Raw genomic sequence first — 72089 nt, forward strand, 5'->3', positions numbered from 1 at the left:
CCACAGACTGCAGCTCTCAATGCATAAAGCCCTGACAAATTTGCACGGAGAAGATGTGCATTAGTCAATGCATGCCGGATGACAAATAATCACAAAATCCAGTGGTATAAAGAGCAAGCATTTATTTCTTGTTTACCCATTTGGGGTCAGCTGGAGTTCGGCTGCTCCAAGCTCTAGCTGAGGGTTGGGCTTAGGTCACTTAAATGAGTACTCACCCCAAGACTGGGGTCAAGGGAGCAACGGCTAGCCAGTGGGAATTTCTTCCATGGCAATGAGAAGGCATGCAAGAGGGCAAGCCCAACCACGTAGGCACAGTCCAAGCCTTTGCTCATCTTATCAGTCAAAGCAAGTGACATGGCCACATCCAGCATCAATGGAATATGGAATTATATGCCTCGGGCAGAAGTGGGAAGAGTGAATGTGTTTCCTTTGCAACAATTTAATCTGCTGTAAGATGATTTATGTATTACTTTCTATTATTTTTCAAATTTTAAAACACGTAAGTTTGGATTCAATTTTCAGTGATTTTTAAAAATCATAGATAACAGTAGCCTAAATAATAGAGAATTCTATTTCATACCTGTAAATGAAGTCCACAGGAAAGCAACCTAAAGTGACACGTTATCTTCATAATCTTCTGGGGCACAGTGCCTTTTCTCTAGCTCTATTCCTGTTTCCAGGCCACTTCCTGGTCCAAGATGCCTGACCAAGCTTCAGCCATCAGGTCCACATTCCAGAGAGCAAGATGGAAAACGGGATGAAGAAAGCCACAGCTCCTGTCTCACCAGAGGTTGCACACGATTCTTTTGCTTACATCTTATTGGCCAGAAGCTATTCACATAATTATCCTAGCAAGGGAAGATGAAAATTTATACTTTATTCTCGAAACTCTTCAGGTGGTCATGTTTCCTGTAAAAAAAAAAAAAGAAGGGTTTTATGATGTTGATTCACTGTTACGGAAGAACAGCTGTTGTACACCAATAACTGGTTGTATTTGTCACAAGATTCCAGAGAAACTGTATTCTCATCACTACCAAGATTTTAATCAGATATTTAATTTCTTCTTCTAAATTCTTACAGAAATATGATTGTTAAAAGGCACCATAGATACCATCCCTTAAATTAAATTTCTGAATTATTCTTAGTTATAGCAGACAAGCTGCTGAAAAGAAAAACATAAAAGGAACAGTTTCCAATATGGATGCTTGTTTTCAGTGGAGTTTACTCTCAGTGATACCTCTACTATCTTTCGGGGCCATCCTGAAAATGAATTCCAGGAGTACCGTACTCTAGCTTTTCCATGGTCATTGTTAATTCCGGTACGTGAGTTCTTGAGAGATTTTGGAGAACATTTCCCGTTATGAATAAATGGGTAAGATACGAATTAGCCCACAGACATTGATGGATCACTGCTTTTTGTCTTGATCATTAGCCTGTAATCAAGGCCATCCATGATCTGTTCCGAACATACCTTTCTGGGTCTATCTCACACAACCATTTTTCATGTATCTTTTCAAAGTTTACGACACGTTGCAAAATGTCAAATGTCCTATAACTTTCTCAAACAAACCAAATCAATTGTGTCATCCAAACATATACTGTATCTCCTTTTTTTGCCTATGTTTGAGTGACTCCCGTTGCACTCACTATAAATCTATTCCTTCATTTAAGACTTAAAACAAGAATACACTTCCTTATAAAAGCCTCTCTAGAATCTCACAGTTAGAAGTAACTTCTCACTGAATCTAGCATGACTATATATTATGTCCATTCTCTCCTTTATTAATTTATAATTAGTATTTATTGTTTATTGAACACTTACTATGCATCATGGTGCTAGGTTTTATTCAGTGCATTTAGAGCCTAGCGAAGGACCATAATTAAACAATATCTTCTTAAGTACACATCACAACCTAACTCATGTTTTACTTCTACCGTTCATCTTGCTTACCTCCACAGACACTGAAAAAAAAATTGAGAAAATTGTCTTATCATCTGTATACCCTTTTGACACATAGTACTGTGCCTTGCACCATTAAAATATTTAGCAAAAATGTCTGCTGAGTGAATATTCTTAGTTTATTTCATTTACTGCTTTCTCTCTATCCCCGGGGAGCCAATTCAAAGTAGGTATGTTACCATTATGTTAACTGCTGTAGAAAAATTCATTTAAAATTGAAGCACACATTTACAAATACATGTGTTGACTGAAAAAAAAATTGCACAACCTAAATGTTGATAATTAGGTTTTATTTGGTGGACTTGCTGAGAACTTAAGCAATAAGATAGCTCTGAGGGACTGCTCCAAAGAGGTGAGGGAGGAGCCAGGATATATAGGTTTGCAAAAACAAATCAAGTAGTTGAACATCAAAAGATCTCTTGTTAATTAAAGAAAAAGCAAACATCTCAAGTTAATGAACTTAGCACTTTTTATGTATGGGAAGATGCAAGAGTCTGGGCTTACTAAGACCATTCCCTAACTCTCTAGGGCCAGTATCCTGTTTTTCCCCATCCTGAATCCCCTGAGTACACAGTCAGGGGTGGCTGCAACAGCTGATGGCTTAATGGTCACAACACCCTTTACTGACAGGGCAGGCAACATTATTCTTTCATATATGTGTATTTTCATTACTGGATTGGTGAGGATGGAGAAGAATCTACAAGAATCTTTTTGCCTTATTAGAAATACAAAGTGTTCCAATGTAAGATTATGTGAATTTCAGGAGGCTATCAGGTGTCCAGTGTCCAGACTTGCAAAAACCACACAGATGAAAACAAATCTCTGTCTAATCCTGACCTGCCTCCTGTGATAAAAGACAGAAAGAGCAAACCATACAGAAGTGATCTTCAGGCATTTCTGAGAATACCTGCATCCTGCTGCAACCAGTGTATAATACGATGTTTTCTGGCCCAGCAGCCTTTTCCTTGTTTTCTGTTTATTTATTCCCGCTTCATATCTGTGGAGTTGATCATCATTAGGAATCTAGTCATTCCTTCCCCAGCTCAGATTCAATTAGCCATATGTTACAGGCAGCAAACACCATGGCTGTCAAACTTCAGCAATTACCAAGGGGAAAGAAGGTGGTAAGGTCAAAATTGTGGAGCTCTTGAAGTAGAGGCAACTCCTAATTATAGAGCATTAATCAGAATTTTGTCTGGTCATTCATCAGTCATCTCCATGGACCAGCTCTGGAAATAGCAACCTCTCACCCACGTGGGACAGAAATGTGGAGCTCTTTGGAGCAAAGGTATCAGAAAATGAAATGAGTAAATATGCAACTCTGTTTACAGTCTTCATCTCAACAATGAAGAAAAATCAATAATAGGCTTACAGAATATGGCAATTGTACTTTTAAATGAAGGCTCTTTAGAAGGTAGTTTTTTTTTTTTTTTTTTCTTTTGAAGCTCATTCCAAACAAGTGATTTACTCATGGTGGAACTCTTTGTGCTTAATTAGAGCTGTGCTGGGTCAGCACTGCAGTGAGAAAGCCTTAGCCTGGAGGGTCACCGCTAAATTCATTTTACTCAAAATAGGTGAAATTAAACGTATGAGTTTGACATTTAAAAGCTGTGTTAGTTCAGAAGTTTTCTTCTCGGTTACATGCTGATTTAGTAGAGAAAGGGGATTGGACATCCTGGGGGTAGATAACATTTAAAAAATAGTTAGAAGAAAATCAGTATTGAAGCACGAGATTCTTGAGGAAGAACTCATAATTAGAAAGGCTTGGTAAAGAAATCTACTACTTTAAGAAAAACCTATTAATTTTTGGCTAACCTACCCATTTATGCTCTTCGCTGAAGAAGGAGGAACAGAGTTACAATGCAGCCACACTCCATTAAAAATAACATTTATTCAACATCAGGTCTGCCTTCTAGGCTTACCCCCTCTTAGAAAAGGCCTATTATAAACCCCAGTAATTTTCCCATGAGTTCCACAGAGAGTGTTTCTTCATGGTGGGTTCTAGTATTTTATCCACTGTAATTTAAATGTCTCAAAGGATGTCACTTCAAATCATTTCCCTCAGGAGGTTGCCCTAGTCTGAAAAATATCTTCATTAAGAGATTTCTCTAGTATTTAACCTGGAATTTTTCTATTCTGTTTTATCTGGCATCAGAAATACATCCCCTTCTCCCCAGTCTTGACTATGGAAATTTATTCAAGGAGCCAGTATGCTCAGGAATGAGAAGGATGGTTGCCTTTTGTCCACAAAACAAGTGAATTTTAGCTCAATTGTACCAAGCACATAAAAATTCCCATTTGATTTCTTCTACTCTAGGTATGTGTCTTTGTCTGTAGATACCAGTTTTGAGATTTTGGTCAATGAAAAGTTGAGCTTTGGTTAGGGGAGCATGAAGGCCAGTGGAGAGAATTTTTAAATGCAAATTTTAATTTTCTCATACAAATAGAGGTTCCCCCTCCCCCAAACACTGAGAGGTTAAACTTTATTCTGGTGAATTGGAAATTGAGGAAACCAGAGAAGCTATCAGAATATGTGTGAAACTTCAGAATAGTTTCTTTTTCAGGTTAAAAAAACTGGGCAAGCAACTTGCTAAGAAGTCAGGGCACAGACTTCTGACCCCTTTAAGAACTTCTACCAAAACGCTTCAGCTTTAAGCACTTTTACTTTAATTTTAATAACTTAATTGGAATGACACGGAAGGCGAGGTCTGCCAAAGCCAATATATTAAAAGACAGACTACAACGGCCCAGAAGCAGATAATTCACTCAGCTCCAGAGGGGTGACAATCATGGTTGCTGGCTCCCTCCTGGTTTTCAGCGTGTGGGCACACTGACAGTTCTATGGGAAGCAGAGCACGCCAACAGACATCTTAGAGTCCATAGATGTAGTAGAATACTTTAAAAAGACACATAAAAAAGAGAACACTTTTTTTTTTAAACTAAGGCAGTTTAATTAAAGCTACATATGGTTTGAAATGGTTGCTGTTCTTTCTCTTCTGACAACCTTATAATTCACCTTTCATAAAAAGAAAACTCTGAAGTCTTTCACTTAAATCAGTGAGATGATAGCTTCAGTAAGGATTGTTGTGTTGGGCTGTAATACAAGATTATTCGAGGCCCAACAAAGGCCAGGGCTGAATTTAATAGGCCATTGGCTGCAAGGAGCAGTGTCATTGGACACCACCCACCAGCTCACGTTGAAGGTTTCCTTAAGCTTTTGAATTTTGAAATTTAAAACACATACAAGGAAATCCTGCTATATGAAACAATAAGGGTGGACTCTGAAGGTGTTATGCTAAGTGAAATAAATCGGAGAAAGATAAATATTGTATGATATCACTTACATGTAGAATCTTAAAAAAAGGCTGAACTTAGAGATACAGAGGGCAGATTGGTGGAGCCAGAGGTGGGGGCAGTGAAATGGACGAAGATGGTCAAAAAGGTCCAAGCTTCCAGTTGTAAGATACATACATCTTGGGGATGTAATGTATAGTATGGTAGCTATAGTTAACAGTATGTATTGTATATCTGGAAGTTGGTAAGAGAGTGGATCTTAAAAGTTCTCATCACAAGAAAAGAAACTGTTAACTGTGTGGGGTGATGGATGTTAACTAAACTTACTGTGGGGATCATCTCGCAATATAGACATGTATCAAATCACTATGTTGTACATCTAAAACGAATACAATGTTATACGTCAATTATATCTGCTAATTAAAACTCCACCTCTTTATTATTACTAAATCAATTACACTTCAAAAGGTAAAGTTTGGAGGAAAAAGCAGCATATACAAAAACGCATGAAACAAAAACGTGTGCCCTAATGATTTATCACAAAGCAAACCCTCATGTAACGACCACATAGATCAAGAAATAGAATCTTGCCAGCACTTCCAACCTGCCCCATCCCACCCCCAACCCCTGCTTTCCACCATGTGCTCTTCATCTTCCCCTGGCTATTGTGGTGATCACTTCTTTACTGGCTTTATTTAGTTTCGATGTAGCCCCAAACTCTATGGTTCTGTCTGTTTTGAATTTTATAGTAAATGGAATCCTACAGTATAAATGCCTTCCTGACTAGCTTCTTTTGCTCAACATTTTTGCGAAATTTTCCCAGGATCTGATGGTAGCTGTAGTTTGTTCATTTTCCCTCATTTATAATCGTCTGTTGTATATACCTAAAATTGACTTCTCCGTTTTACTTTTTTTTGAATCTCGGTCTTTACCTGCTGCAAGACTTCACACACTCAGGCCCAGTGTCAGGGCTCAGATCTTGTTGAAAGCAGCACTGTGGACACTCTGCGTGTGCTCCTGGAACCTGGTGATGCCCTCTTCCAGCAAGTCCATCCCCACCTTGTCGTCCTCCTTCACACAGGGGACCTGCAGCCTGTGGATGCCGTGGCCCACAGGCACCAGCTTGGAACAGGTCAGCCGGTCCAGCTGGAGCGAGCGCACACAGGCCTCCAGCCAGGCCCTGTCCATCTCGTCATCCCAGGGCTTGATGTCCAGGATGGAGGGCTTGGCCACCAGGGCCGGCTTCTCAGTGTATTGCCGCAGCCTCTCCTCCCACAGTCGGTCAGCCTCCTTGTCCTCCGCCTAGTCGCTGCCACACACGTCAGTGTCATGGTCCTCGTCGTCCGCAGCGGAGGCCGCCTTCTGGGTGGGGGAGCCCCACATGGCGCACGGGAGACACTCGCTGGGGCTGCGGGGCTGCGGCCCGGTGAGCGGGCGAGCTCTTCTCCAGCGCCCTCAGCCGGGCCTCCAGTTTGGACACAGTCTGCTGCAGATCCTGCTCCACCCCTCGCAGGCTCCTCTCTGCTGCCAGGCTGGCAATCCCGATAACCAGCTCTCTGCATCCCTCATTCGCCCGCGGGCGCCGCCCGCGCCCGAACTTCTGGTGGTTGTGGCGTTCTGGATGGTTCCTCTGGCTCTCGCGAGATCTCAGAGCTGTCGCGAGATTTCGCTGGCGGCCGTCTTCCGGGTGAGGAACCTTCCAGAGGCCGTGCATCTGCTGGTGGCATCTCCTTTCTGCATCATCATGCTTGACCTTGGCGAACCAGATGTTGTCGTGCACTAGGAAGCTTGTGGCCATTTTCACGTCTGCCAAGGACTCGGCGACCAAAGAAGAGAGCGCGGACGGCAGAGGAAAGGGTATCCATTTTACTCCTGGCGTGCATTTGGGTATTTCCAGCTTGAGACGTAATGCCGTTGAGAACACTTCTGCTGTCTGTTGGTGCACAAGTCTGTTCTCTCTTCCTGGGAGTGGAAATTCTGGGTCCTAAGGTGTGCTTGTCTGCAACCCTGCAGATAGTGCCAGTCCCTTTTCTCAGAAGGTTGTACTAATAGACTTGCCAAGCAGCCGTGAAGCAGCATTCCTGCTTCTCTGTACTTCCTCAGTGATTGGCATTAAAGTCTTAAATTTTAGCCTTTCTGATTGGGTTTTAGTTCAAGGAAAATTCTCTCTACTCACAACACTCTGACACCAAATGTGTGGGTTTTTCAAACCAAGAAATAGTCTGTTTTTCTGTGGACACCCACTGGATGTTATACAACTTAATTTAATTCTGACACCACTACCTGGAATTAGTCCAGACTTCGCAGCTTAGGGGCTCAGTCCCACGACACTGCCCCCACATCAGATGCTAATGGCAAGTAGTGGGTCCCAGGTTATCCATGCTTCTGTCTTACCTGGCTAAAAATTGGGGGTTCCCACAACCCCCTGATCAGGTTTGATAATTTGCTCACAGAACTTAGGCAAACACTTTACCTATTATTACCAGTTTATTATAAAGGATGTTATAAAAAAGTGCAATGAACAGTCAGATGAAGATTCTCATAGGGCAAGGTGTGGGAAATGTCCTTTCTGGGTGGGCCACCTTCCCAGCACCTCCATTTCTTCACCCTGAACCCTGTTCTCCGTGTGTGAATATATATATGACTAGCACAATAAGGTTAGTTAACATATCCATTACTTGACATAGTTATAATTTTTGAGTTGTATTAAGAGCTTTTAAGATCTGCTCTCGTAGCTTCTGTTAAATATGCATACAGTATTAGTAACTGAAGTGACCATGCCATGTATTACAATCCCAGAACTTACTCCTCTTATCACTGAAATTGGTACCCTTTGACCACCTTCCGCTAATCCCCCACCCCTACCTCCTGGCAATCACAGTCTATGTTTCTATGAGTTTGGTTGTTTTAGATTCCATATGTAAGTGAGATAATACAGTATTTGCCTTCCTCTGTCTGACATATTTTACTTGGCATAATGCCCTCAGGGTTTCATACATATTGTTGCAAATAGCAGGATTTTTTCTTTTTTTATGACTGAACTCTATCTATCTATCTATCTATATCATTTTTTTAATTCATCCATGCTTTGATGGACACTTAGATTGTTTCTGTGTCTTGGCTATTGCAATAATGTTGCAGTGAAACTGGGAGTGCAGGGATCTCTTTGAGAGAGTGATTTCATTTCTTTCAGATATATACCCAGAAGTGGAATTTGCTAGATCATATGGTAGTTCTATTTTTATTTTTATTCTTGTGACGCCTCCATACTGTTTTCCATAGTGGCTATACCAACTTACAGTCCATTTTTTGGAATTTCTATGAACAGACACACGTATTATCTGAATAATGAAAGTGTTATTACTTATTTCTTCCTTTCCAATCTTTTTCTCATTTTCCAGTTTCCTTCTTTTTTCCTTCTTTCCTTCCTTCCTCTCTCTCTCTCTCTCTTTTCCTTCCTGAAATAGCTGTGTTCCTTTTCTGCACTGGCTGGGACCTTCAGTTCATTGTAGAATGGGAGTGGTGATAGCACATATACTTGTCTTGTTCCAGGTCTCAGTTGGAAAGCTTTCATCATTTCACCACTAAGCTTAATGCTTGCTGCACATTTCTTATTGATACTATTTTTGAAATAAAGAAATTCCTTTCTCTTCCTAGTATACTAAGAATCTTTATTATAAACAGATAGTGAATTTTGTCATAATATTTTCTCCATTTATTAAGATGGTCATATGATTTTTCTCTTATTCTATTAATGTGATAAATTATATTGATTGATTTTTGAGTGTTCAGTCAGTTTTGTATTCGTGGAGTAAACCCAAATTTTTATATTTTGCTTAATTTGATTTGTTAATATTTGATTTGGATTTTTAAAATCTATGTTCTGGGTAACATTGGCTTGGAATTTTTCTTGCTTATGATTTTTTTGTCATGTTTTGATATCAGGGTTATTAAGCTCCCTCAAAAATGATGGGAAATAGTCCCTCATTTACTGTTGTCTAGAAAAATCTGTTTCAATGTTTGGTAGAATTCACCAGCAAAGCCATCTGGGCTTGTTCTTATTCTCTGTGGGAAGGAATTAAATTAACAGTCCAGTTTCTTTAATAGTTATAAAACAATGTTGGCTTTCTGTTCTTTTGTTTATTTTGGTAACTTACGTTTTTGTCCATGTCTTCTGAGTTTTAAGTTTATTGGCATGAAGTTTTTCATAATATCCTCTAATAATCATTTTAGTGTCTGTAGGATTTTACAGCAGGAGTCAGCACACCAAAGCTCTCAGGCCAAATCTGGCCTATGGCGTGTTTTTATTTGGTCTAATGCGCTAAGAATGATTTTTACATTAAATACTGAGTTTTAATAATTATTCTACCATCTCATTTCATTTTTCTCAAGAAACAAGGGAAGCAGGTTTTTATGAAAACAAAACAAAACGAAACAAAAAACGAGTGCTTGTTGATTATCTTTACGTGAAAATACTGATTTTTTTTCTGAATGATGACCTTCATGGTGAAAATAACTGATGGAAAAACAAAGTGAAAGTCTTACCTTAAACCTAGTTCAGTGCCAGAGCTCCGTATGTGCTAAGTTTTACTTTGAAGCGTGTTTGCAGTGTGATTCTGGTTTGGTGGGTAGAGATGGTAAGTTAAGATTCAGGACCCATTCAACTGTGTCAGAGCTGCTGAGGGACTTACTCAACAAGGCCAGATTTGAGGCCAGCGAAAGGCAGGAGGGGCGGCAGGGGAGGGCCCCAAAGGCTTCATACCGTGTACCGACGCTCTAATGGGCAGAAAGCTGCTCTGAACTTTAGGCTAGCCTCGGCTCCTGCCTCACCTAACAACCACCATGCAGTGATTTGTTGGAGGCTGAACTGTTCATGTGGATTTCCTTGAATAGGACCCCACCTTCCTGGCCTTCTACCTGTTGGTACTAAGGGTTCCGAAGAAGCCAGGTCCTGGCTAGGACGGGACTCTGGTGTCCTTATCTGACAGAAGAAGTATCTATTACATGACTGGTTCTGTGCCTTGCTCAACAGCTTACGTGTACTGAGGACGTAGGTAAATTGCTTTATTTGTCTCTGCTTTCTTTTCTGTATCTGCAATCTGAAGATAATAGAGTTATACCTCCTCCCTACATACTTTAGTGACACATTTGTGAAAATAGATGGAGGCTGAATCGTAATGTGTCTGCGAAGTCCCAAGAGCTCTGGGAATAAAGGCTATGTATAAATAAAAATATATTATGAATGTCTGAATATTAATAAAGGCTTTTGTATTTTACCCTCCTGGCACAGTTGAAAGTCATAACTATTGAATATCAAACAGATCTTTTTTTCCCCTCTTCAAAATAATACTTCTAAACTCTAAGTTAATCGCTAGAAAATAACCATAGAGAAGATAAAATCTGTCTCTGAGCTCCCGTGGCCCCCCTTTCCTTCTCAGGATGATGTATCCACGCCACTATGGAAATGGGTTCAGGGCTTTCATGGACTTTCTACCTCCATTAAAATACGTTCTCAGCCAAGGATTTTGTAAGTGTATCCATTGAGGGAGGTTGATATGAAAGACAAATCATAATGTGTTACCTTTCAGTATTTAAAAATTTTTAAAGTAGTATATAGTCTTTAGCCAAATGGTTTAGTTTAAAGTGGGATTTTCATAGAGTTTATGAAACTCCTGGTATATGTCCAGATTAAACTCTAATTTGAAAAGACACAAGCACCGCAATGTTCATAGCAGCACTGTTTACGATAGTCAAGACATGGAAGCAACCTAAATGTCCATCGACAGATGACTGGATAAAGAAGTTGTGGGGTGTATACACACACACACACACACACACACACACACACACACACACACACACACACACACAATGGAATACTACTCAGCCATAAAAACCAATGAAATAATGACATCTGCAGGAACATGGATGTGTTGCAGGAAAATGGGGTGCCAGAGGATGGGCATGTTCTGGGTCCCAGGTGAGTCCCTGGTATGGGCCCCATCAAGTGACAGTCCTTGGCTCTGCACAGGAAAGAATTCAAGACCGAGCCATATTACAGTGAAAGTAGATTTATTCAGGGAGATACACATGCCATAGACAGAGTGTAGTCCATCTCACTCAGAAGGGAGAGTGGCCATGAGATGTGGGAGTTGTTAGTTTTTATTGGCATGGTAATTTCATATACTAACAAGTGGGAAGATTATTCTAACTACTTTGGGGAAGGGGTGAGGGTTCCCAGGAATTAGGCCACTGCCCACTTTTTGACCTCGGAACTGTCATGGTGCCTGTGGGTGTGCCGTGGGGCTCAAGGTCTACTGGAAGTCGAATCTTCCACCATCTGGTTCTAACCAGTTAACCTGCCCTCAGTTGCCGTCATTCTTTTAATGCCCTGCCCCCTTCCCTCCTGTCTCAGATGGCAGTATATAGAGATTATCCTACTAAGTGAAATAAGTCAGGCAGAGAAAGAGAAATACCGTATATCACTTATATGTGGAATCTAAAATATGATACAAATGAACTTATTTACAAAATAGAAACAGACTCAGACATAGAAAACAAACTTATGATTGCCAAAGGTGAAAGTGGAGGAGGAGGAGGAGGAATAAATTAGGAGTTTGAGATTATCAGATGCAAGCTACTGTGTATAAAATAGATAAGCAACAAGGTCCTAATAGCACAGGGAACTATAGTCAATATCTTGTAATAAACTATAACGGAAAAGAATGAAAAATAAATAGAATGGGAGTTTCAGGTTTTCATCTGAGTATCATAGGAGGGTTTTTAAAATTTTCTGATGGTGGTAGGGGCAAGGAAAGAAGGGAAGCAATAAATTGGAGCTTCTGAAATCTTACCACACAGTACAGGTTTTAATAACTCCAGTATTAAACACTTTCTGTATCGCCAACCAGACTTACGCAGTATCCACATGCAGCCCTCACTGAAGTAGACAGTATTTGCTTTTTTTCTTTTCTTTTTTTTCTTTTAACAGATGAGGGTACTGAAGCTTGAAGAGATTGAATAACAGTCTGAGGTCACACATCCAGGAAAGAGCTGAGCTGAGCTCAAATTTGAATCCAAGCTTGTTTGTCTCCAAAATGCTTTTCTTGCCATGTACAATGATGAAACAAATCACAATTTGTAGAACTGCCCCTGTGATTGACTTTGGACTTACCTCCTTTCATTCACGCTGGTCAAGCACACGTCTTTTGATGTTAATAGGGCTTCATGTCCCCAGCTCTGTAATTCTGGCCACTGCAATAGACATGCCTATATTCAGCATGCTCTCCAGAAATAATTATGTGGTGGTGAAATGTCATCTTTGGTATCATCCAAATGCTTTTCAGTATTTCATCAACTTTAATGATGTATGTGTTTTTATTAAAAATCAGAAAAAAATTAATGCTTAGTAATATACGTATGTATGACTCAATCCGAAGGCCTTTTCTTTCTCAGCAATTTCCTTGATGTGTATGACATTTTTCCCTGAGTCTCTCTATTCTTACATTGTGGTGTATTTTTTTTTTTAATTTTCTTGCTTCTTCTTCAGTCAGTTCTGTTATTTTTTTCCTGCTCTTCTTTCTATGTAATGTGTGTCTCCCAGAGCTCTTATGTAAGAATTCTGTTATGTTTTCCTTTCTCATTACTTCTTAAACATTTGCAGTCTTCATGTCCGCTTTTATTTCTTTCTGGTATGAACTTTGATTCAGGTAGTTCAGGCTTGAATTTGCACCCATCCTCTCCCCTTACTTTGCTTGTCTTTCACACACACAAGCACCCAACTCTGTGTTGGGTGTTGACGGTGAAGCCGGTTCTGTGTTGACTACACTTTGGTGAATCACTGTGTCACAGAATTCACAAATTTTGAGGGTTTTTTCCCCTGTAATATTTAAAAAATTAAAGTAATAGAGACAGATTTCAAAGTAAATTCCTAATAAAATTAGCGACAGTACTGAAGTTTATTGGTAACATTAGTGACTAGTATCAAGTGGCACCATTATCAAACTCTGTGAGTGTGCAGTTTTGTTTTCTTACGTGATCTTTTCTCGTCCATGGGCTTTTCTCTGCTCATTCACAGTTCTGTGCTCACTGTCATTTCATGACTCAGCTGCCTGTCAACAGATGTATTAATTGGGGCCATTGATGACATGTCCTCTTGTCACATCCACTCACTCCATTGCCATTACTCTGATCATTCGGTCTTTTATCCCAAACTCTCTCCCTACCCTAGAGAAACTTTAGAATGTTTCAGACTTCACAATATGTCAAGTTAAAACCCCCTGTTTTTAATCTATTAATATCCTTCTCACTAACTCTGTCCTAAAGTGTAGAAATAGGCTCTCATGTCAATAACTGCCCTCTTTTCTCTTAATATTTGGCTCCTATTTTCCTAGAACATACTGAAAGTATTTAAAAGTGAAACCAGTTCAAAAATATGCTTTTTTTCAATAAGTTGTGTGTTCTTTTCTCCATGTAGCAGAGAAACACCCTATCAAATTTTCATCTCACATATAGTTTCGCTGAAATCAGAAATAGCTTGCAAATTATTTTTTGAGAATTCACTTTTATCTCTAGGGTAGTCTGTCAATTTCTCTTAATTGTGATCCATAGAAACTGACTGCTGTTAACTTAAAAGGGAATTTGTCTAAGACTGTGATGGCAGGGATGGGGATGGATATGGTGCTTGTGTGTGTACAGATGATAGGATGATAGGCAAGGAGACTGCGTGGCCAGGCTTGGAAACAGACAGGAGCGAAAGGAGCTTTAGAGGACTGGAAGCCGGAAGGACAGCAACCACCCTGTGGCGAAAGATACCTGCTTAGCACACGTCTTCTCTTGTGCTGCCACTGGAACGAAATCATCTCTACAATATTTTCTTCATTCTTGCAACACGTGCTCAGGATTTATAGTCTCAGGAGAGAGAACCTGGTTGGCTGAGGTTGTCACACGTCTGACTCTTGGTTCTACTAGAAAAAAGACCTGGGTCCTTTGGCTTCCAAAGACGTGCAGTTGTCTTTCCACCATAACCATGTACACCGGGGAAAAGAGAGTTCCCTGAAAGCAAATCAGGAAGGTGAAGGGATTCGGCAGCCAATAAAGAAGGAACTAATATTTTGGACTGAGTTGCTTATCCAGTTGAAATGTCGTAGGAAATTTGAGTCTAAAGACAATTATGAATCCATCAAGTAATACCAGTTACAAACTTATTTGTCATAGGAAATAATCCTAGATAACATATATCTAAATACAGTATGAATTTACAGTAGTCTATACAAACAGGTCGTTACCAGGTAGGCACACGAGGGAGTCTCTGTTTTTTTTGTTGTTTTTCCATTGTAGATAGGGCTGCTGTTGATATTTTATAGGAAAGGAGGCCAGAAGAGAAGCAATAAGTTTGAATGGTGGCTGAAGACAAGAGAGGCTATATGGGGACAGACATGAGTGTTTCATATGTCATCTGCAGGTCTAGTTATTTGTGGAAACTTGGAATTGATTTTCAAGCCCTTTGGGGAGCCTGCTTTCCTTTTTTCCATTCAGCTACCTTCTTCGTATCTGACAGGTAGCTTTCTGCACAGCGAACCAAGCATTTGAGCTACGTGTTTTTACCATCCACTTTTCCCGACAGCAGTTTCTCTCCCTGTTTTATGCATGCCACTCATGGGCTTCAGTAGTAATAACATTTCATTTTTCAGGAGGGAGCATCAAAATTAATAGAACTGTAAAACCATTCAGCGTCCTTCATTCTTATAATTAGCAAGGAATGGGCTGAAGGCAAGATAAAGTGTCTCTGTATCTGACATCCTTTTTGGTTTCCTTTTTCTGTGGATGACAAGGAAAATTGGACCGTTTCTTGTCTAATTTGACAAGCTGACTATTGTCAGACAGATGTCTTCATTAAGTCTGGGTAGGAAGGGGGAAGAGAATCAAAGGGAAAAAGTGTTGTGCTTTTTTCTGGTGCTCTAGAGGTCATGTATCGCAGGAGGGTCCACGAGTGTGAGGGTAGTTTATAGTATTTTGTGTAAAATGGTGATTTTTTTTTCCTTAGGATTAAAAACACCTGTGGCAAACATTTGTTGGGTCCTGACACCCCATTTTGTAGTCTTGGAATATGCAGTGCTATGACCCACTTCAGGAAGCAACAACAATTGAGGCAGACTTTCGTTTTTAGGTGTTTAGGTCGTGAAGAGAGGTGCATGCTAATTGGGTGAAGTTAACCCAAGGTGGGGAAGACTGAAGATGAGCTGGAGTGACATCCCCACCTATAGTGAGGCTTGATATCAAAGATCCCTACCTGTGGGATCATTTTTGTCAGTAATATCTATTTAATTTCAACCATTCCAGGTTAAGGAAATGACTACCCAAATGTGAGTCCTTTTTCTCCTTCATTGCCCTCATTTCCCTTCCTTTTTTCTCCATTCCCAGTTGGAAGATCAAAATAGTCTTCCCTTTGTAATTTCTTAGATTTGCTTCTTTTATATTCCCCAAAGCTTGCCAAATACCCCTTCTCAGGGTTTATTCTTGTTTTTGATTCTTTGGTTCTTTTCAAGTTATCTCACGTTCTTCACATTGGTCATATAATAGTTTTTTTTTTTTTCTCTGTAAGCAGCACAGAATCTCAGGCACTCCTGAGGCAGCTTGCTCTCTGTAAGCAATGAGGTTACCGCAGCAGGACAGGGCGAGAAAACGGCGTCACAGCAAGAAGCTTATATTGTGCCAGTTAAGTGCAGGGAGTGACCAGTGGTGTACAATCAGAGACGGGAGGCTAAACCACACTGGCAGCTATTCTGGACACACTCCCGCTCTATTAATTCAGTTGTGCATTGTGATAACTACTATGCATCCTTAATAATAAACTGCAGGTGATCAAATTATGCCTCTCAATCATCGTGATAACGTACAGGGACATTGTAAGAGCAGCAGCTATAAAATGCTATGTACTGAGGAACCGAAGAATCGGGGTTAAGAAAATAGTACTGCCAGGAACAGCCTTTTTTTTTTTCCCTTTCCTCTTTTTCTCTGTCTTTTAACATTACTAGTTCCTTCTAAACCGCGAGGAAAATGTCTGCTATACATTTTCGCACTGATTCTGACCTCTCTTCCCCTCCTCAGCTAGTACAAATCTTGAGAGATGTAGTGGAGAAAATAGCATACCAGGGAGTATTGCCACGCTTGAAATTAAATGGAGTAATGGAGTCGGGATGGGGGAAGGAAAGCGGGGACAATGACAACTCACTTTAAAGCAAAGCACATAAAATATGGAACAAAGTGAGTTTAATGTAAAAGTTCTCACTTAAATGACTTCTAATAGTTTAGGAAACCTTTACCAATTTATAGATGTCAAACAAAAGATTAAAGATAATGCAATTACAATATTGATGCATCCAGTTAACAAGAATTTATTGAATGCCTGCCTGCCAGGTACTTTTCTGGTTGTTGGGGAATACAGGAGTGAGCAAAGTTCTTGCTCTCATGGAGCTTATATTCTGATGGTGGTGAGAACATAGAGACAATAACTAGACAAATTAAGATACAGTATGTTAAATGGTGTGGAGTGCTACAAAGGAATAGAAGTCAGGGGAAGAGGAGAGGAATGGGGTCGTGATGAGGAGCTAGCTATTTGATACAGGTTTATCCAAGAGAATCCCCAACGAGAAGATGACATTTGAACAGAGACCTGTAGGAAGTAAGGGAAGAGTTTCCAGGCAGCAAGTGCAAAAATCTCTGAAGAAACACAACATTGTAAAATGACTATAACACAATAAAAATATGTTAAAAAAAATCTCTGAAGAAGGAGTGTGCTTAGTGTGTTTGAAGAAAATCAGGGAGATAATGTAGCTGGACCTGAGAAAGAAGAAGGGGAGTGGTAGGAGAAAAAGTCAGATAGACAGGTGGCAGGGGTGGTGGCAGGGGGGACAGGTGGGAGAACAGGAAATATTTGTTGAATTAATTTTAAAAAATGGGGTTTAACTTAGTATGTAATATCAAAATGAGTGCTATCTTACATTTAACTGTTTCAGCTGATTCATAGTTATTTTAGTTTTGTTTGTTGATTCTTATTTGTCCAACTAGAGTTAATGTAAAATATAAATCTGGCCATGGATAACTGAAAGTAGTTTTATTGGCAAATACCATCCCATACCCTTTAAATGACAATATTATAGGAAAGGAAGAATTTTAAGGAAAGAAGAGTGGATGAGTAAAGTAATTGCTGTGCTTCTTGTTGCTAAGTATAGGAAGCAGATGGAGTGAAGTGGGAGATAAAGAGAACCATTATTCAACAAAACAAAAGACAGCTATTTTGGTCTATGACTGAAAACCCTTTTCATTATTTTCGCTATGTTTTCCAATATGATTGCAAATATACTTTCAGACCTTAATGCAGAGCAAATGCTTTTAATTTTCATGATCAATAAATACAATTTTATCTACAATAATTCCAAGCAACTGTTGTTTTTAAAAATTATTAACTTTATTTCACATTTTAATTTTTAATAGACTTTATATTTTAGAGCAGTTTTAGGTTAATAATAAAATTGAGCAGAAGATACACAGATTTCCATGTATCCTGTTCTCCAAACATGCACAGTCTGTACGTCTTAATCTCCTGCCCCCATCTTGCCCCTCTCCCTTCCCTCTAAATCATTCTTCGTTTCTGTTGCAGTGTTTTTGAACTCTGGCATTTGTTTTTGATTGTTTCTTAGAATTTCCATCTTTCTGCTTCCATTATCCATGTTATCTTGTATGTTGTCTACTTGTATGTTGCCTACATATTAATCTTCATTATTAAAATCTTGGTCTGATAATTCCAACATTGCTGCCATATCTTCTTACTTTGGTTCTCATATTGTTCGGTCTCTTCAAACAGTGGTTTTTGCTTCTTAGTATGTCTTGAAAGTTTTTGTTGAAAGAGGACACAATGTAGTTTGTAAAAGAAACATCAGTAAATAAATGTTTAGTAATGTAGTGATGAGGTGTGGGGAGCCGAGAAGTGTTCTTTATCCCCATGATTAAGTCTCAGTCTTTGCGGAGTCTGTTTCCCTGGACTGTGAACGTGTCCTCTCCCCCCCTGATGGGGACAAGATGGCTCGAGGGGGTTGGAGTTGGGTATTTTCCCTTCCCTTAGCTCAGTTAGGCTCTGATAAAACCCCCATAGTTTAGGCTCTGGTAAAACAGTTTCTCCTGAGGGCAGACCTTGTAAGAAGAACAGAATGTTCTGGTATATTTCAGAAGGTTCATTTTTCCTTCTCCCTACTGGAAGCGTGAGGACACTTTATCCAGTATTCACCACGAGGACCCAATAGAGCTCCTGGAGGTAAAATTCACAGAAGTGTGGAGTCCCCCACAGAATGGGTTGCTCGTAGTTTTTAATCTCTCAGACTTGTCCGCACGGAACATCCAGGAATTCATCAGCTGTGGTTTCCTACTGGTTCCTATGGAGGTTTGTGCTTGTGGGTTGTGGTTCTCGGAATCCACCTGTTTGTCTCTCTAATTTTGAGGACAGCAGTTTGCTCTGTCACCTCACTACTCTGATGGATCTGAGAGGAGTTGTTGATTTTTTTCAGTTTTTACTTGTGCTTAGGATGGAGTGAGAACTTCTAAGATCCTTATGTGTAAGAAACCAGAAATCTAACCATCCTGTTTTAAAAGGTCAGGGAGGTTGGATGCTGAAGCAACTTTACTGTGAAGCTGATGGAACTTGCATTTCAAGGCCCTTCCTTGCGTGGCTCCCTCCAAGGGTTTGGGAAGGCTCTAGCCATGTGTTCTCATGGTCGTATGATTCTGTAAAATTTGCAAACTTACAACTGCATTTGGCTAAGACAACTGTCTCCACTCATAATTTCTTCCCCTCACACTTCCTCTGGTGCCAGGCATTTTGTGGATGCAGAAATTGACAGTCACTTCCAAGTATAATTAGCCATCCCTTTGGAAGAATTGCTTCCAGGAAACTTTTGTCTATCTGGCATTGTGACATGAAAGTGCAATTTTGTGATATGAATGTGATATGTACATGTTCTATAAAACGAGGCACTGAAGTATGTGGACAGTGAAAGAGAAAAAGATCTTAAAAAACAGGAAGCCAGCAGCTAGCCTGCAGAAAATTCTTCTAAGCATCAGAAGTGTAGAATTGTAAGCAGAGCATCCCCTTCTGATTGTCACCTAATCAAAATGGTTGTTCTCAGGGGAGGGTGTAGCTCAGTGGTAGAGTGCCTATCTGGCATGCACAAGGTCCTGGGTTCAATCCATAGTGCCTCCATTAAAGATAAATAAATAAATAAAAACCTAATTACACCCCCTCCTCCCCAAAAAAGCTAAAAAAATAAAGGTTGTTCTCATCAGTCAGTAATAAACATAATAATGCAGAATATACAATGATAAATGTGCCATATTTTTTTCCTTTTCAGATGAGACTCACACAAAATAAAATCTATCCAATAATTCTTGTGTTTATAGGTCACAAACTTTAGGAATATTACAAACAGTGAATATGTCTCTTGATGGACGGTACATTTGCTTCCAATATGTCAGATCACTTCTTACAGAATCTGACATATCTTGTCCTTAGGAAGGTGATCGGTTCCAGATGAAATAGTACATAAAATTGCCAACAATGAAGAAATACAGACTGAACAAATAAGTGCTCTGATGACAAAAATACCTGCACGTATTCATCAATCTAGTTAATGTATGTAGTATAAGAGTAATATGATTACATATTTATGCAGCTCAATATAATGTAGCAACAATTTAAAACTGTATTTTAATTCCTCTTGTGTTACAATTAATTTTGTATTTTTTAGAGTATGAAGCCAAAAAAAAGGAAATGTTATTAGAGAGGTTTATCAGACAATTAATAGAGGTTACTTTTCTGTATTGTGTGATGTTTAAAGTATTTACCTGTTTTTAAAATTGTATTTTATTGTGATTTATTTTTTTCTTTCCAAACATATGTTCACTTTTGTCCCTAATTTTATATTTGTAATTTTGTGTTCTTTTTCTTAAAGAGTATCCCTTTAAGTTGAAAGGCTCTATACAAACTTAATCTTCCTTTGGTTGGATGAACTGAAAACATTTCTGTCCTTTGAAAGTGTTTTTCTGTTAATCATAAAGATAATTAAACGCACGCACACACATTGCCCTTTCTTAACTGTGTTCTCCAGTGTTTACGAGATAACTGTCCAGCTTTCATTTATGCTGTGTATGTTTGGTTTGTGAAGTCAAAAAAATTGGGCCGGGGAGAATTTTTAACCCTTCCCCCTCCAGAGATGAGTCTATCTTCCTTGGCAAAGATAGGAAAGGAGGATGAGTAAGATGAGCCTGAGCTTCGAGCCAGTGCAGAATGAGAGAGGGAGCTGGAGCTGGATGGAGTGCTAAATCAGAAAATAAGTGAACACAGCTAAAATCTTACTATTGGTGTTAAAAATATAGCCAGAAGATATCAGATGTCTAGGAATAACATATTGAATGCAAAGAAACCAAAAAGTCACTGAGTTGGAATATGAAAATGTAACAAAAAAAGGCTTATTGTGGGATTATATGATATCATGTGTGCGAGATTTTAGAAAATTGTAAAGCACTATACAATTTAAAGAATCTTTCATTCAATTAAAAAACATAAATTGACCAAACAATTTTCCTTTTTAAATGCTCCCAGATAAAAGTACAGAGGAAAGATAGTGCAGATTATAAAATTTACATGCAATTTATCTATATATGTAATTATATATTACTTAATATATAAGTTATTTATATACATATAATTCCATGTGGCATAATTTTCCTTCAACTTGAAAAGCTTTTCTTTTGAGCCATTTGTTCTAGTCCAGATTGGCTTGTGCTTTTTATTTATTTTTTTAGTTTTCACTTCCCTGAAATGTCTTTATTTACCTTTGTTCCTGAAGAACACTTATGCTGGATGCAGAATTTTGTCTTGGCAGATTTTTTTAAACCTCTTTGATGTGGTCTTTTCACCTCCATAGTTGCTGATGGGAAGTAAACATCATTCAAACCGTGCTGCCCTTTATGTAAAGTTGCCTTTTTTTTTTTTTGGTCTATCTGCTTTCAAGTTTTTTTCTCTTCGGTTTTCAGCCTGCTGGCTATGATGTGCCTAATTATGTTTCTGCTTATAGTTATTCTTCTTGAGATTTACTGGACTTCTTAAATCTGAAAATTCATTTCCATTAAGTTTGGAGTCTTTTGTTATTAAAAAAAAGGCATTGAATTGGAGTTTGAGAAATGATGAGAGCCAGAAGCTAAGTATCTATGTAAACAAAACAAACAAACAAACGAAAAAACCCCAAAGGAAGTAAAAGGAATAGAAGACAAAGGATGAACCAAATGGAGGGTCTATTGTTCGGTAAGAAGCTCTCTTGAAAGTTATTTGAAAAGAACCGTTGTCTCCCTCCTGGCCAGTTTTGACATGAGAAGACAAAGGCCCGCCTTCTCATTTTTGTCCAGCCTCCGAATTTGGTCTCCTTTGCACTGTGTTCACATATCCAGTGAGCAAAAATAACATTGTTCTTCCATATTTCCCACAGAGGCTTTGCCATTGGATCTCTTTCTGGCTCCTGCTCACCTTTCCTTTTGGGGCTGGTTTGTGTCTGCTTAGGTGGAGCTGGGAGTTGCCGTTTCTAACTGGCAACTCGAGTGGCTGTGTTGCCGAAAGATCCCGCCCCACCCCGGTCCCTGATGAGCCAAATTGAAACTCAGAGACAGGATCGTGGCGCTTAGAAGAAAAGAAGCAGCTTTATTACTTTGCCGGGCAACGGGGACTCAGAGCAAGCTAGTGCCTTCATAACTGTGAACCCATCTTGAGGATGGGGCAGGGTGATTATGTAGCCATAGCTTAATACAGCATCGATAACAAACAACAGAATTATTTTCTTCTCATAAGACTCAGTGGCGTCATGGCGTCTCCAGGTGACCAGGTCTGTAGAGGCTAGTGGTTGTCGCTCTTTCCATCTCTTTATCTTGTAAGTGCCCACGGAGTGGTCTTCTTGGTAATTCAGGCTATTTTGTAAGGTTACAGTCCTGTGACCTTCTCCCTGAGAACAACTCAGAAACCAAGTATGAGTTTTACCTTTGATTACTGGAATAAAGCAGAGACTGGATAAAGAGAGCAGTGGGCCTGGAGCTGTGAACAGCAACTGGTCAGTCAGCTTAGTTGGTCAGTTTAAGAGCAAGCGTAAGAGTAAGCAATCTGTTAGCGTAAGTGTGGCCATTTTAGTAATTCTCCTTCAGCTGGAGCTCTTTGATGTTTCATTATTGCAGAAGAATTAACCTGCTGATTATAAAATAGGGTGCTATCAGAATGAGAGACATGAGTGAAAGGATAAAGAAAGCCAAATTTGAGGATAGGTTACAGAGTGCTAAAGTAGCTAAGTTAATGGTTTGGCTGGCAACTCCAAATATGCACAAAAGGCTGTTAAATCAAAACACCTGACGCTTTGTCATTCATTCTCGTACATCTCTCTGCTCTCTTCTATCTTAAAAGATAAGAAGATTCTTTAGAATTTTTGACAGCAGTCCAGTTAACAGAGTAAAATGTAAAACAAGTACCTCAAAAAATTGAGAACTCTGAGCTGCATTAAGAAAGAAAGAGTATTTTAGCAAAACATCCCAAAGTCTCTGTGCAACACATTACCCCCGCTGGAGAGCTCTAATAATACGACTCAAGCTGCTGAGTGTCACATGATGCTTGTTTTGAAAATATTTTGCATTTCTTAGCTGAAGGGCACGCTCTGACACTTCAGATTACAATAACATGGGTTTACCTTTCAGCTCCTTTAATTCACATCAGTCTCACAACCCGGTAGAAACATTTTTCACCTAGTCTGCATTTGTTCTGGTCACACTGAGAATTCTATTTTTAGAAAAAGGTGTTTAAAACGAAACCATAAACACAGATTTTAAAAGATGTTGTCTTGAAATTTATGCGTGTTGTTTAGATTTCAGACTTAGGAAATGAAGTGTTAATTTCTATGGATGGTCCCGTCTTCCCTGGACTGGAAAAGGAAAAGAGGAAACAAAAGAAAAAGACACATATCCCAGCAAACTCAGGGAAAAAAATTTCTCCTCTAACTCTTCTGTTTCAAGGATGGAGAAGATGTAAGGGTGGAGAATTATTTGTCATATCCTGCTCGGATTATATTTCATATTTTGATTTAAATTTTGCTCATGTTCTTTGAGGTCTCTTCATAAAGGAAGAAAGGAAGAAAAACCCCGACTACCCAGAAATGCTTATTAAACCTAACAGCACACCTGCTACAGATTAAATGCCAGTTGCTCTTTGACTCTCTTCCTTTCACATCCCAGGATCTCTCTTCGCTGAGGTGTATCATTTTTACTGCAGGAAATCCAGAGAATCATGGGAGTTAGACATGCAGGCCAGTTAAAAGCAAATAGACCTAAACAATTAAACGTTTTTGAGAAAAAATATCTGAGTGTGCAAAGCTTATGATATAAAACGTGCCTCTGATTTCTTTGGTTAACCATATGCATCAATGCTTCAACCACACTGGAACTTCTGGTGGAACTGTTAACAAATAATAAATCTCACCTTGTGGCCCCGTAAGAATAAAAAATAACAGAGCTGTCTTCTGCTAAAGGAAAGGTCTTCTAGATAAGTAATGCATCACTGTATGCTATTTATCGTAGGTTATTTTTATCATTCTGACAGCCTTGCCTCAGAGGCACGTTTGGAGAGGGGAGGGGAGGTGAGGACCCTGACCCAGGGCAGAGCTGAAACCAGTGAGGGCATCAGCAGCTGAGGTGGAAGCAGCTCTGTCTGGAAGACAGTGCTGTCCGAGGAGGGCAGTCCAGCGTGCGGAGCCACTACAGAACTCAGGGACTCGGGAAGCCAGGCGGCGGTCAGAGGCAGGTTTTAGGAACAGGCTTCAGTCACGTGTAGTAAATGAAAGAAGGAACAATCCTGGGACAGGAGCGGGCATGGGGTCCAGGCCCACACAGCTGTAGCTGGGGAGGCTTGGCCTAGGCACTTGGGCCGTGTGAGGCAGAGGACGTCGGACCCAGGAGCGGGACCCCCTGTAGATCTGCTTCCGGGTACCCGAGTCTAGCTCTGCGTAGTCTTCTGGAATTGCTGGGTCGATGTATAATCTGCTCTGGTTATGAGTATTCCTGCAGCTCAAGTTGTTGCCATCAGGGTCTGGAACTAAAAAATCTGGCGACGTTTCTGACAAGAGCCACTTTGGTTGTCTCCCTAAATTTACTTGTGTCTCATTCCAGTTTATTTTTCGCCAAGAAGTTGGAGAAGTCCTTTAAAAAAATTATTTCTGATAATTACACCCTCTGTTTAAAGGTATTCCTTTGGCCTAAAGAAACCAGACCCCAAGGTGGCCTATAGATCTGTCCATCCGGCCACTTTCCCTGTTGAGGTCAGCCCTCCAGCCAGCATGGCCTTTTCCAGCTGGTCAGTGCCTGTGTGTCTGCGTTGCACTGTCTACTCTGCTTGAATTTCTCTTCTCCGTTTATTTGCAGGAGCAGCAGCTGGTTCTTTGGGTCGCTAGTCAAGAGTCATTCCCTCACGGAAGGACAGACTAGATGAGGTCCCCTGTTGTGACCCTCTTGTAACTTTTCTTTCATCTTCAAAACAGTTAAAACAATAGTGATCAAATAATTAATGTGTATCTCCCTTGGCTGGCTGAAAGCTCTCCTAGCCCAAGACTACATCTGTGTTGCATCCCACTGTGCTTACCCGTCGTAAGACCTTTTGCAAATAGGTGCTCAGTCAGTAGTTAGTTAACTGAGTTGAATGTGTGAAATAAGGGTTGAGCATCTCATCACCGTGTCTTAGGTCAGAATGGAGCCATTAGTCTATTCTGCCTGTCTGTAAGGCCAGCCCACGGTAAAGACTGGTCTTAGTAAACCATCACAGCGCATGTTGTTACGCCAAATACGATAACATAACCACGACAATAAAATGAGCCATATCCATGGCTCACTTTGTTTACTACTAAATCCATTTTTTTCAAATTCCTTTTTTTTAGGGTTGGAAAAAATATTACTTCTAGAAAATGAAAAAGAGAGAAGAAAAGAGACAGCAAAATACCGTATCAGTCTTCTGGATTTGATAAGTCGAACGAACACTCTGTAATGGTGGCTTTTTCCACGTTCATCCATGTTTCACATTCATCATCATAAGCTGCTGAATTTAAGTGTAGTTTTCCAGAGTCACATCAGTCCACAAACTGTAACACCCTCAACAGCCTAGATGTAAGCTTTGGAATGTGGCAGGAGACCCTCATCTCACCTCCCTGTGGTCACGCATTGGAGTTAAAGTGAAGCAGCTGATGTCACATCAGTCCACCCAAGCAAAGGGAAAGTGCGAACAAGGTTTCCTGCCCGCTGTGCCCTGGCGAACATGGTCCGAATCTGCCGCCTGTGTCGTCGGAGTGGTAAATGGCTGTTCATTCAGTTTTGAAAACGTCTCTAAAATCTGTTCTCTCTTTCCTACCTCTCTTCACACTCCTACTATCACTACCTTGGTCTGGACCCTTTGTCATCCCACCATGGGCTGTTTTTAACAGTCTAAATAATGGGCTTTTCCATCTTTTATGTCTCCTTTCTCTAATCTTTCCTCCTGCCCTGCAACCAGAATTAGCTTTCTGAAATGTAAATCCGGTCATTTCCACTCATTAAAGATCTTTTATGACTTTCATTTGCTTATATGAGCAATTTTAAAACTTAAAAATAACAGCTGAGTTGTACTTTCTAATTCGGAATATAAAAGAGATATTTAAAATACATAAAGTGGGGGTGGGGTAGAAGCGAGGGGGCCAGAGCTTTGATCATCCAGGCTCCCATTAGGGCACCTCTTTGGAACCTGTAGGCTCATTGGGTGATCTGGTTGACCTCATCAAGACCAGTCTCTTCAGAAAAGCATTCATGAGTCTTCCCAGTCTGACCACACGTTACCCTCTAGCATAGCCTTACTCGTCCACCCTCATACTTTCTAACCCCTGGACTTGTCACCATTTCTAACACTCCACGCTCGTTCATTCATTTTTGCCTTGGCATCTGCTCTTTGTGCCGACTGGAAGGGCCATTCTCTGCTGCTGAAATTTAGGACCCAGTTTGAACGTCATCACTTCTGGAAGGCTTTTCAAATGCCCCCAGTCAGAGCTGGGCTCTCTCCATCCCCCAGCACAGGCTCTGTGCTTACCCGCATCTCAGCGCTCAGCACGTTGTGTTATCTGTCTCCTTACTTGATGTCAGAAAATATTTTCTTCGTCTTGGTGAAACTAGTGCTTTCCTAACACTGGCTTACATTTAGGTATTTGCTGAATGTGGGATGATTCTGCCTGCTTCTCTCAGGAAGGCAGATCCTAGGGGAAGATCCAAATAACTTTTTCCTCCCCACCACTTTCCTCCCTCTGCATATATACCGCTATGGACTGAATGTTTGTACCCCCCCCCCCCATATTTATCTATTGGAGTCCTAATCCCTAACACTATGATGTCAGGAGGTGGGACCTTTGGGAGGTAATTAGATTATGAGTGTAGAGCCGTGATACATGGGGTTGATGCTCTTGTAAGAAGAGATGTGAGAGAGGTGATGTCTCCCTTGGCATATGAGGATATCGTGAGGAGACGGCCGTCTACAAGCCAAGGCTTTTGCCAGACACCAGATCTGCTAACACCTTGATCTTGGACTTCCCAGCCTTCAGAACTGTGAGAAATGAATGTCTGTTGTTTAGACTATCCAGTCCATGGTATTCGCTACAGAAGCTCAAGCTGAGTAACACACACCTGCATACTTAAGATGCTGCCTTTCTTTTATCCTTGATTTGAATAAACATTCAGGAAGACGTGAACATCCCCCCCCTTGAACTTTGAACCAGACTTCGGGTTACTAAGAAGAATCTCGGGGGATGAGAGAATCACTCTAAAGAGCTACCAGAGGAGAAAATGCAACAAGGCATCAAGCCTTAAAATAAAAGATCTTGGAGAGAAACGTTGAGAGAGACCCAGAATTGTTTTCCCTCACGTGGCAAATAGTGAGGATGAATTTCTCAAAATCCAAAACTCAGATGTGCAAGAAAGGGAACATTTTTAGATTTTTTGTAATGCCAATTTAATACCTATTTACAGACTCTATTCTTCCTGATGGCAGTAACTTAATTTTAGTCAATTCCTGGCAAACTCAGTCATTTCAGGTTTTAACGGAGATGGTTCCCTGATTGCATGTAAGTAGCCTCTTGGCTCCAGGGGAGGAGGAAGTGTCTGGGTCTTCGTTACTTGTCGTCCTTGCTGTCATTTGCTGAGGTCATCACGTATGGTTTCCAGATGTAGTCACCACTCTACAGTAGCTTCTGTCGAGATGTGTTCCTAGTAATTCCCAGCTGTGTGATCCAAGCTTCCCTATGCTGCGCGATTCCTGTGTCATGACTACAGATTTCCTTCAGGGGTCTTCATTCTCTGTCAGCTTACTCCGAAAACCTAAGTTTGGTCTTATACAACTTTGGTTGTTTTAGGAAATAATAGTAACCGCCACAAAATTGACTTACTCCCCATAAATTGTGCCACCAATATAGACCTTAAAAAAAATTTATTGGCAAGCAGGCTCAAAAACCTTTACACAAACTGTTTCATGAGATTGATGGAAGTCCCAGCTCTCTGTTCTTTTGAAGTGCTCCAGCTGCCTCTTTACATGAAATGTTTACTTGAAGCAGACGTAACAATATCCAGAGGCGGGATCCCGTGCCCTTGGAGTTGCATCAGGCAACCAGAAGTCCTCTGACTCCATGATCAGACACAGATTCATTTGTGGGTCAAGATTTGGTCATTGTCCTTAAGGACACGGGTTACAGGCCTGGGTGGACTTTCACATCCTGTTCATTAAATGACATATCTCGAATTCCACTCATTCCCACAGTGAGACCTTGTTCCTAATGCTCATTATGTTAATTAGAAAAGCTCCTAGTATTGATGGAGATTTGGATAACAGAAGGCATGTATTCATATCAGCTGTCTCTGGAGTGTGGGCTCCCTGATTTGCATGCCAGCTGGCCGCTCCTGGGACTTCAATTCCTGATATGGGTAACCTTAGTTCAGGCTGCTGTAACAAAAATACCATACACTGGGTGGCTTAAACAGCAGATGCTCATTTCTCTCAGTTCTGGTGGCTGGGAAGTCCAAGATCAAGGCCCCAGGAGGTTTGGTGTCTGGTGTGAGGCCTCTTCCTGGCTTGTAGACACATTTTCTCGCATCCTCCTGTGATGGAGAGCAGAGGGAAAGGACAGCTCTCTTTTATAAAGACACTAATTCCATTAGGGAGGCTCCACCTTCATGACCTAATTACCTCCCAGAGGCCCCACCTTCAAGTACCATCACATTGCAGCTTCAACATAGGAATTTTGGGGAGACACAAACATTCAGTCCCTAACTGGAAACTAACTTAACCTCATTATAACTTAAACTAACAAGTGTATAGTATTACATGGGTTATACTGAAGGATTTAAATTTGTCCTCTTTGTACTCTAATTCTGCCATAATAACTATCCTTTTGGGAAATGGTGGACTTATGTTAAATTGCCTGGATTTGTTTTTTTTAGTATAATACATATATATATGTATTTATTGAAGTATAGTCAGTTTACACAGTTGTGTCAGTTTCTGGTGTACAGCAGAATGCTTCAGTCATACATGAACATGCCTATATTCATTTTCATATTCTTTTTCACTGTAGGTTACTACAAGATATTGAATATAATTCCCTGTGCTATACAGTATGAACTTGTTGTTTATCTATTTTATATATATTAGTTAGTATCTGTAAATCTTTAACTCCCAATTTATCCCTTCCCACACTCTTCCCCCCCGGTAACCATAAGTTTGTTTTCTATGTCTGTGAGTCTGTTTCTATTTTGTAAATAAGTTTGTTGGTCTTTTTTTTTTTTAAGATTCTACATATAAGTGGAATCATCTGGTATTATTCTTTCTCTTTCTGGCTTACTTCACTTAGAATGACAATTTCCAGGTCCATCCATGTTGCTAAAAATGGCATTATTTTATTCTTTTTTTATGGCTGAGTAGTATTCCATTGTATAAGTATACCACAATTTCTTTATCCAGTCATTTTTTTGATGGACAGTTATGTTGTTTCCAAGTCTTGACTATTGTATATAGTGCTGCTATGAACATTGGGGTGTATGCATCTTTTTGAGTTAAGGTTTATTCTGGATATATGCCCAGAAGTGGAATGGCTGGATCATATAAGTCTATTTTTAGTCTTTTGAGGAATCTCCATACTGTTTTCCACAGTAGCAGCACCAATTACATTCCCATCAACAGTGTAGGAGGGTTCCCTTTTCTCCACAGCCTCTCCAGCATTTATCATTTGTGGACTTTTTAATGATGAAGTTGCCTGGATTTGAGCTAGGGTGGGTGGAGTGGGATGGAGTGAGGATACATGCATTAGTACTTCAAAATACTGTTCTACTCTGTAAATGTACTTCTCTCTCTTGAGAGGAAATGGAGAAGTCTGTTTGCTCATAAACCATCAGCAGGAGATAGATAACCCTTTTAGATAAATGTTAACATTTTAATTTTTTTTGTGACAAGAGAGCCCACTGACATGTTGGGTAAGAGAAAATTTAAACTGACTTGATCTAAATTTAGAAAGTAAATCTTGAAGCTTTCTTAGGATAATCTAGTTTATCCTTATTTTAATTAATTATTACACCACAGAAGTTTGCCTTTTCTAATTAACACATAAAAAGGTGGTGATTATAAAGAACCTTGAAACATTTTAATCTTTAAGTTTGGAAACCATGATAGAGGAAAAATGATTTTTACGAAACTTAATACTAAGTATCTACACATAGTAGGGCCTCATTAAGCATTTATTTTTGAATGAATGAGTGACTGAATAAGTGAAATTATGGCACCAAAAAAAGCTCATGGGTGTGTTATTAAAACACAGGCAAAGGTGTGGCAACCTTATGCATAGTAGAAACTTCTAGATGATTGAGAGAACTGGTTTCTGCAGACGTGCTCTTAGAGAAAACAACTCTGCCAAAATCTCATGGGAGAATTAGGATGAGGAATCCCCAGTGACTCCCTCCCATCTGTCCCTTTGAACTTGAAGCCCAGTCTCAGGGTCTGAGGCATTCTGATGGTGACAAACAAGGGTTATGGGGACAAGGGGACGCTTCTAAAAAGTCCCTCCTTTGGCCCTCTTTGAGTGTCAGAAAACAGAGTAGGGCAGAAATTGCCTGTCAGAAGAAATTCAGAAACATTTATTAAGTTTTGACTCCCACGTTGGAGTAAATTTATTTTCTTCATTTTATTTTTTATCAAACTCTGTGGGAGTAATTTAAAAGGTCAAATAATTGTATAAGGCTTATAACAGAAACAAAAGTCAACTCTTACCTCCCTCCAAAGGGGCAGCCAATTTTAACTCTCTTCGATCTTACCATGTTTATAATGTTATTTCCTAATTTTTTCAGTTTTAGGCATTAGCTATGAATTTCCTAGGAGGATGAGAATTTTGCTTGTGTCCCCCTCTGCTCATCTCCCATTTTATCTTTGGAGGGCAAGAAGCATAATTTTCCGTTTCCCCTTCTGAGTTCTTGGCTGAGACTCCTGTAATAAGAGACAGATTAACAAGAGAAAAGCAAACGGAAGTTTATTAACATGTATGTCTCATGTGGATGCTGGGGAGACCCAGGGGAAAATGAGTAACTCCTTCAGGTGACTTAGAATTCAGGCTTAAATACCATCTTAATAGAGAAACGGGATGGGGGATGTACACCTCTCAGAGGAGAGTGAGTGATTTTTAGGAAAGATGAACGGGCCCTTAGGAGAAGAGATGGGGGTATGATAGTTTGTGACAACCTTTGTCTGGCATCCACATCTCATCTCCTTTCCTTTGATAAGAGTCTATCTTCCCTGGTTATGAATCTCCCGGGGAAGGGACCTATGACAATCGAGTTCCTTTTGGAGAACGTGTCTTTAGGCAGATAAGAGGAGCTCAGACAAGGCCTCTCCCAAGGGCCAACAGCTCAAAATAATCCATGTATCAAAGCAGCCTATTTTGGATGGCAGGTCCTGGATTCCTGGAATCAGACTCTGGGGTGGCATGTTCTGCTCCCCTTCCGCTTCCCTTTGTCCCCCTGATATAATGGTATGATAATTTTCTGTTAAATCATTACTCAGTGTTTATTCTCCTGGGGCCACATGAATATTAGTTGCGTCAAGTCGTGTGAGGGCATTCTTCTTTTCTCCGTGGAATACTTGCCTGAGTGAGCCTTGTTGGGTTTTCTGTGCGTCCATCACCTATTTATCTTCAAAGTCTTCCACGGAGGTGTAAATCTCTCCTTAGGTTTAAAGACATCAGGCATTTCCTTGGTTTCAGTTTTTATGGCACATGCAGTGTATGTCGTAATTAAGAGCACGTGGGTCCTGGGTCTGGGCTGCTTGAGATGAGGTTTACAAGGTTCATAGGTTGCTGGGATGATTTAAACACGAATAAGTGGAAAATTTTTAGAACAACAGCAGATGTGCCATAAATGATAATTCGCAACATCCCCCCTGAAGCCTCTGTCCTGCTCTGGGCTGTGTGTGGTGCGCCTTGTCGCTTGTGTCTCCTCTTTCATGGCTCACTCCTCATTTTGGGAGAGTACCTCCACTGGTAAAGTGTTTCTCAAATTTTGCTTTGCACCCAAAGGGCTTGATAGCACATAGATTATAGCTCCCCCGCCCCCAACGCCCCGGTCTGGGGTGAGGTCCCAGAATTTCTGTTTCAAAACAAGTGTCCAAGAGCTACTGATGTTGTTTTGGGCATCACTGCGTTAGCAGCTTCCTGAGAAAGAACATTTTAGAGAGAAAACTTCTGAGTCCTTGCTTATCTCCGAATGGCTTTATTCTGTTATTTCGCAGGACTGTTCGTTCGAATGGGTTAGCATTCTAAGTTGCAAATCGTTTTTTTTCCCCCTGGAATTTTGAGTGTCTTGTAATGGCTCTCAGGAGTTGTGGAACAGCCAATATAAGTTTCATTCCCGATCACTTTGTATGTGGTCTGCCTTTTCTCTCTGGAAGCCTTTAGAACCTTTTTATTCCCAAGATCCTGACGGTTTTCTGTCATGCGCTTGGGGTGTGTGTGTGTGTGTGTGTGTGTTCTCTAATATGCTTGGCGTTTCCATGGGGCCGGTGCTTACTGGGCCCCTAGGCTCCTTCCACCTGAGAACTCCCCTCCTTCAGTTCTGGGAACTTTCCTTGGTGTTTTCTTTCTGATAATTTTGTCTTGTTCATTTTCTCTGTTCCCTCGTTCTGGACTTCTGTCACTTGCATGTTCAACTTTCTTTTTCACAACTTCTTTTTATATTATTTTACTTTTTGGTGGCTTTATTTCCTTTCGGACACCTTCAACTTTATCTTCCACCACTTTTATTAACATTTTTATTTCTACCATATTTTAATTCTAAGAGGGTTAGTTCTCTAAGGATTACTTTTTTTAGAAAGGCATCCTGTTTTTACTTAATGGATGTAATGGTTTCTCCTCTTTACCTAGGGATATTGAAGTTTGGTTTATGACATTTTCTTTTGCATCTTGTGTTGTACGTCCATCCACTTTTCCTTTTTCCTATTTTGGCCTCTACTTTCATATTAACAGCCTTCATCATGCCCGGTGATCCTTGATGGTCTTTCTTTATGTTTGACTGTAAGGCACTAAAAGGCTGATGGAAAGTTCTGTATGCACTGGAGAGGCTTGTCAAGTACTGGCTTCACCACTGGATGTTTAGGGTAAAACCTGGGACTTTCAGTGGGGAATCTCCAGCTGTCTGGCTCTGTGGGTCTTTTCCCCTTGGGTTGGGCAGGTTTTCTCATTTCTTGGTTGAGGCTTATAAATGAAGCTGCTGCATTCTGGGAACAAGTGGGGAAAAGCAATCGGCAACTTGACCGTTCAGACTGCGGATTGTTCCACCTAATGCTAGTTTTCATTATGGTGCAGTTCTCTTGACCAGAGCTCTGCCTCTTGTCCTCAAGTCCGTATTCCTCTTGATTCAGTTTCTCCAAAGAGAAAACCTCCAGTCTTCTGTTGGGGTTGGTGACAGGTAGACACCTAGTGGCAGAGATTTGGGGAGTTGGGTTAGAGATTTAATTGACTTTTAGCCCCACTTAAACATCTCTCATCTCCTTTCAGATGTGCCTTGTTTCTCCAATTCCTGAGTTCTTCCAGGGTTTTGTGGGGGAATTTAATTTCTTGATTTTCTGTTTTCCTTTGATTTATCCCTCAGCTACCTGCTTCCAGTTCTCAGAATTCTATCATTATTTCTCTCTGTTGTCATTTCTCAGGTATTCTTGTTCTTATGTGTTTACACATTTTGTTTGGATAGGAATAGAGGCAAAGAACTGTATTCAAGTTACCAGATTTCATCAGAAGTTCAGTAAATGCATTTTTCAGAATAAATCAAGAAATTTAATTATCCTCACACATGAAATCTGATCAATGAAATACCTTTTGCAGCTGTATTAGTTCTTAGAGTAACTGATGATGCAATTTGTAACAACAGCAACAAAAAATGCAAATGGTGAATACAGGCACCAGGAGGCCGAAGAAGCTTGGACGTGCTATGGAGAAAGGAAGGAAACTGAAAGAAAAATGTATTCTTGGTCATCTGATTCATTTTTTTTTCTTTTGTACATAGTTGTTCAAACACCCTTGATTTCATCTTTACAGTGTCCTCTTTTACATCTTTATGTTCAGTTTTCCCCTAATTTTGTTAGTTTTTCTTTGTCCCCACTGCTCTGAGCTTAGCCCAGACCCTATCCCATCTGTCAGGTATACTGTATAGCATCTTTATATACTAATAGCCTCTCTGATGGTTAATTTTATGTGTCAACTTGGCTGGGCCATAGGATACCCAAATACTTGGTCAAACATTGTTCTGGATGTTTCTTGGACGGTGTTTTGAATGAGATTAACATCTAAATGAGTGAACTTTGAGTAAAGCAGATTGCTCTCCATAATGTAGGTGGGCCTCATTTAATCAGTTGAAGGCCTGCACAGAACAAAAAGACTGACTTCCCCTGAGCAAGAGAGAATTCTCGGCACACTGCCTTTGGACTTTAGCTGCAACACTGAACTCTTCCTGGTGCTATAGCACACAGCCTTCAGGCCAGAACTGTGGCTTGGGCTCTCCTGGGTCTCCAGCCTTCCAGCCCACCCTGCAGATTTTAGACTTGCCATCCTCCATCGTTGTGTGAGCCAGTTCCCTAAAAGAAACCTCTTTCTATATATGTATTGCATCCTATTAGTTCTGTTTCTCTGAAGAACCCCCAAGCAGCCTCCTTCCTCTCTTTAATTTCGCCCTTACTCTTATCCATTCTCCACATTGCATCATACCATTGTCTTCTAAACCTGAGACAGGATATTTTCACTCATCTGTTGAAAAGATCTTCAGTGTCTTCTTGACAGTTTTTCCAGTTTCCAAGCTACCTTTCCACCTCATCCCCAGCCCCTCAATGATGAAAGCTTCCTGATCACACCAAGGTCTGTCCTCCTCTGTCCTTTTGTTTGCATGGTTTCTTTGGGGAAATGTCCTTCTTCTTCTCTTCCATTTGGAAAATTGGTCTTCTTTTAAGTCCTTGCCCTTATGTTACTCATATGAAGTGTTCTTTTCCCTCTCTTTCATAACCGAACGAAGGGCTTTCTTTCCTAGCCCCAGAAAATCTCTCCCATAGTATATACGAAAAGAAATGCAACCCAAATTGATCATGTTGCATCGAGATCATTTGTTTTTGTTTCTCTTTCTCATTAGACTCCAGGACTCTTCGGGGGGGGGGGGCTTAGTACATGGGAGGTGTGCTATGAGCATTTATTTAACTAATATATCTGGAACTGTGGCTGAAATTCCTTCAACATTTCTTACTGCATCTGGAAAATGAATGAAAAGAAAATGAACTGAATTCACTGCAGCTGAACTTAAATTTTAGTTCTGTATATCACAGCTAACACAGCGAAGGAGAAAACTTTTTTTATATTTTCTGGTACAATTATTCCTCCTCCCTGCCCTGTCAGATCCTACCATCTTGTTCTTTGACTTCTCAGTTTAACATTCTAATTTTTTTCGTGTTTTCATAGTTTCTATTGTATGGATGCCTCTAATCTTATTTTTGGAGATTGAAGGTCTGTAAATAATAAATAGTCTAAATTAGCATATTGTTTATTTTCCCAAGAGGCTTTACTTGTAAAACAGTAGTTGCCTTTTTCCTTTGTGAGACTTTAAATATTCTTTAAAAAAAAGAGAGAGAAGAAAAATATTTAAAATGACAGGGATATAAAGAAATTACTGCCTCCTGTCTTTCCTGGATTCTACCTCTCCCCATGGCAGAGGCACATCCTAAGATGGGCTCTCCAGAAGCTAGAATAAACAGTAGCCGGCAGGCTCCTTCCTGAAGTTATCTGTCCGTTGGCCCCAGATTTTCATGGTGAGAATCAAATTGATCTCTGGCTCCCCAGCACTGAAGAATTGATGCCTTTTCCGCCCCACGGCTCCTGGCAATGGCTTTCTCCCCACCCTTGTGATCGTCCCTCCAGTGGCTGTGTGTGCGGGGACAGTGCTTCCGGCGCTCAGCCCCCAAGCCTTTATCAGACTCAGATTTCCAGCAGTCTTGCGAGCTTCCTTCCAGCTCCCAGAGAGTTTACCCTTTAAAAAGTTCTTCTTCCTGACCTCACAAAATTTTTGCCTCTTTGTTGACTTCGCTCATGTTTGTGACTTTTTTCCCCTTGTCAGTTGACTTTTTTCTTTTTTCAAATTCAAGTTAAAGTTTCAGCCTTTTGTTTAGTTCTTAGGGCAACAGCTGTGCAAATGAGGCCTTTTCTTTGTTGCTAGCAGCTGAGTCTGGAAAAGGGGGGGAGACGCTGTCAACTCTTTTATTAAGGCAGATCCTCATTTGTTTACTTTAGAGAACCACTCTGGGTCCCTTAATGCTTGGTTTTTTTTTTTTTTTCTTTTAAGGTTCTTCTCGGGTTATTGGATTCAGTGAGCTTTCCAGTTCTTCTTTAATCCCACCATCTTCTTTCTAATCTCTTCAAAAAGTTTGTTATGAGCAGCAGGTCACCTCAGGAGCCAGGAGTGAATATAAACCTATGGCCAGGCACCTCCACAGAATAATTCTTTTGTGTGGGGGTTTCTAAGATCTTTTTCTTCACTAATAGATATGCAGGATAAAGCTCTTCTCTTTTAAGAGCAGGCTGAAGGGAAGCAGTACAAAGTATCTAACACAGCAAAACTGCAGCAAAGAGAAAGATTTCTTTTTACAGTTTCCAGGAGAAAAAGAAGTCAAAACTTCCACAAGAGTATCGGAGTCTGTTACTTTACATCTGTCGTGGTCAGAGTTGGGAACAACCAGTTTCTCTCCCTAATGTGGGTGGTACGATATTTGGATTCAGGGTCATCCCAAGAAACAAGGAAAAAGCAGCCTCATGGCCAGGAGAATAATCATCAGAGGGGACTTGACATTTAGTCTGTTTTTGATTAATTACTACTGTAAAATGAAACACGCAATGAAGGTTTTGGTTCCAAGTTTTGTTTTCTTCCCCGCCCTGCCTCTAACGTTCCCCGGCCCGGCCCTGCTGGTGTTTTTTTCACCAGCGGCTTCTCTTGGTATCAGTTTTTCCTGTGAGCTGAAATTTAAGTCTTTATTTAGAGAATGAAAAGTAATCAACTTAATGCAACACCCTGTAAAACGGCAATTTTATTGGATGTACGTGAAGTCGGTAAATAGTTTCGTGGCCCTTTTATTGTTAGGTACTCAGAAAAAATTGTTTTGGCCCACACTGGAAGTCTTTTCTTTCTCTTACTTAAAGGGAGACTCAATAGGTGGAGAAACAAAAACCCTGCAGGTGGCTCCAGGCAGAGGCCAAGCCAAACCAAGATCAATATGCAGAAACCAGACAAAAAGCGATGGAGGTGGCAGTGATGAGGGAGGGGGTGTTCTGGGAGGTCAGGTGTAAGGATGCAGCTGTTTTCCGGCCAGGTAATGGGCTCCTCTCTATGTCATTCTTATTAAAAAAAGAAGAAAGAGAAGGAAATGTTTATACATAAGATGAAAAATTCATCATGCATATTATGAAAGTCTGCCACTTTCCCACCAGTGTCAACCAAGTAGAATAATCTTCCTTCCACTCGTGTAAAATAAAATAACGATTACTGTTGAATAGGTATGTATGACATGCCTGGTACAATGCCGGGCACAGTGTGTGCGTTGTCTGATTTAATCTTCACCATTAATATTGGTTCCATTTTATAAGGGAGACAGTGATCTCAGTGAGGTAAGGAAACTTGTCCAGTGGATTGCTGCTAATTAAGAGTGTTCACATCCCTTTGACGTACTGAAACACTCCTTTATAGGAACTCAGCAGTTTAGCAATAAATCTTGAATTTGCTTTATTTGCAAACCAATTGTTTAAGAGAGCAGGCATATGAAATTAAGGGAGATATGTGATCCTTGTTATAGGTCAGCCAGTCTTTCAATTTACTAATTTTTTATTGAGTATCTTCTGCGTCATACTCTGTTAAACAGGCGCTGGAGATGAAGCAGTTAACAGTAGCTGATGGATTGTACAGTTTGTCACGTAGAGCTCCAGAATTATTGCATACACACACCACACTGACTTTTGACTGTGTTAACTTATTTTTTGAACAACACATACAAAGGAGCTTCAAACTGTCCTCTACTCAATTGTGTTTCACATTAGGTACCAAACCCAGAATGTTTAAGAAAGGACATCTGAGAAAGGCATTGGAATATGTCTAACTCAGGTTATGTCCACATTTCCCCAAGATTTCTTCTTATGGGATTTAGTATTGGCTGGTCCAAGTAAGCATATGGGAAGTTGGATTCTTTTCAAAAAAGTAAAAGCATGCATAATAATGACCTTGATAGGAACTGCTTTTGTTAATCTTCCTTGTAAAGAATTTTCAAAAGCAGGTAAGTACTTATTTATCATCAAATTCAGTCTAATGACAGGTAAATTTCTGTTTTGTTTTGTAATTATAGGTAAGATTTTAAGCTTGAATGGGAAGGAAAAAAATTTTAGTGAATTTCGTGCAGCTTTGCTCGTGCCCTTCTCCTTTGCTGATGCCACTGCACAGAAAAGGACAAGTCTTCCAGTGATGTTTCACATCAGCAAGAAACACTAAGTCTTTTGGAAATGAGATTGTTTTTAATACGTAAAAGATGCTGAATTACTGCAAAGTTCAAGGGCTGGAGTGGAGAGAAGTTCTTAATTGATCGTGTCCCCAATGGGGAGTTTATCCATTTAAGTAGAACTCTTCAGAAGCCACTGGGAGAAGGCGGGGTTTGGGAGAGGAAAGAATGCTTTTGAAAGTCTGAGTACTTAGGTGAATAAGGATGCCATATATTTGGTTGTGTGTCTCATGTCTCTCCCTGGACCTGTTTTTAAAAAGGGAACAATGGACAATAAAGGTTTGGAATAATTTCACAGCATATTAATTAAAGTCACACATAAAATTCAGAGGAGATTCAGGGAATTAAAACCATAAAGGCTCATTTTTCTCCAGGATAGGTAACTTCTCCAAAATGTACTTGGAAATCGTTAAGAACTCAACTGAGACAGTGAATTCAATGATCCAGTGAATCAAAGAGGCAGCAGTGATTACACTTAACCAATTCTTTGTTTAGATTAAATTGAACAAGCAGGCTTCCTAGGCAGTTTTGATATTGGACTATTTTTTTCACTAGAAGAGCATGGACTAATCGATAATTCTTATTTAAGTTATTAGGACAGCTTGAGAAATTTAAATAATTAAAGGAAAGACTTTCGGATTTTGACAAGCTGTGCCCCTAACAATGGACATACTTGTAATCGTTCATTTAGCAAAGTACATCACATGGGTACCACCTTTGGGGACAACCTTTCACGGGTGCTTTACAAGGTCTGACATAAATAAAGTGGTATGTGTTTGGTAGTGATGAGTTAGTTCTTCTAAACACTCCTTGTCAAACTTCCATATCTTCCTGTGTCTGCATTTCCAGTAAAGGAGAATATTCCTGACTTAAAGGCCATTTGAATCAAATGGCAGAACACTGTGCCATTTTAAGCAACTTTTTAAGAGCCCTAGTAACACCACAAAGAAATATATACATTAACATATATTATGTAGTCAGGAATGAGTGCATTTTCCTTTTTTTAATGTTCCAGTGCTAGGTGAATGGAAAGTTTTTAATTCATTTCAGGAACTGAAACAGAATTCTTTTTCTTTGTGACATAGAAAAAGAAGAGCAAAAGTGAGCTTTTGATGCCTCAGGCATTCATAGATTAATGAGAATGTGAATGTTTGCCACTACAAGGGAGCCCTGCATTTAATATTGTCTCATGTTTGAAGATAATGCTTACTGGTTGACCATGATATCAAAAACACACAAAGAAGTTTCTTCTTTGCAGGGACTATTTGTATCCATTAGGGTCCTAACTAAGTGGCTGTAACTTGGAGACTTCAAAATAAAGTGGTGCAAACCAATAGTTAAAAGCTTATTTCTCCCTTTCCTAATTGCCCAGAGGTAGGTGAGCTGATGAGGGCAAGCAGACAGTTCCATTTAACAAAGCCATACAGGGATCCAGGTTCCTCCCATCTCAGGTTACACCCTCCCTTAGGGTGACTCACCATCACCATGTCTAAGCTCCAACCACTAACAGGCCAAAGAGGAGATACAGGCAAGCAGATTCCTCTTAAGGTTGTGATCATGTTGACATTTACCGGGGCCCCGTGACTCTGGGAAACAGTAATGGTTAGAGAAGTCCCTCCCACTCTTTGTGTTCTGGGAAACAACGTCCTGCAAAGAACCACCCTTCCCCATGATTTAGACAAGACTCAAGGATGCCTCTCTTGTTTGTGTCTGACAAGGCCAGACACAGGCCCTCCAGATTCCCATTCTGTTCTTCTTAAATGCTTAGCTCAACTCTTTTGTCCCCACTGATGAATGGTAACAAAATGTTTATGAACCAAGCTTTGCTTAAGAATTTCTCCTTCCCCTGAGCCTGCTGAGCTTTGGCCTGCCCTCAGCCTAAGCCCACGTACAGCCCCTCCTTGAGGGTCTCCCAGAAAATAGGCTGGACTCAAGGCAAAACGTTTTTTGATCTACTGCCTGACTTCGCCACCCTTTCATCCCACTTGCCTAGACCCTGCTCATTCTAGCCCTATTTCCTTCTCTCTGTGGAAGACGCCCGTTTAGCGCGACACGTGCGCATCATGTGGTCAGTGTTCTCCCTGTTGTAATAGTTCTCTTCCCTCCATTGCAATCATCCCTCCCCAACACTTTGCAATAATCCTTCCAAATAAAGTCCAGATTTGTTTTTAATCGGAGAGAAGTCAACCAGAAATTCCCTCAGTTGGCATGTAGCTGCAAAGGAGGCTGGGAAGGTGTCTAGCTGAAGAGCTAAACCCCACTGAAACTTGGGGGTTTGGTTACTAAAAGAGAGAAAGGGGTGTTAGATATTAGAGGACCGTTACCAGTATGTGCCATGCTCTTCATAAAGGCAGCCACCATTTGCAATTCTATATCCCCTTCTTTCCTTCTGTCCAAACTTCTACTTTCTCTTCTTTGCTATCGAAATTGCCTAATCTGGGTTTAATTACTTTAAGGCTCAGTTTTCTGATTTGAGATACAAAATTTTCTTTCAAAAGGTAATTCTGGGATGACCACAGATCGGACGAGTTGTTTCAAACTGCCATCATGCTGAGCTAGTGGACAATGGAATGACCCCGGGATATTTTCTAAAGTATCCTCTTCTTATCTGCTTTCTGCAAATAGTAGGAGCAGCAGAATTGCATTGCTCCCACTTGTTGAGGAAAAGCCCGTAACGATGTTTAAATAGCCAGAATGTATTGCATACCGTGGTGGCCTGCATTTTGATGGGCTATGCGTCAAGTGGTGATTGAGGATCTACTTACTCTCTGACAGGGAGAAAGATGGAGTCACTCATCTCTTTTGTGGTGCTGAGATAGTGTTTGTGGGTGAATGTACATGGATTCTTATTTCAGGTATATAGGTTTTTGTTTTGTTTTGTTTTATTTTGTTCTGTTTTGCAGGGGGAGGGAATTAGGTTTATTATTTATTTGTTTATTTTTAAATGGAGGTACTGGGGATTGAACCCAGGACCTTGTGCTTGCCAAGCATGCACTCTACCACTGTGCTACGTCTCCCCAGCTCAGGTCAATAGGGTTTTAAATTCAGATCTGCAAGTCACACAGTGTGCTTCCTTAGGTATTCCTTTGATATAAATCATTAAAAGCTTTAAAGTCCTGGCAGTGATTTTTCTAAGAATAGCCCTTAATCTTTGAGTTCTCACTAAATTCAGACTTAATCATTATGCAACCAAATATTCCATACCATCTGTTTGTTGTTTACAAGAGAATGAAGGCAGGCATGTATAAATTTGAAGCAAAAAAATTCACCTTGAGAAAAATCGTTATAAGTTACATAGAGAATCCTTGAAGCTACCAGTTAAGGCCAAAAACAGATTTCAAATGGGGGGAGACTCAGTAATTTTTGTTGCACTAGATGGGATTAAAATAAGACTTCACAGATTACTAGCATCTCAGCTTGTTGCTAAAGAGGAAGGCTTTCATAATGATGAAGCATTTTCACTCTTGCCCAAGTCTCACTGCAGGATTTGGGGGAACACTGATGTAATTAGAGAAATGTGTTGAGTAAGTTTCTGAGAAGGCTGCTGGAAAATAACTGAATGATTATAAGAAAACATTTCATGTAAGCACCCCAAATTACTATACTGCCACACCCTCTTCTGGGAACCTAAAGTCTGGCTGTTAATAGTTACAGGAGTGAATATAAACAGGAAGAAATTGAAGTCAACCATCACCTCTGTCCCCAAGTGAATATTATGGTGAGATTTGATTTTACTATTTTTATAGTATGTTTCAATTCCTTCTTTCTCTCTGGCACCCCTGCCACTACGCCCAAGGGGCCATCATCTCCTTCCTGGACAATTGCAGTAGCTTCCTCACTTGTCCATCCACTGCCTTTGCATTTTTCCAAATTGTCAGATCACAGCCAGAGTAATTTCATACAAATAGAAATCAAAGCATGCCACGCTCCTTAAAACCTCTCAATATTTCCCCACTGAACTTAAGAGTAATATCCAAGCTTCTTCCGTGTTCTACAAGAGAGTGCATTTTCTGGCTTCTGAAATCTTTCAGCCTGGTCGGCGCTGCTTACGGAGCAAGCTGCAGACCCAAGCACTGCTTCCTGAGAGTGCTTTCCCACTCAGCCTTGTCCTCCGTCTTCTCCCACGCTTCACTGGGTGTTTCCCTCAACTTTCAGGTCGCAGTTGAAAGATGACCTTCTCTGGTGTTTCCTGCCACAGCTGCTGCCTTCCTCTTATCCTTTGTTGTTCTTGGTAGTTACATGCTGATTTGTTTACTGTGCATCTCCCCCCACAGGGGTGTAAGCTCCGTAGAGTACAAACACCCTGTCGACCTCATTCACCACTCATGACTCAACCTTCGGAACACGCCGGGAACATAGTAGGTGCTCAGAAAATAGTTGTTGAGTGAGTGGAATGAACAGTGATCACAGTAAGAAACATCTCTTAGGCCCTTATCATGTGTTAAGTACTTGTGTACCACGATCCTAACATTTCATCCTTATAAGAAGGATACTGCAGAAGATAGATAGAGATGCTAGCATCCCTGGTTTTGGATGAAGGACCCAAGGTTTAGAGAGTTTAAATAACATGTCCAGCGTTTCACAGCTGATAAATAGGTGACGAAGCTAGGACTCAGACTTAATTCAGACTTAAAGTTCATGCTCTACTGATGTCTATCCATTTATCCTGCAAACATTTAGTAAGGCTATAAAGTGAATGAAACTGCTAGGGAATAAGGAGCAACAGTGTAGCAGTGCTTTGTTTCAAACTTACAAATGACCTGGCATTTGAAACTCATTTGTGGGTGAAATTACCAGGTGATACTTGTTAGGCAAACTGGAATCCAGCACGGAACTGCAGTGCAGTGCCCAGAGGGACTGCAGGGTGGAGGTGACTGAGAGCCCACAGGGACTGGTGGGAGCAGGCCCCGCCACGGAGAACATGATGGGCGGGACGTGGCGCAGCCCCTGACCGAGCTTGTCCTCCTAGAGAGGAGACAATGGCTGTCTTAACAAGTAACAAGGCTCTTCTAGCAGAGCAGAAATCAGGTTTTCAATCTACTTTTGAGGAAACAAATGGTAATGTTTGCCTCATAAATATTTGTAGCCTTTATGGAGAAAATGTCCTTTCAAGCCATTTGAAAAAGCTCCGTAGATCCACGCTGTTAAGGCGATGCAGAGGGGCATCTGTAGAATCAGATTTGTGAAGGCAAAACAGAATCTAAGTCTTAATGCTTATAGCCTGTCTTACCAGTCCACTTTATTTCTCTTTGAAAACGTGGAGAGGCTCTTGGGGAGTCAGAAAATGTCAGACCACTGAGAGGATCCTCTCGCCTTTGGATATCCATGGGGTTGAACATTCTAATACCCAGTCAAATTAAAGCATGAAGGTCCTTTCCAAGTTTATCAATATTAAAGGAGCACTTAGAGGTTTTCTTTAAAAAAGAATCACAAACCAATTAAACCGGAGGAAGTTTTGCTTTGAGCAAAAAGGTCAAGATGCTTAAAATGATTCTTTCCCATGTATCTTTAAAAATCTCAGAAAAAATTTATTATTGTTTTTGTCAATCACTTGATTATTTGCTTCTAAATTCCAGTTATTACATTTGGGCTGAGAAACGCTTGGTACAAAAGCACGTTTCAATTAAATTTGTTTTAATACCTCCAGTTAGGTGTTTATTTGTAGACAGATATAGGACATTTCAGACACTTATTGGACTGATTAATGGTGCTCATCAGGAAGAACCAAGGGATCATAATTAAACACCAAAACTACATGGTCTGTTGGTTTTATGTCGTGTAAATTATGCATGAGTTTGGCATTTATATTTCATAGAAAAGTTACAGTGCTGTTTCCTCCATGCATTTTCTACATAAAGGATATTATATGTGTGTGAATGTGAATATGAATATGCAGTCTCTGATGTACTACCTTTTTTTAGAATAAAAATTTCAAAGATTTAGTATTTCATCTTGAGGACGCGGGGGGAGTCTACTTCTGGTTATTCTATACTATTGCCTGTTACAAAACAGTAAGCTATTTAAGGTAAAAATCAATCTCGACACTGTTGCCTTTTGAGTTAATTGTTCCTAGACATGGATATTTGACAGAACATGAGGAGACACCCCAAGGTCAGATGAAAATAGTTTTTGGGGTGCTATAGATGCTACCTTCTGATTTTTCTAGGTAAAGGCATTGAAAATAAAACTATCATCACCATTATTTCATGAAAAACTAGGAGTAAGGACATAATTATAAAATTCAAAATCAAAGGAATTTATTAACAACTCTCTCCATTTTCCTATTTTTCTTGCCTCACCTCCAAGCGCTAAAATGTATTATTCCCAGCATGGCACCAACCCGTGGACCAGCTTTTGGAAAGTATTGCTTCATGGGTTATTAACCTTACTTCCTAGGTAGTATTTGCACACTGTTGGCAATCTGCATCACCACAGCCATAGTACTGTATGCCTAGCCTCTCAGGGTAGGGGTTCTAGGCTGGCTGTTAAGAAAAATACGAGGCTTGTCTCTTACTCTCTATTATATGTCCCTCCTGCTTGCAGACCAGGCCACAGTAGCCTTCTTTCAGCTCTCCAGCTTCAGTCTCCCACTGCTATCCCTCTGTCCGTACCCATCTCCCCAGTGTCCTTCACCTTCATTCATCCTCCTTTTATGAGTTCAGTTTAAATGTTTATCTGAGAGACTGTCCCAGACTTTGCATTTCAATAAGGTTTCCTTGTTAGGGTTTCTCAGTAAACCTGTAGCTTTCCTCTGCTGAGCTTAATACAGTTAAAGACTATAAGTTCTCAGAAAGCACAGTGCAGGGATGTGCTGATCTTTGTACGCTTGCCACGGACATGTGCTTGTCACATAGCTGATGCTCCATCATTGGTTGATGGATGATTAATAATTATACAAAATGTTAATAATTAATTTTGTCATTTATTGAGTGCTGATTTTGCTTCTGGTACTTCATGTGTAATAATTCTCTCTGATTTTCACAATAAACTTGGGAGGTAGTTCTTTGTGTGCTTGTTGTGTGAAAGAAGAAACTGAGGTTCCCAGATTGATTTTTTTTTTTTGTCCATGGTTGTCTAGCTAGTAAATAACTGAGCCAGAATTTTAACCCAACTATGCCCTATTTCAGAGCTCACAATCTTGACTCTAAGGTCTCTTTTACTAAGGAACAAGGAATTATTAATATACAAAATAATTTCTTACTTCTAATTTTTCAACTAATTATCATACAAAAGCATATATTGATTGTTTTGATTATCACCCCAAACCCTTGGTGTCTTAAAACAGCAGCAGCCATTTATTTGCTTATAATTCTGCAACTTGAGCAGGACTTGATGGGACAGTTCATTTCTGCTCCACCTGACATCGGTTCTGGTGGCATAGTTGTGGCTGAAAGATCCAATTCCAAGAAACCTCATTTGTATGCTGAAATCGATGCTTGCTAGAAACTCAGCTGGAGCTGTCAGCCACGGTCTTGATAACTCTCTGTGTGGCCTCTCCAAGTGGCTAGGTTGGGCTTCCCACAACATGGTCACTGGGTTCTTCGAGGGGATGTCCTGAGGGCAAGCATCCAAGAGGGCAGGCTCCAGGAACAAGCCTCTGTTTTCATCATGCCCATTAGCATACGATTGGCCAAAGCCAGTCCAAGAGCCAATCCCAGAGTCAGGGTTGAAGAGGACCCGCCAAGGAGGGTAGTTCGCTGGCGGCCACCAAAGAAACAATCTGCCAAGTTGCTCTTCACTGCAGAGTTATAGGCACAAAGTTCTTGATCTCATCTGTTTCTAGTTTTTTTTTTTCTTCTTCTAAAAATGTGAAGTGATGGCTGGCTCATAGGTAGTTATGTTTCTAATCACCACTCTTCTGAAAAAAAGCACAATCATCTCTGTATTATTGGTCATGATAAGCTGGGTTTCTAGCAGGAATAACAGTCAACCCCCAAATTTAATTAACTTAGTGCAACTGAAGTTTATGCCTCGCTCCTGCCACATTTCCAACGCAAGTCAGAAGGGAGGCTCTGCTTGTCATAGCCCCTCAGTGACGCTGGCCGATGGAGGGCTGATCTGGACATGTGCCTTAACAGTGGCCTGAGCAGACGGGAGAGAATGTGGTGAATCATGCACTGGCCTTTAAAGCTTCAGCTGGAAATGGTGTCTGTCACTTTCATTCACGTTTTATTGGCCAAAGCACATCACATGGCCACACGTAACTTCAGAGAGGGTGAGGAAATACAGTTCTACGTATGCTCAGAAGGGGGCTGGTGAGAAGTATGTGGTGAACCACACTACTATGAGTTGAATTATGTGCCCCCCAAATTCATGTGCTGAAGTCTTAACCCCTAGCATCTCAGAAAATGACCTTATTTGGAAATAGGGTCATTACAAAGGTAATTAGTTAAGATAAAGTTATACTGGAGTAAGGTAGACCCCTAATCCAATGTGACTGGTATTCTTACAAAAAGGGGAAATCTGGACACAGACATGCAGGGAGGGAGAACACCATGTGAAGATGAAGGCAGCGGTTCAGGTGATGGAGCAGGATCCAGTTGACACCAGGGATTGCTGGTTAACCACCGGAAGCTGAGAGGGAGGCATGAAACAGATCGTCCCTCACAGCCCTCGGAGGGAACCAACCCTGTGGACACCTTGATCTCAGACTCATGGCCTCCAGGTCTGTGAGATAATAGTTTTGTGTCATTCTAAGCCGCCCAGTTTCTGATACTTATGGCCGACTTAGCGAACTAATGCAAGCACTGAGGACTACCAGTCTCTCCTGTCTTCCCTTTGGGACACTAACTTTCTCTCCGGAGTCTTCCTTCCTGTTCTCCTTCTGCATGTACTGTGCACTTGGGCATTAGCACTAAAGAACAACCCATTTTTCCAGCTGAAGGCTTTGAAATTACTGGCAACTCCTTTTCCTCCCCCCCCCCCTTTTTCTTTTTTGCTTCTAATTAGAGCCAGTTTCTGAAAACGTGTCTCCACAATGTTTCTGGCACGTTCTTGTTTTCCTCTTTCAGTCTAAACCTTGTCACTGCTTGCGTAGCAGAGTGACACGTTGCTACCTCATTTCTTCATCTCAAGTCTTGCCCTGTTTCTATGTGTAATGTCACTTTACACATGGTTTTCAGGGTAGCCTACTTTGAACACCACTCTCTGTGTATCCTTTCTCTATTTGGTCTAACATGCCCTATGATTTCTAAGTCTAGTTTTTACATCTCTGGACTTATTACCGCTCCCCCTCTCTTCCTCCGTAACTTCTTTCTCAATTTTTGTTATGATCAAGCGTTTCTAGTCTACCCCAGCAGAATATACCTGATGGTTACCCATTACTGTACTCATCCTGGCAATTCTACCTCAACACTTTTATCTGATGCTTTCTATATGGAATGTTCTCCCCAATAATTCATGTCTTTCTTTAATGTTTTCTCAGAAACCACTTCCCCAGGGAAACTTAATGGATAACCTTCTCAGCAGTTACTTAGTGTACATTATTATTATTACTTTGATCCAGGCCTTGTGCTAAATGGTCTATATGAATTATTTAATATAATTCTCTTGCCAGTAGAGTAGATAGTATTATTCATATTTTTTAGATGAAGTTTCGGTGAGGTTGAAGCTCACTGAATCTTTTAGAACTAGTGAACATAGTCATGATTTTTAGAAAATCATTTCAGGTATAATTTATATAAAATAAAATGCACCAATTTTAGCAGAACGGTTTGATGAGTTTTGGCAGAAGTGTGTGAATATTCCCTGTAATCATCACTCCAAACAAAATATAGAACATTTTCATCACCCAAGATGCTTTTCTCATGCTGCTTTGCAGCCAATTCTCCATCTCCAGGCTCATGATCTGACTTCTGTCACCACTGGTTGATTTTGCGTTTTCTAGAACTGTGTGTAAATGGAACCATGCAGTGTATTCACTTTGGTTTTTTGGCTTTTCTCCCTCAGCATTGTGGTTTTTAAGATTCATTCATGTTGTGCATGCATTAGTAATTCTTCCTTTTTAATGCTGAATGACATTCCATTATGTGACATGCCACAATTTCTTTACCCAGTCAGCTGTTGATAGTCTTTGATTTCCACTTTTGACTATTTTGAACATAGCTGCTATGAAAGTTTTTGTTGAAGCTTTTGTGTTTCCATGTATTTTTCTCTTGGGGAAATATCTGGGAGTAGAAATGCTGGGTCATATGATAAGTGTACATTTAACTTGATAAGAAACTACCAAACTACATTCCAAAGTGGTTATACCATTTGGTTATACCATATGGTTATACCATATTCCCACCAACAAAATATCAGAGTTGTAGCTGTTTCACATCCTTGTCAATGCTTGGTATCACCAGTCTTTTAAATTTCAGCCATCATGTAATGGATAGGTAGTGATATTTCATTATAATTTTATTTCTCATTTTCCTGCTGTCTAATGATGAAGGGAATCTTTTATGTGCTTCTTGACCACGGATCTATCTTGTTTTGAGAAGTTTGTTTAAATATTTGGCCTCTTAAAAAAAAACTAAGTTGTTTGACTTCATATTAAGCTGGAAGAGTTCTTTAGATATTATGAGTGCTTTGTACGCTGTATAAATTATGAGTATTTTCTCCCAGACTGTGGCTTACTTTTTAATTTTCTTAATGATACTTTTGAAAAAGCAGAAACTTTAATTTTGTTGAAATCTAATTTATTTATTTTCCTCTTACAGGTAGTGTTTTTTGTGTCCTGCTGAAGAAGAATGTGCCTTTCCTAATGAAGGCATGAAGAGATCTGGTAGGTTGTGTCCTTCAAGAAATTTACTGATTTCATCTAAGTTTTCTAATTTATTGGCATAAATCTGGTAAAAACACACCCTTAATATTGTTAAGAACTGTGAAGGGCTAAGATTTTACTCTACTTGTCAGTTAATGAGTTTGCCTGCTATAGTTCCATGGATGCCGGCAGAACACACAAGACTGCTGGGCCAGAGATGAAGGACTGTTTGTTACTCACAGTAGTAGCAGTAATTCAGAGTATTAACATTTCTTTACCAGTTCCCCAGACTCCAGTTTCCACAGGGTGACATAAAGAAGAAGGCCAGAGGATACTTGCACATGCAGCGGGGTGTATTATAAGAAACCAACACTAAGTTTAGGAAATCCAAAATTTTTTTCTTGAGTGGTAATCATATCTGCCCTTTGGAGTTGCTATCTATATATCTTCCAAGGCTGTTAGCAAGCCCTAACCCTACCCCTAGCCCTAACTCTAGCCCTACATTAGAGAGTTCATTAATTAGCCTAAAGGGTGCCAATTTAATAAATTTAATAAGTACTCATATAGCCCTTATTATTTGCCAGACACAGATCTTAGCACTTTGTAAACATCAACTCATTTAATTCTCATAGACCATACAAGGTAGGCATGATTAACGTCCCTGTTTAACAGATGAAGGAAGAGAGGCACAGAGAGTTTAAATAACTTGCTGAAGGTCGTGTGGCTTGTAAGTGGCACAGCCAGATTCGAACCCAGGCAGTCTGACTCCAGAGCCCAAGTTCTCTAACTTTCTACTGTGCTACCTCTGTTAGAAATAATTTTTTTATGGGTGTAATAAATGGGTTAGTCAGTGGTATTTAAAATATGTTTGTTGACTAGAAGTAATACGCAGATACCTCTATTAATGTTGCGTATCCATGTTATGTCACCATGTTATATATTAATAAGAATTTGGGAGCTCATCAGCCTGAAACTCTTTGCAAGAGCACTCAGGCCAAGGATTCCATTTGGTTCAGCATTCTGCCACTCAGTGGAAGATTCCTTTGTCTGCTCCAAGTAGAAGACTAGCTGATTCTGTTGCTAAAATATTGTTATGTCTGCCGTGCTTGCAGGATACATGTGTGAGTGCCTAAAGGTCTTCCCCCAAGCTCAAAGATTATGTGGCATTTTTAGTGCCTACTTACTAATAAGTATTTGTATGTGACACAATATTTGGTGTGAGATTTGCTTTCATTAGAACATTCTACCTGTTAGTAAGTCTGTAGATCGAATTCTCATCTGCTATTAATTTCTAGAGATTATAGACATCTACCAAAAAGAACCAGAGACTTCTGAAATCTTAGTAGGCTTAGATCAGTTGGCAATGCCAGGTTTGTCTGACGTCAAAGACTTACGCTTTTGTTCAGATTATAACTAGGTTATACTACTTCATTCTGTACTTCCTTGAGAAAAAGACAACTCATTTACATTGCTTTTGAAAGGGTAATGCAAGCACATGGCATAAAAGTTCAAAATGTACAAATGGCTAATAGTGAAAAGAAACTGCCTTAACTACTCCTACCTTTCAGTCCTCCTCTGCAGAGAAAAACCGCCGTCCTTCTGTATTCGTCCAGAACTGTTCTATGTGCGTGTTAGCATATATTCTTGATCTATTTCTTAATTGTTTTTTATGTGTCATTTCATGTCCCCAAGTACATTTTGTGTTCACTAATGGAAGACTAGTCATGTATTAAAGCAAATTTTCCATACTGCTCAATGTAGTCTCTCAAGAAAACACCTCTCAAAAATGCATATTGCTGTTTTCCTATTTGAATAAAATGATTACTCAAGAGAAGAGAGAGGTTAACTTAAGGGTGGTGTTCTGGTGTCCAAATATCTGAAAACCTCAGACTCCTGAGTGAAATCGGTTACACACACACGCTTGTACTAGAATGGTTAACTTTGAATAAGAACATTGATTTACACATTTATGACTGTAGTCCAAATATTCCCAAATTTCAGTGTTTGGGTTCCAAATGAGGCCATGTTTGCTTATGTGTTTATTTTGTTACCTAGTTGGTTTTGATCTGCACAACCTCTGAAACTCCCCCGTCATTCCCGAGGTTCACGTGTGTTCATAGCATCCTTCTCGTGATATTCCACTGAAGTCTCCCTGTTGAGAGCTGCTGGCTACAAGCTGCTTTCCGGTGGCCTCTGGGGGAAGGCTGCTCCTTGACCCAGCATGCTTTCTCATGATGCCCCCCAAAGCTGCACCATCTCCAAATTGCCAGATAGGACTGGATTCCTTTTTGTCTTTACAGCCACATTGCAGCCATGCTGTGTTATTTGCTGAAATGATAACATGCCCTTTCCCCAGCTCTGCCTTGAACACTGTTAACCTGGCACCGATCTCATGAAATTCCTTGTGCAAACAGCCACTTCAGCCTTTCTCTGCAGCCCTTGTCTCTGTAATAGTTCAGACTGGGTTCCTGAGGGCAGCCTGTAAAAGGGACTAGATATTATCCTTCACATTTGTTCCTCTCTGGACCCAGGAATCCACAGGGAAAGCTGTTCTTTTCTGTCCCCATTTTCCATCTGGCTCCCGCAAATGGATGCCGAAGCTGGGCGGCAGAGCGATGGGTGTTGCCAGCCAAACACATCCAATCTCAGCTGTGTAACGTTTATTCTAGTTAGTGAGTAGAAATACAGGACACGATTTACCAGAACGTCTGTGGCTCCACATCCTGTCTGATGCCGTTCGGAATTCTATATTTTAAGGTATCTCTATAACATTAACATTTTTCTTAATTTTTCCTAGTGAAGGGTCTTTGAACACTAGATCGTAAATAGCTGTGTTTCGGTAGTTCCCGTATGAAGTATCAGGCTGAAATCAGTGGAGACATACTCTGAATACTGATTTGATAGAAATGCTTCACTGATTTTACTAGAGCTGAGCCAAACTCATTAACAGCCCAGATTCATTAGGAAGGCACCATTAATTCAAGGAAAATAAAAAAAGATTAAACTCTGTTATTGTATTTTATAAAGCATTACACATTAATCAGAATTTAGTATGTTTGGTTTTAAGACTACTTCCATCTTGTCTATGAATCTTTACAGAGAACATATTTATTGGTTTACTTACCAAATATTTATTTGTGCTAGTCTCCATGTTGAGTTTTGTGGGACTGTGTGAACTGCAGGATAAATTTGTAATAGAGTGCTTACCCTTCCTTCCTGGAGGTTCTGGCATATTCCAAACTAGGATAATGCAAGATGGTAAAAATGAGGAAAGAGGCAAATTCTTTAGACCAATGCACGAGAGCTATGCAGTCAGATGAAGACGCTTCATCTGGTTCTGGTCAGAGAGAGGTGGTTTCCTTTAGTTCCTTCTTTCTGCACAGAAAACAGGCTGAGGGGATTGGGAAGTGGAATTAGGGAGGTGGGGCAGGTGGGAAAGGAATTGAAGACAGAAAGGGAGAAGCGGGCAGGAAAGAGAGACTTCTTCATGAGCTTTGGAGCTGGACTCAGTAGGGACTGGTTGTGACTCCAGGGAGATGAAAAGGGCTCTTTTCATTATCTCTAGCAGCTGGGTTTATCCCTGCTCCTTCCTTAATAAAGTTGATTTTGGGGTGATGTGCATAGCAGCTGAGGCAATGCTAAGGGACCTTGGGGGTCTTTCAAGCCATCAGAATCTCCATCAGAATCCCTAAGCCACCTAAACAGCCTAAGTGAAAGGAGTGTGCTAAGCATGCAGATGCTACTTGTCCTCCCTGCCCCCACAGCCAGATTTCTAAGCCCCTTCGTTACAGAAATTCTGGAGCCTACTGCTTCCTGCCCTTCCAGCATTTAGTGGCACAGCTGAAGGATTACACCGAATGAATGAAAGACAGTCCCTTACTTTCCAGGACAGACAATTTACAAGAAGGAAATGCCATTACACAAAAAGCTAAAATAAAATCAGAAAGTCGACCCTTTTAACTTCTGTTACTTGCTAGGAACAGTGTTGACAAAGAAGGTAGATATTTGAAAGATATTGTGAGCTTGACTGATCTAAAGCATGGGTCAAGGGGAAGGAAGAATTAAAACAACCCCAAAGTTTTGTGTCAGGTTGACCTGAAAGTTAGTGATGTTGTTAATGGAAATGGATCACGTGGTGCTGGTGTCTGGGGGGAAATGTTGATTTGAAGGAATGCAGGGAGAGATTGGAGGAGATACAGTATGGGTATCTAAATGTTTGGGTCTGGAGATCAAGAGTGTTCTGAGCCAGAGGAATAGATTTGGTGTCACTGTATATGGGTGAAAGCTGGGCTCTGAGAGGAGAGTGGATGGAAAGGGAGACAGCAGAGAGGGGCTGACCATTGAAACAGAGGCTGAGCAGGTTAGAGAAGGAAGGAAAAATACAAATGAAACATAAAAGAACCAGTTAAGTTTTACTGAAGCCAAATGAGAAAAAAAGAGAAAGAAGGGGGGGGCACTCAGTCGTGTGAAACGTGGCGGAGAAGTTAAAACGGATGAGTGTTGAGGAAAGTCCGTTAGACTTGAGGACAAGGAGGTTATTGGTGTTAGAAGCTTGGGTGGGAAAATGAGAGCAGATTGTGTCGGAATAAGGAGTGATACGTAGAGAGGAAGTAGGAGCAATGAGTGAAGATTTCAGAAGGATTGTTACAAGAACAAATATCTTGCATGAATGTGTATATTAAAGCTTTGTATTATTTATACTTCAGAGCTCACCAGTGAGCCAAATGAGCAATTAAGAAGGTTTTTAGATGCTGTGAAACAATAATTTGTCTATCAGAAGGCAATTGGTGTCAGAATTCTTTTTGTGGAGAGAGAAATGTTAAGTCATCTGACTAAGGTCAAATAGTGATATATACAGAACATTAAAAAAAAATGAGGTAATACTGTCTTTATCCCGTATGTGCCATATCTGAATTGCTCTGAGATCTCAAAAGTATGCAGTATACCTTTAGGGGAAAGTAATTTTATATTATTTTATAACAAGGATGAAAACGTAGTTTTGATTTCTAGTTCCTTAATCCCAAATCAGCTAACTAAACTATTCTTGTTCCAGTATTACATTTTAGAACGTAAGTTTCCAAGGTCTTAACACTTATTAAGAAATAGATCTTGGTATAAATGAGATTTTTTTCAAATGCCTTAAGATTTCTGGAAGCAACTAGCAGACTATTGTAAAAGAAACTTAATTAGAAAATGAAAAAGTTCTAAACGTTTAGTTGCTCTCCTGTGTCTTCAAGTTGAATTGCAAATAAAACTTGATGAGAAGAATCTAATTTGTCATAATTAGTTAGAAGACACTTAACATAGCTCTAGGAAAAATATAAACTAATGTAAAACACAGGAACACATATCAACCTTATGCATAGGAAATCTTGATTTTAGTGAACTAGTTTTGGTGTCTTTAAAATCCTTCTGAGTCTCTAATACTGCAATTAAGAGCGTGTCAACAATTGCAGAGGGCAGGACTATTTTTTTCAGACTGAGAAAAAAACCTAGCTGGAAACAGTCTGAGAAATATTTTTTCAATACCGTCAGTTATAATGTGTCAATTTCTGATGTACAGCACAATGTCCCAGTCTTGCATATACCTACATATATTTGTTTTCATATTCTTTTTCTTTAAAGGTTATTACAAGATATTGAACATAGTTCCCTGTGCTATACAGAAGAAATGAGAATTCCTTAAGAACAATTTGAAAGAAAAAATAGTCTCATTCTTGAACTTTATAGCATGTAAGAAAGCTACAGTACTCATCTTAATCCTTTTGTTTTTCTCTAAGGAACAAGTCAAAGTGCTGAATAGATATGAAAAGTGTCATTCCCCATGAATATACACTATACAACCTACAGGATCTTGAGTATAATAAATTGGGAAACGTTTGCATGCCCTATCACATATCGATGATAGATATTTTAAAATATCAATCAATCACTTAGTTATTTTTAGAGGGAGGCAAGGATTGGCTTTCTCCTCCAGTATGCTACAGTGGGGCAAGAAGTTGTCCGTCAGTGCATAAGACCCCTGGGTTTGCATTCCATTTCCCCTCATTACTACTGTGTGGCCTGGCGGGATCCTTTTTTTGACCATCAGTTTCTATGTGTGAAAAATGAGGAAATCGCATCTCACAGGATTGTTGTGAAGGGTAAATGAGACAACAGTTGTGTGACTCAAGCTCACCATTTTGGTGATCTTCCATGCATTTGTTTCCTTTCTAAGTAAATCGCTGAAAACAGAAATGCCATATAACTTCACTTAGCAGAGGCTTTAATTAAACAGTCTGCTTTGTGCTGGCCCTGGAACCTTGCTCATGGATTTTTATTCCCCGTGTGCCCCGTTGATACAGAGTCTGTGCTTTCTGTTTCACAGAAAGAAGAGACTTGTCTACCTGTTAGGTTGAACCATTTGAAACTGCTGATATTCAACTCTTTTGACCTATAAGAAACAACAATTTCATATGACCCAATCAAGCAATCCTATTCAGACTATAAAGTCCGACTCAGATCCCATCGTTCATTCTGAGATTGGAGATGGAAAGCCCCCAGGACAGTTATCTTTTCCTACTGCATTTCCTGTACCATTTATGTGGACATTTCTCCTGTCCTATTTTGTATTGTTGGCAGTACGTTCGTATGAATGTGTCTTGCCTTCACAGCTATTTTGTCTGTTCCCTGGAAGTGTTTATTGTCTCTTCTCCAATGGGGTGCCTGGAATTATGCATTCCACATAATACTTGCTGAGTAATTTTTTTATGATGCTAATAGTAATAAATAATTCATAATTATTGAACTGACTGCTCTGAGGATAAAAAATTTACACTGTTCTTTCTTCCAACATTTACCCTTTTCATCCATGTGTCTAACATCAAAGAAGGAAATTCCTTTGGTTTTGAGGAATCTTCTAGCGATAATCTACGTAATGGTGGCGCTGTCCTTGGTACACAAAAAGGATGGCTGCTAACCTGCATGAGTCTGAGGCTGTTGTTCCACTAAAGGTCCTGGAGTTCTGTTAATCATTATGGTCTCTGTCTAGGTTCCACTTGGTTAGAGAGCTGGGAGAATGAAGAGGTTGGCCAAGGTGATGTGGAGCCAAGTTAAATTAACCAGCCCACGTGGGGACTGATGCCTTGTTCTTGATGTGATTTATGTTGTACATTAATCAACAGACAAACATGAGCACCAAATAAAGCTTGTTTTAGAAATGAAAATGATGTTTTTCTTGAGAGTGCTAAACTCATATATTCAGCAAGAAAGTGGAAAGGGGAATCAGGGTAATAGTGTGTCCTGTGGGGCTGGAGCTGGCAGAAAGATTCTCTCTTAAATAGACTTAGGTGTGTGTTTTTTTTTTTTTAATTGAAGTATAGTTGATTTACAATGTACTGGTTTCTGGTGTACAGCATACTGAGTCAGTCATACATACATACACACATATATATACACACACGTATTCTTTTTCATTATAGGTTATTATAAGATATAAAATATACTTCCCTGTGCTATACAGTAGGACCTTGTTCATCTATTTCATATGTAGTAGTTTGTATCTGCTAATCCCAAACTCCTAATTTATCCCTCCCCTGCCCTTTGGTAACTACAAATTTGTTTTCTGTCTGTGAGTCTGTTTCTGTTTTGTAAATAAGTTCATTTGTCTCATTTTTTTTGATTCCACATACAAGTTATACCATGTGATATTTGTCTTTGATTTACTTCACTTAGTATGATGATCTCTAGGACCACCCATGTTGCTGCAAATGGCATTATTTCATTCCTTTTTTATGGCTGAGTAACATATATATCATATATATCCATTCTTCTTTATCCATTCATCGGTTGCTGGGCATTTAGGTTGCTTCCATGTCTTGGCTGTTGTAAATAGTGCTGCTGTAAACACTGGGGTGCATGTATCTTTTAGAATTAGAGTTTTCTCCAGATACATGCCCAGGAGTAGGATTACTGGATCATATGGTAACTCTATTTTTAGTTTTTAAAGGAATCTCCATACTGTTTTCCTAGAGTTAGGTTTGGTAAAACTGAGGAAGCAGGCACAAATTGAGAGCTGAGCTTCCAAATTAAAGCAAAATGTCCAAGTGAGTCACCAACACAAGGAGAAGGGCTAAAGCCAGGGCGTTGCTGACGTCTGAGGGGGTCAGTGAATTGCCCACCTTTCTACTCTGGGTTCGGCTTTATTAGTAAATATGAATTTGAAATGTGCCTGTGCTGAAGGTCTAAGAAGCTTCCTGCTCTTTCTCCCAATGAATCACACTGGTTCGGCCAAGGGCAGGCAGAGCATCTGGGTACCTGCAGGGCAACCTGTGTACTTTGCAGAGGAGAAAGGTTTGCAGCCTGGGAAGAGGCTGATTATAAGAGAACAAGAAGCAGAGGAGGGTAGGCCACCTCCCTGCTTAGAACAGCTCCTCTCCCAGTCTGAGCTACTCGTTCCGTCACTCTTCTTCCCACGCGGAAAAGCCAGTGAGAAGGAGAGAGAAGGGAAGACGTTTCTCCTTCAAATTCAGTCAGTGTAACAGCTCCCAGTTTCGAGGCTGGCGAAAGTTTACAGTGAGGGGGAGAAACTGCCTTCCCCTTCCCCCAGCCCAGTAAGAATGAACTTGAAGGACGGAGGAGAGAGGTTAAATTTCAGACAGCAAATGGTCTGGACAAATGCCAGAGAGAGGGGCTGGGCTGAAGCCACGCCTGTGGGCTTCCCGAGGAATGAACATGGAGAGCTGGCCTCGTCATAAGGGCCTGAGACGAAGGGGATGCCAGTCGGTAGAATTTTCCCTTTGTTGTTTCAGCATCCCCTTGTGGTTAATGTTTTTAGTCTTCTGCTTCTGGCTGTGATGAAGTTACTGGTCCAAGGCTCGGTTCATGCCATAAACAATCATGAAACTGGACAAGATATATGTACCAGTGTTCTTTTAGGCTTTGGACAACAGGCAGTGCTTGACCCTGAGCTCTGAAAGAATGGACTCTCACAAGATGAGCCCCATGCTTGACCTGGATGTCTGCCTGGGAGACACTTCCCAGTCACAGTGCAGGATGCTGGAATTCACATGGTTATGCCTTGCTGAAGAGATAAAGATGAGAGTTCAGGGGAGTGGAAGCGGGTAGAATATGTATGTACTGGAGAGGAAAAAGTGAACCTCAGATGTCTGTATGGAGGTCCCCTCCAGTCTTGGCTGGAGACTGGGACTGGGCTGCATATGTGCCAGGTGAGACTCTTCAAGGCTTACAAGAGTGTTGAGACCTGCAGCTGTGTGGATGAGAGTGGAAGGAACAGAGATGCTGGAGGTTGAGCACTGCTGAGGACCCTGGAGTTCTAGCTTTTTTTTTTTTTTTTTTTTTTTTTTACAAGTTTCAAGGTAATCATCAAGTGACTGAGCTGGCTAAGAAAACGAGTCAGCTCTTCAAAGGAAGATAACAGAATTCACAACCTTTACAGCGATGTATCCACAATATCGAGTGCAAACAAAGTTATTATAAATTTAAAAAGAAACAGAAAAATGTGGTCCATAATCAAGAAAAAAAGTTTAATAAATCCAACTTCATCGTGGCCTATGTGTTCAGTTTAATAGACAAAGACTTTAAATTGATTGTTACGAATTTGTTCTAAGAAGGAAGGGAAAATCTGATCTTAATAAGAGCAGATAGGAAGTCTCAGCAGAGAATTTTAAACTTTAAAGAAGAAACAAGTGGAAATTCTAAGACTGAAAGCTAAACTTTCAAATAAACTGCGGAAAATTCACTGAATGTTCTTAACCGCAGATTGGAGATAGCAGAAGAAGGTTTTTAGTCTTCAAAATGAAAATTCACACAAATCAGCCTTGATCTAAATTTCCTCAGTGATCCATGCTGAAAAATTTACGATCATTTTGGAGGTAATTTACTCTTTCACTAAATGTACTCAATCATTCTCTAGGGTCTATTGATTTTTTTCTTTAAAATATTTTTCATATGGGCACTTTTTTCTTTATTTCTCTTACTACTTCCCTAGATGATGGCTATAGCCTAACATTCTGGTCTCTACTCCCTTTAGTCCATTTTTCAGTCTGTCTAGTCTTATTGCTTTAATTGTTTATTCATTCAACAAATATTTATAAATATCCTAATCTGTCTCTGATACATATCTCTATTCTGTTCTGAAATCTTTAACAGTTTGTTTTCCTTCAAAAGGAAGCTAAATTCTTTTGCCTAGATTTTAGGGTCTTCCATATTCGTTTTCTTTGTCCTCCCTTAATTATTGCAGTCATATTTCTCTTTGTCAAAAACACTGTAGTAGACTTTTGGCCAAGCATGAATGGAGTGCTCTTAACTGTGAGGAATCCCCTGCTGTAGAGCCTGCAGGTACCAGATCATCACTTTTCCTCCCTCCCTTGTGGCACTGTCATGTGTCATAGCTCATCATCCAGAGTCTCTCCTTTGGACATACTTCTCCCAGACTTCGAATCGTAAGATCGAGGTGATACGGAGCAAATGAGCCCTCAGGGAATGCACTCACAGAACCCAGTGGGCAGTGTCAGTACCCACCCAGTTTCTAGAGGCATCACTGACAGTATCTGGGGTCAACAGTGCAAACTGAGGTGGGTGTCTGTGCCCATCAGTGGCTGCACTAGAATCTTCTAGACCAGTTTTGCATTATAATTTTGGTCACTGACTTTGGCTCTGTGTTTCTCTTGTAGATTTTGTGAGCTATTTGAATCCTTGAATTAGGCAAAGTTTTTTTTATTGCCTACAGCTAAGAATTTTGGCTGAACACATACACACATACACTGCCCTAGACAGGTCAGTCTTCCCATCCCAAGAGCATGCCAGGCTCATCCTGGCTGCCTGCTTGGCCAGGCTCATTCTAATTGCTAGGAATTCCTCCATTTTCCTGTGTCTCTGATTAAATCTTGCATATCTCCAAGCTCCGCTGCTTCAAAGAGATTTTTTTTCTGACTTTTCTAGAAACTACCTGAATAATCATTCTCTCCTCTATACTTTAATACTTATACTTTACAATTTTCTGCTCACTAATTTAAAAAAATAAATATTTTTATTGGTATATTTATTTTTGTTATTGTTGGGGTTTTTTTTGTTGTTTTGTTTTTGTTTGTTTGTTTTAAATGGAGGTACTGGGGATTGAACCCAGGACCCTGTGCATGCTAAGCATGCACTCTTCCACTGAATTGAACTCACCTCCCCTAAAATGTATATTAATTTTCATTGTTTACTGAAGAGAGTATGTTGCATGCCCTAGAGGCCTGTACCCCTTGTCTTGCTTAGCACTGTGTTCAGAACATTGTAGTTATTCACTGTGTCCTAAAAGGATGAATTTAATGAAAGACTTTGTTAGTATTTCATAAGTAGCAGTAACATCCAGGATAATATTAAAACATGAAAAAACATGAAAAAAATATTAAAAGCCTTTGTGTAGGAAGAGGGCACTATTGACTGGTTGAAACCATCTGACATGAACTCTTTCAGTTTCTTCCTTTCCCACCTCAGTATTTCCTTAGGGCTAATCTTTCTTTTCATTTTTCTTGCCTCAGAGGAAGAAGTGTGACTCTTTATACCTTGACCCTCTTCCAAATCTTTTGAAATCTTATTCTATTAATCTTTGTCCCACTCATGTTCTTTCTTTCTTGGGACTGCCTCTCTGTACTAAAACAACAACAAAAGCTCTCACAGTCTAGTTCTCTCTTCTATTACCTTCGAAGTTGCTGAATTCTTCCTGACTTTCCACAACCAGATTTATTAACACCATGATCTTGCTGAGTATGTCACTTCTTAGCAAGACAGACTTTTCCCTCACAACTTTGTTGAGGCTGATTTCTTGATGGTCCCCCCAAATCCTGCTCTAACAGTCAGGATGGGCTCAGTTGCAGCCACTTAAGACGGCAAAGGTTAGCCTCTTCTGCGTGCTGTAAGGATGACTGCTGCGATGTTGTGGGTGGGCTGGGAATGCTGCCCTGGGCAGCTGCACTCCAAGGTCCAGGTTGCCAAAGCAGCCCGTGTCTGGAACGTCACATGTTGCCTCGGCAATGGAAGAGAGAATTCTGCAGGTTTTGTATTAGCAAGTTACTTTTTCTCACCTGGAAACGAGATGTGTCCCTTTTATTCAAATCGATTGGCCAGAACTAGACACATGGCCCCATCTAACTAAAGGGGTCCATTGAGGAAGTATAAACTCACACATGTTCAGAAGGAAGAAGAATGGAAATATTTTCAGTGAACGACTCATTATCAAACCAAATAGATTTTTTTCTCTCTTCATTATCCTTTATTCTTCTGCAGCATTTGATATTGACTTACCCTTCTTACAACTACAGATCTTCCTCGACTTACGAAGGGATTACCTTCCCATAAACTCATTGTGAAGTTGAAAATATCTTAAGTTGCAAATGCATTTTAGTATCCCTAGACTACCAAACATCATGGCTTGGCCTCGCCTCCCTTCGACATGTTCACCACTTACATTAGCCTACAGTTGGGGTGAGTCGTTTAACACAAAGCTTGTTGTATAATAAAATGTTGAAGAGTTCATGGAACTTATTGAATACTGGACTGAAAGTGAAAATCAGAATGATTGTATGGGTACAGCAGGGTTATAAGTGTACAGTTGTGTCCCTGGGGATCTCGCGGCTGACTGCCGCCACCCAGCATCACCAGAGAGCCTCGGACTGCATGCCGCCAGCCTGGGAAAAGATCAAAATGCAAAATTCAAAGTATGGTGTCTACTGGATGCAAATTGCTTTTGCACCTTGGTGAAGAGGGAAAAATTGTAAGTTGGGGCATCTACAATAGGCTGCTGCATGGATGAGGCTGAATGTTTTGCGAGTGTTTCAAACTCAAATTCATCTCCGTCACTTATCATTTACCTTCCGGACTCCTCCGGGCTAATTGCAACCCTTTAATTTCTATTTTTTATTTCTGTCTGTGGGACTCCCGTTTCCCTTGCCGCTGGGTTTTGAATCTTCATATATTGTCAGTTTCCCTTCCTTCAATAATTTCTTCCATTTGATCCATTGCTAAACCCTGGCTATTTCTGTTTTCCTAGCATTTTCTGTATTTGTTTCCATTCTTACTGAGATCTTGGATACAGCTATAAAGAAAGCCTCATTTTGGCTGCTTTTAGCCCAGTCCCGTCTTTCCAAGGTGTCCCATACCTTTACCAGTATAGTCTCTTAAAGTTCTAACCAGGTCGTTGCTGTTTTTTAAAAAAATTCTAATAATCCTCTGTTTCTTAGAAGATAAAGTTTAAATTATTTATTTAGTTTTCAAGGTCTTTTATTATCTAGTTTTGGTCTATTTTTTAGACTTTTCTCTCAAATTTTCCTGCAAGCCCCAAATCAAATTTCACTTTCTGCGTTAAGTCATTTTTGATCGCATTAGCTGAACATAAACTCTCCATCCTTTCAGACTAGGAAGCTTTTTAAATTTCAAGGTGTTTATCATACACGTTATTATGCCTATTAATTGCCTCTTGCTTTTACTGCCGTTTCTTTTTATACATCACAGTCTCAGTATTGGACTTTATTTCTTTGTTGGATAGGACTTGTGAAATTGAATGGCAGATTGTAAGCTGCTCTAATCATCCTAGTTTCCTTCCCATCCACCACTTACCCAGCATATTACATTGAACAGGGCAGATAGGGAATATTTATTGCCGAATGAATGACCCACCAGTCTTCCTCTTTTCTCTAAGCAATAATGGTGACTTTCCTTGTGTTTCCCATCACACTCTTTCTCTTACTATTCTGTTGAGCTCACTGGCGTTTTTTTTTTTTTTTTTTTTTTCTTTTTTTGCATGGCTGGCTGGGTTTGGACATTTAATCTGCGTCTGTGGAATGGTGGTTTTGTGTTAGCCAAGGTAATTGGCTCATGTGGAGACTGAATCCACAACCTTGGCCCCATTAGTACCTTGTTCTAATCAGTTGAGCTTTCTGGCCCAACGCTATAAAATAGGCACAAAAACCATAAATAAAGATAAGTTTTAACCAGGCTCATGCTTTTCCCTGTGTACGAGGGCGGAGGTGAAAATTAGTTGCCTACTGAGCTTGGACCACTGGTTTAAATTGAATAGTGGAATTAATAAATGCAATTTTGAATGAATGAATTTCATTGGGAGAGAATAGGCTAATTAAAAGCCATGGAGCAGATTGAGCCTTTGAAATACATAAGAAGGACGGTTGCATGTGATGGTTTGCATTTTTCCCACTTTGAGAAACGCCAGGCACCTACTCTGTGGGACTTTAAAAGTTTTGAAGAAACTGCCTAAATGCCAAAAAGTGGTCCAGCGCAGCAAGAAACTTCTCCAAAGCCCTAACTTGCAAGCCTTTGTTGGAGCAGACTTGAAAGCAGCTGCAGCTTGGTCGTGTTGGGTTGGGGCCAATCTTGAGCCACAACTGCGAAGAGCAGCTTTGACGAGGCTCTTTGTGGTCGTGTTAACATGGCGGTGCTTTAACGTTCCATGCTCACACTCTGGGCTGGGAGAGGTACCTGATGGGGAGCGCCATGGCTGACTGGCCTACAGTCTATTGCTTTGTCTATTCATGGCAGACAGTCCAGGGTGGTCAGAGGGCCAAATCACTACTTACCTACAAAATCAGAGGGTAGGAGCCCGCATGGTGGACCAGGCACCTGGTCTGAGTTAAAAAAAAAAAAAAAACCCCAAAACCTAGTGCTGTTTATTTGCCTGCTGTGTATGTCAAACTATATTTATATCATAGTCCTGAAACAGCTCATTAGCTAATATCCTAAGTTGAAATTATAAATATTTCTCATGGATACATTAGTTTGCTTATTTATATGCCACCGTGTTACAGATTTAGGGTGGAACTGGGAATACATGTCTAAATTTAATACAGCATTAGTGTTGCTTTTAGGAGAATAATTGCCAATTTTCCCCTCATGTGCTTGAAATATTGAGAATTGACGCATTCGAAGTAATTTTGTTCCGAATGTGAGCTCCGAGGGCATCACCACCATCTCTGAGGTATGAACTTGTGTATTTGAGGGCCCTTTTAACGAGTCTGAGAGGTTTGTGATAGGAAAATGTTCATTTAGCTCAGGCCTTGGGGGAAAAAGGTCAGTGTAGGCCATTGAGAGAAAACATTTAAAAGGGGTCATGCGATCTCAATGAAATCAAAATAATTGGCAGAAAGTATTCTTGAAAAGAAGTTTTGGTAAAAAAACTTGAAATATAGCAAGGGAGATAAACGTCTCTCCTTGTTTTCTATAATGAGCAGTTTAACTACGAAGCGTTTGATAACCGCACTGCCTCAAATATAATTTCTGTGTTTATTAGTTCATTTTTCCTGATGATAAAACTCATCAGTGTTCATTGTAGACGAATGAGAAGTTCCTAAACATAATTTCAAATAAAATGCTGAAATAAGTAAGAGGAAAATGAAATCAGACAAAAGTTAGTAGATTTTAATACTGATGCATCAAAAGAGTATTAGGAAGAAAGCTTTTGGCTTAAAGGGAAAGAGGCAAAATTTGACCACACCAGACCGTCCCGCCTGACATCTCTGCTGGCTGGTACCCTATGATTCCGTTTGGAAGTGGGGAGTAGCAGCGGTAGGTGGCTGGGCTGGAGAACTAATTTGTGGACATCAGTTTTCTGTCTTCATGTGATTCTGACAAGAACTTCTTCTTATTTTCCCAACTGCTTTGGACTTCCTTCCAAGGCAGAAGGCAAGCAGAACTCTGCTTCTCCCAGCAGTGCTGCCTGAGAAGGGACTGCAGAACCATCCACTTTGGGAGCACTTGAGCGTTCCCTGTCAGAAGACCCAGGCAGCCGTTGCTTTCACAGTGGCCCAGCCCATGCCTGTCGCTCTGTGATCATGAAACAGGATGCTTTTCTTCTGAGCTGTGCTATTTGACTGACCAATTTTATTTTTCAATCTACCCAGTGGACTTGATGCTGTAAAGAAGCAATGCATTTTCTATCCAGGAAACACTCATACAAACTAATAATCTACATAGCAACAGGATATGATGAACAAAATTTATTTTCATTGAATTATATGTGTGATAGAAAGTCTTGCAGAAGACTGGGAATTGGTTGAGGGTTTTTAAAATGCTGTATATTTAGGACCAGTAGATGCTTTTGAAGTCTTTCTTTCTTTCTAACACTTAATCTAATTATGAGCTAAATGAAATGAAAACGATTTTCAGTCTCTGAGCTTGGAATAAAAAGCTTTGCCCGAACAGTATTTTTCACTGAAAATAGTGAAGTCAAAGGTCTTTTCTTGTCTTAGAATTCACTTCTAAATTGTTGTGAAACACTGCTAATATATCTGTATTTCCAGTGAGATGCTATAGTTCAGTGTCAGAAGAGTAAGATTGAAAAAAAAAAAAAGAATAGTTCTTTGGGTAACGTGTAATGAATGAGTTTATTACCTAATGAATGTTGTTTAAGAGAATGTCAGGAGTAGATTGTCTCTGTGACTTTAATGCTAATTTATCTTTGAGGCCCCTTCAAGTAGTGAAACTATGACTTTGTTTTGTGATCAAAATAAAACCAAAAGTTGCAGGTGCGATAGAGTATGTAGTTAGTTAGACTTTGCTTTGTCTGGTAAGAGAGAGGAGCTTCTGAAAGTGTTCTCTTTTCCTTAAGGTGGTTTTCGTATTGAAAATTTAGAATGAAATGTACTTGTGATGAAGTAGGTGGTTACATGATGAAAACGTTGGTTCCGAACTAATTCTATTAGCAAGACTTTCATATAGCCAGAAACTCTTAAGCTAGCGCTTGGCCCTGCTCTGGTCTACACGGGATTAAAGCTGTCCTGGAGTCCACCTTAAGAGGCTGGGCCACACTGTAGTTGATGATTCACTCTCTTCTAAATAAATGTTGAGCAGATATCATCCGTTGACCTGGGAACCAAGCCTGGTCAGATTCCCAGCATATATCTAGGTTGTAATCAATTTCCGGCTCTTGGCATTAAGGAAGCAGCTTTGGTGTTTTTGTTTACCTAAGTAGCTGGCTTCCTGTTTATAGAAGGCCAGTTTCTAAAGCCATAACTGGTATCTGGCTAAAATTTATTTGGATGAAAAACATCGTGTGCCCATAATGAATAATGTATGGCACAAGCAGGATAATCGGTGTCTGACGATTAGCTCCCAGATAAATGTTTATAAATGTAGTAATAGAGAGTAACTTCGGACTGCTAAACAGAAACAGGCATACAGAACAACAAGGACAAAAACAATTAAGCGTCTATAAAACAGAGCGCAAGCAGGCCTGAGTGTAATAAGCCACAGAGCAGTGGCTTACGGCATAATTATCTGATGGTCATAGTTTTCAAGTTTCTAGCGAGAAATTTCTCTCTTTAAAACAGCCTATGAAGTTTGGCTGAAATGGGTAGGAATTTCAGAAAAGATGTTACCATGCAATTAGCTTGTCTACCCTGGTGATAAACTCTTCAAAATGGCTCTACAAGGTCTACTCTTGTCGGATGAGTTTCAGACTACTTTACGCAGCTGAAAATTTGGGCTCAGCGTGGCTTGGCCTCTGCCTTGTGATTCGGGCCTCCTTTACCCAAGGGGCTGCCCTCTCAAACTTGTTTCTTTGTCTAGCTAAATCCTGTGTTTTCCACAAGAGTCGTTTCCTGAAGGAACCTTCTCTTCTGGAAAATGTTCTCTTGTCTTTTTGCCCATGTGGCCCCATTCACCCATAGTGGTTATGACTAAAATTTCTATATAGTAGCTACATTATGTTGGGATCATAAAATGATTGATTATTCCTTCCAGAGTGTATGTGTCAGCTAGAGAGTTACGGTTACAGCTCTGTGCACATAGTTTTTTTGATATTTTATTCTGAGAAGTAAGACATTAGATAAAGAATAGGTGAATACAACAGCTCTGAACAACTCTTGTTAGATATGGAGTCTAAAGGAGGAGATTTTTGGGAAGAATAAGATAGACTAACTGTCATTTTAAAGTTTCTTTTTGAGTGATGTTTTAGAAACCTTGTAGATCCAACTTTTTCCCTTAGTAATCTCACCAGCACTTAATGAAAACTTGTGTAGGGTGGTAAAAAACTGCTAGGTTATAGCTTTTTCCCTAGGAATGGAATATTTAACTTTGTGATCTCATTTTTTCCTTCCATTTCTTTGGGGGAATTCCTAGGCCTATTTCCATAGGTTTTTTTTTTCCTTTTCAATTTTAATGTTAAATCGTTTTTCTAATTACTGTAGAATTCTTCTCAAACCCTCAATAAGAGAGTCTGTTCCTACACTGTACCTATTGGACATTACAAACTCAGGTAGGAAAAGATCTCTGGCTGACTGCTTTAATGTTCACTCAGTCGTTCAAGAGGCAATATATGTCCACAACACTCCCATCTGCTTTTAGCTATTTAGCTACAGCCTTTGACAGCCCTGAAAAGTAAAACATTGACTTCCCCACCCCCCTTGTTTTGGAAGGGGTTGGAGGATGGAGGAGGGAGGGAGCAAGTGGAATTCTGGAGCAAGTTCAATCGGTGAAGTCTTTCAGGGAGCGGGTCTCTTGTATGCTTTTAAGGCTGCTCACATAGTCTCACTCTTAGGGGGAGAGGAATCGACGATTTGAAATTCTGTGAAAGTCTGCGTGGCAGCTAGTGGAAGGGGCCCCAAAGGAAAGTCAGAGACTTCTTTTCTTCATGGCCTTTAACACTGTAGAAAATGACAACAATATCCCATTCTGTGTTTCCAAGGCTGGTCCTGTACAAAGCGCTTTGTCTCCAGTTATCTCACCTGCCAGGGAAGGAACATCTTGTAGGTCACTTGTCCCAAAGTGTACGTTCCCTGGAAATAAGAAATATCCCCATAGACCGGTTTTGTCCTGTCTTCAAAGAACTTAAAATTCTAACAAAGAGTGACTTATGTTCAAAGACTCTTTTATATCTAAGAAGCTGAAGCAGATGCTTTGTAGGGGAATTTGGAGAAAACTATGAGCCCCATCTTGGGAACTAAAAAATCTTGCTTTACTTCATTTATTCATTATCCTCACAGGAAGGACTTGATGTTACTAAGTAGTGTGTCACCAAGGCTTGAGACCCCCCAGGTTTTGCCTTTGGGATCTTAGAGTTTAGCATGGAGACCCATAGACATCTGTGATGGTGTTATTTTGAAATGCTTCACTACCAGTAGAAGTTGTACATCATAAGGCAAAATTGTGAAAAACCTTTAAATGGGCAAATACTGTGTGTCCCCTTGCTACAAAATGTGCTGTTATCATAGCATAGTCAATTTATTTAGAATTTGACAGTTTGCTCTCTGGAACTTCAGGATTTTCCATGCATTCAATTAACAAATATTTATTCAGTGCCTTCCACATTCTAGGTACTGTTCTGGGTCTTGATGATGCAGGCAGTGGATAAAATTAAAAAAGCCGTGTTCCTATGTGCTCACATTCTGATGGCTAAGGCCTTAAAACAAAAACAAAACAAGATACACATGTAAAGTATCTAAAAGATTAGGTAGTGATATGTATAAAGGATTAAAAAAAAACCTGTAAGGAGCATGGGAAGTAAGTGTGTGTGTGTGTGTGTGTGTGTGTGTGTGTAGAGTGGGGGTTGAGATGCTTTGATAAGGCATCTGGAGAAGCCCTCACTTAGAAGGTGACATTCAACTACCTTCAGGTTTAGACTCCTTCCGGCCCTCCTCCTTCTGTTTGTCACTTCTGCATGTGGCACCCATTACTTCAGAGAAGGCTATTCTGTGGGTACCCATGTCATCAAATAAAGTGCTCAGAGCTCTGCAGGAAATGACTTTAAATTTTTTCAGAAAGATTGTGCTGTTTCAAAATTCTTGTTGTGTTCTGAAACATTGTTTTGACACCTTGGAAAGGGTACTACTCATCTTTTAATAGAACTGCATGACTGTACCTGGACCTCAATCTCAACTTCTTTTTTTTTTTTTTTCTCCCTTAAACTGAAAAAACTGCCAATCTCAAAGCCTCAGAGCCTTCTGGGAGCAATTTGAATTCAGCTTTGAGGGTAAACTGCTCTTTTGTTTTAAGAAAATCTCTTGGCTAAGGCTTTTAGATATGCAAATGAAAGGCTTCTTTCAAAAGTTGTGCTTTTTTTCCTCCTGTATTCTGGTTGGGGAAGGCCTAAAGGTGGTGCAGTAACTGAAAAGCAGATGTTTTCGGATGGAGATGGTGAGAGTTCTGCATAGTCCTAAACATTGAGAGTATCCTATATGTTTTCTTTAGAGGATTTTTTTCCCCTCTACGTGTAGACCCCTTAGTCTCTGAAAATTGCTGTTTTTTTTCTTGTGGGGATTGATTGTGTACTGTCAGTCATGCCTTTGTCCAAACATTTGCCAAAGACTGGAGGGAAGACACTATTAGAGGGGAAAGGATGCAAATGGACACACAAACTAGGGGAAGGGACCCTAAAAAGGATTTGACTGAAGTTTTTGAAGCTTATTATTCTGGAAGCCCCACAAAGTTTGTTATTAAGAACTGAAGAGCTTTAGGCTTTAGAAAATGTGCAATTATTGAATTATAATGGGTTGTTTTGTTACAACTCTTAGGGCAGGACTAACCCCCAGTGGGTTGGACTTGGCATAACCCTTATAAATTATGGTGGGAAGAGGCCTATTCATGGGCAGAGAAATAAAATTTCTTGGAGGCAAATTTTAAATTCTCACTCTCTCTGAGTCAAGCAACAGTTTTGCTTGGACTGTACAGTGTAAAACAGAGTCTTTAAACCTCCCCCGCGGTGGAAGGGGTGAGCTGGCCTCTGTTACCTGGAGGAGTTATGGAAACTAGGCAAGACAGTCTCAAGCTGAGTTTGTGAATTTAGATTCTAAGAGGAGTGCTCACTTGTGGTAGCAGTTTAAGCCACTCTTTGTTTGGTTTGTCTCTTAATTATTCTAAGTCTCTGTTAAATATGTCGGTCTGGTTTTGAGCTGTGGAGAATTGGGGACAAGACTCTCCTGTGCTTAGGGAGGAGGGTCAGAAGTATCATGGCCGTCACCATGGGGGACAGGTGTGCCCAGCCGATCACTGTTCTTACAAAGAACTGGCACCTACAGTTGAACAAAATGTGGTGAGGATTTAATTTCTGAAACTGACTGGTGAGAGCACGAGCTATTATTACTTGACATTGAAAAATGTGACCTGCTCTTGGTGTTGTAGGTGTAGGAGGTCTGTGACATATTTACTTATTCAACAAACATTCATTGAGCTCCTGCTATGTACCAGGTAGTATTAATGTGTTTGAGATATACCCACGAACAAAGCAGACACAATGGCTGATCTCATGGAGACAGGCAATAAATAATTATGTAGCATGTTGCAAGGTGATAAATGCTATGAGAAAAAGGTGCAGCAGGTGAAGTAAGAGAGACGCAAAGGGAAACAGAAATGCAGGGGTGAGGCGTTGTTGATTATTTTATTTTAAATAGGGTAATTAGGGTTGGCCTTGTTGAGCAGGTGACACTTGAGAGAAAACTTGAAGTAGATGAGGGAATCAGCCATGCATTATCTAGAAGAAGAGTGTTCCATGCAGAGAGAGTAGCCAGTGCAAAGGCCCTGAGGTCAGTATGGTAGGCTGAATGATGTGCCCCCCACAGATGTTCATGTCCTAATGCCCAGAACCTGGGAATGTTACCTTATGTGGCAGAAGGGACTTTGCAGAGGTGATTAAATTGAAAATCTTCAGATGGGGAAATCGTCTGGATAATTAAAATGGACCCAATGTAATCACAACTCTTCTTATAAGAAGCATGCAGAGCAGTCAGTCAGAGGAGAAGTAATCATGGAAGCAGAGATGGGAGTGATGCACTTTGAAGTTGGAGGAAGGGGCCACAAACCAAGAAACACAAGTGGCCACTTACAAGCTGAAAAAGGCAAGGAAATGAACTTTTCCCTCAGAGCCCTGAAGGAACCAGTCCCGCCAAAACCTTGGCGTTAGCCCAGTGAAACTGACTTCGAACTTTTGACCTCCAGACTGTAAGAATGAATTTGTGTTATTTTAAGCCACTGAGTTTGGGGTAATTTGTTCCAGCAGCAATAGAAGATTAATACAGTGTGAGTGTGCCTACGACTGTCCAAACAACCGAAAGGCCAGTGCAACAAGAGGGAGAGGATGTAGTAGAGATGTAGGCCAGAGAGATGAAAGGGGTGGGGTGGCTCTCATGACTTTAATTGAGGTTTTGCACAGAGATGTGAAGCGATCTGACTTTTACAGTAGGCTCTGTGTGTGTGTGTTGGAAGAAGGTTAGGGGAGCCAAAAGTGGTAGAGAGGAGATCAACTGAGTAGCCTATATGAGTAATCCAGCAGAGAGATGGTGGTGCATTGGACCAGGGAGGAGCCGTAGAGGTGGTGAGATTTGTTTTTAAGATAAATCCAACAATACGTCCTGACAGATTGGATGTGGAATATGAGAAGAGAAAAAGAGTCAAGGATGGCTCCAAGACCTGTGGCTCGAGCAATTGGAAGGATGGAGTTGCCAGTCAGCTACTCTCAGGAAGGCACAGGTAGAATGTGGATCTCGAGTTTGACACCCAGGTGGAAATGCTGAGTGGACACTCAGCCACACAGGTTTGGAGTTCAGCAGGTGTTCTAGGGTGGAGATACAAATGTGGGAGCTGTGGGCAATGTAAATGCTATTTCAGCATGAGATTGGATGAGATGGCCAAGGTGTCCTTGAAGGCAGAGAAGATAAGTCTTAAAGCCTGGAGCACGCTGATGTTCGGGAAGAAGAGGAGGGACCAGCAAAGAAAATGGAAAAGAGCAAAGTGGGGTGAGAGGAAAAGAAAACATTTTCTCATCCAAGTGACAACAAAGCCTTGTGTGTAAATGAAGACGCATACCACGCAGGACCCAAGGAGAGGCCGCTACTGAGAGACATTTCCCCGCGAGTCTTGTGTTTCTGTGTGTTTCGTGAGTGGGACACGGACGGTCTTCATTCCAGGCTGTCTTTGTAAGGATATTTGTA

General features: G+C 40.3%; 1 long non-coding RNA gene and 1 pseudogene across 2 annotated transcripts; one reads left to right on the forward strand and one right to left on the reverse strand.

Annotated features, from left to right (window-relative positions):
• Positions 1–850: 850 nt before the first annotated feature.
• On the reverse strand, positions 851–7052 carry LOC102527625 (elongation factor 1-delta-like; annotated as a pseudogene).
• Positions 6942–56375, forward strand: LOC140691219 (uncharacterized). Of its 2 annotated transcripts, XR_012066774.1 has the most exons (4): positions 6942–7111; positions 25258–25665; positions 49133–49197; positions 56207–56375. It is a non-coding gene; the product is annotated as an uncharacterized lncRNA (long non-coding RNA). The 2 variants fall into 2 exon arrangements; XR_012066773.1 differs by lacking the exon at positions 25258–25665.
• Positions 56376–72089: the final 15714 nt, after the last annotated feature.

The sequence above is a fragment of the Vicugna pacos genome, chromosome 34 (genome assembly GCF_048564905.1).
Source record: "Vicugna pacos chromosome 34, VicPac4, whole genome shotgun sequence".
Lineage (NCBI taxonomy): Eukaryota > Metazoa > Chordata > Mammalia > Artiodactyla > Camelidae > Vicugna > Vicugna pacos.